The sequence below is a fragment of the Ovis canadensis genome, chromosome 1 (assembly GCF_042477335.2).
Source record: "Ovis canadensis isolate MfBH-ARS-UI-01 breed Bighorn chromosome 1, ARS-UI_OviCan_v2, whole genome shotgun sequence".
Lineage (NCBI taxonomy): Eukaryota > Metazoa > Chordata > Mammalia > Artiodactyla > Bovidae > Ovis > Ovis canadensis.
The window spans coordinates 73,002,475-73,074,563 of NC_091245.1; the positions used below are offsets into that span (position 1 = coordinate 73,002,475).

A 72,089-nucleotide genomic window follows, 5' to 3' on the forward strand; every position below is an offset into this window, starting at 1 on the left:
TTGAGGTCATCGAAGTGTGAATATTCCAACGTCCTGTTATCTTTGCTAAGGAGGAGGAGAGCCAGCACCGTGTTTAGAATTTTCAAAGTACTTATATCAACAAGATTGCTGCTGCTGCTGCTAAATCGCTTCAGTTGTGTTTGACTCTGTGCGACCCCATAGACGGCAGGCCACCAGGCTCCCCGTCCCTGAGATTCTCCAGGCAAGAGCAGTGGAGTGGGTTTTCTGCACAATTAAGGTCATTATCTCATGCCACTGTGACCTCCAGCGTTTCTGTAATTTTACCTAAGGCTGAAAGAAAATTTGGAGGGTGCTTGTAATTTTAAGTCATGATGTTAAGGGAGCCGAAGTCATAAAGTAGTATACTGACTTAATACAGTTTATTTTTGGCAACTAACTTCCTACCAAAAGGAAAAAAAAGAATGAAAGTTTATGCTCAACTCTGACGGAGAGTATTAACAAGAGGAACAACAACAACTACATTACCGTAAAAACGTTAAACAAATATATTAAAAACGCAGTGCTAACTGATAGCTAATAAAGGGACAACAATGATGCCCTTAATTTTAGGTCAAAGCTGGCAGCATTTTATGTCAAATTAGTTAAGTAATAAAAAAAAATATTTCATGCACTACTTTATTCATACTAGTACTTATGTTAAAAATTAGGAGAAATTTTGTGACAATGATATGCAATGTTAGAGAACAAAGGAAACAGGAGAACATCATGGACTGCATAAAATTAATACATTTTAATTAAAAAAAATTCTTCTTATCACCTCCTCACTGTTAAAGTTCTAAAATACTCATTGATATTCTAGTGTAAGAGCTTTCAAAATTAGATTGCCTTTCTTCTATCTATTCTTTCTCTCCTTCAAGAGAGTACTACATCTGAGTGAGGTATAGTATTGGACTCAGGCTCTTCTCAATATGGATACAAAATATCATGGATTTTATTCAGATACAGATTCTCAGTAGGTTTGGGGTTGATCCAGTGTTGATCCTGGAGTTGGTTAGAATATGTGCTTCTAATAATCTTCTAAGTGATGCCAATGCTGGTCACCTTGGACCACACTTGGAATAGTAAAATTCAGAAAGAACAGTCCATCCTTAAAAGATTCATAGTCTACTTAGAGCCACTTCTATCCTCCACTGTACTTCAAAAAGTTTCAGCCTATTTTTCATATTATGTATACAGCCCAGAGGGCATCAAGGAACTTCTTCCGCCTCTCAGGATCTAGATAAAATTAGATCAAAACACATTCCTAATTCTATAAAGTCTGAAAATCCAGAGACTTTCCCACAATTTATGAAATGAGCCTGGAGGTGAAATGTCCTTTTATAATTTCCACAAAGATGTCCTGGCTTGTAGACAGTATTCTGTAGACACTTTCTGTTTATAAAGACAGGACAAGGCAAGGGAGGAGTTGAACTGTTACTAGTGCAAACACTGTGAAAGGAAATGTGGGCTCCTACTTCTACAGCATTAGTCCCAGGCCTGGACCTTTTTATTACCTAAAGTGCTGTGTTCACCCTGCTCTACATGCTCTTAGGGCTACCTGTTAGTTCATGCTTCTTAAGTTAGGGAGGGAGCCAATATTTGAGCTGAATCTGATCAGACCAGAACATACTTGTGATTGAACAGGTTGGGTTTATCACTCATGACAGAAAAGAAGGATGCTCACAACAGGGAACTGTACATCTCAGTAAGATGGTATTAGAAAGGGCTTATTGTAGGACTGGAATTTGGGTTGATTTCAGGAGAGTTTGAGGAAGTGGAGTTTTCCTGAGATTGAAGGTTGTCAGGAAACAGGTAATTCTATGATTGGGTAGGATTAACAAATCTTAACTCAAAGGGAAGAAGACCAGTTGGAGGCTAGTCTGCAATGGGTAAAGAAGCAACATTCACTCGTATCAGCCAGGGTAGGAGGATGTTTAGGCCATTTTTGTGGTTTGAACACTGTTCATGTTATGTCTCTGTGCAGACATGGTTATCCAGTGGCCTTCTTGTTGTCCTGACCCAGCACAGTCAAAGAACAGTCTTGTCTCTTGCTGATGTTTTATGAAACTGTGCTCAACGGTAGAGCCCCAGGGCACAGCTGATAGCAACAGGCCAGCGCCTAGGGGTCAAAGGCTGGTTCTCCTTTTCTCTATGAATTTTAGAAGAAAAATATCATTAGCCCTGCTTTTTTTCCTCACTGAATTGTAACACGGGACACTGTTCGAGATACACTACTGAGAACAATAAGAAAATAAATGATGAGTTTTAAGCTGTAGAGCAACATGATTTATTTTAGAATCATGTGTGGAGAACAGACTGTCGAGGATGGATTGGAGGAGGAAGACTAAAAGGAAGGAGCAAAAGTTAATTTTTATTCATTTATTTCATCAGCATTAGTCACTCAGTCTTATCGGACTATTTGTGATCCCATGGACTGTAGCCCGCTAGGCTCCTCTGTCCACGAGAATTCCCCAGGCAAAAATACTGGAGTGGGTTGCCATTTCCTTCTCCAGAGGATCTTCCCAACCCAGGGATTGAACCTAGGTCTCCCGCATTATTTACTGTCTGAGCCACCAGGGAAACGCGTTTCTTCATCAAATTATTATTAAATACCTACTTACTGAGTGCCAGGCACTGTGCTGGATTTTGGGACTGTCATGGTGAATGAGATAGCCCCTCCCTCAAGAGCCCTCAGTGTCACAAGGATGAGAAACCAGAACGGGGTACAGCATGACGAGCAGTGTGATAAAGCAGCTCACAGAGAGGCTGCTAATCCAGACTTGGAAGTGAAGGAAGCCTCCTGGAGAAACCAATTATGAGTTGGAAAAGACAGATGCGAGGAGAGGGAAAATGGGAAGCATGTTTCAAAAGAGGAAGGAGCTTATTTGGGCAGGTGTAAGACATTAGGAGACAATTGCAAAGTCCAGGCAAGAAGAAGCAATGAGGGTCTGGATTAATGCAAAGAAGGTGGTAAACAAGAGAAGGTGCTGAGAAAAGGAGAGATGAAATGTGGGAGGTGACAGAAATGGGGCAACTGAGAAGACTCCCGTATTTCTGCTTGGGATAATGCCACTAGCAAGGTTAGGAGAATAAGTTTTTTGTGGGTGTGTTGGTGTACTTTGGGGAAATACAATCATTTTTGCACAGGCTGTGTTTACAGTTCTACGAAACACCTAAGCTTTAGAGGTAATAGCTCAGAATGCTTTGTTCTAAATAAAGGTACGGGAGACATTGGATAAAGGCAATAAGAAAGCTACAGGCAGGATGAAATTATCTAGAGTACAAAATCTTCAAAAAGAAGCAATATAAAGGGTTAGGGAGAGTGAGTTAGACTTGTACAGCTGGTGTGACCATCACAAATTTAGGGTACAAATATGATCACATCTTTTGCTTAACAAATTGATTGAGTCCATATTAGCAAGGATATTTCCATCATTCATCCTCAAAAATGTCTATTAATTTCAGGTCCTGGTTTAGCCCAAGGATCAGGAGGTTTGTTGGTCAGTCGCTTCCAAGCATCAAGTGGAGAGTGCATTGGAGTCTGATAAGTTCTTTGCCTTTGTTACTTCAGTTCAGTTCAGTTCAGTTGTTCAGTCGTGTCCGACTCTTTGCGACCCCATGAATCGCAGCATGCCCTGTTCATCACCATCTCCCAGAGTTCACTCAGACTCACTTCCATCGAGTCCGTGATGCCATCCAGCATCTCATCCTGGGTCGTCCCCTTCTCCTTCTGCCCCCAATCCCTCCCAGCATCAGAGTCTTTTCCAATGAGTCAACACTTCCCATGAGGTAGCCAAACTACTGGAGCTTCAGTTTTAGCATCATTCCTTCCAAAGAAATCCCAGGGCTGATCTCCTTCAGAATGGACTGGTTGGATCTCCTTGCAGTCCAAGGGACTCTCAAGAGTCTTCTCCAACACCACACTTCAAACGCATCAATTATTCAGTGTTCAGCCTTCTTCACAGTCCAACTCTCACATGCATACATGACCACAGGAAAAACCATAGCCTTGACTAGACGGACCTTAGTCGGCAAAGTAATGTCTCTGCTTTTGAATATACTGTCTATGTTGGTCATAACTTTTCTTCCAAGGAGTAAGTGTCTTTTAATTTGACGGCTGCAATCACCATCTGCAGTGATTTTGGAGCCCAAAAAAGTAAAGTCTGACATTGTTTCCACTGTTTCCCCATCTATTTCCCATGAAGTGATGGGACCAGGTGCCATGATCTTCGTTTTCTGAATGTTGAGCTTTAAGCCTACTTTTTCACTCCCTCTTTCACTTTCATCAAGAGGCTTTTTAGCTCCTCTTCACTTTCTGCCATAAGGGTGGTGTCATCTGCATATCTGAGGTTATTGATATTTCTCCCGGCAATCTTGATTCCAGCTTGTGTTTCTTCCAGTCCAGCGTTTCTCATGATGTACTCTGCCCAGAAGTTAAATAAGCAGGGTGACAATATACAGCCTCGACGGACTCCTTTTCCTATTTGGAACCAGTCTGTTGTTCCATGTCCAGTTCTAACTGTTGCTTCCTGACCTGCACACAGATTTCTCAAGAGGCAGGTTAGGTGGTCTGGTATTCCCATCTGTTTCAGAATTTTCCACAGTTGATTGTGATCCACACAGTCAAAGGCTTTGGCATAGTCAAGAAAGCAGAAATAGATGTTTTTCTGGAACTCTCTTGCTTTTTCCATGATCCAGCGGATGTTGGCAATTTGGTCTCTGGTTCCTCTGCCTTTTCTAACACCAGCGTGAACATCAAGGAATTCACGTTTCACGTATTGCTGAAGCCTGGCTTGGAGAATTTTGAGCATTACTTTACCAGCATGTGAGATGAGTGCAATTGTGCAGTAGTTTGAGCATTCTTTGGCATTGCCTTTCTTTGGGATTGGAATGAAAACTGACCTTTTCCAGTCCTGTGGTCACTGATGAGTTTTCCAAATTTTCTGGCATACTGAGTGCAGCACTTTCACAGCATCATCTTTCAGGATTTGAAACAGCTCAACGAAAATTCCGACACCTCTACTAGCTTTGTTCCTAGTGATGCTTTCTAAGGCCCACTTGACTTCACATTCCAAGATGTCTGACTCTAGATGAGTGATCACAGCATCATCATTATCTGGGTCGTGAAGATCCTTTTTGTACAGTTCTTCCGTGTATTCTTGCCACCTCTTCTTAATATCTTCTTCTTCTGTTAGGTCCATGCCATTTCTATCCTTTTTTATGCCCATCTTTGCATGAAATGTTCCCTTGGTATCTCTAATTTTCTTGAAGAGATCTCTAGTCCTCAATTTCTTTGCATTGATCGCTGAAGAAGGCTTTCTTATCTCTTCTTGCTATTCTTTGGAACTCTGCATTCAGATGCTTATATCTTTCCTTTTCTCCTTTGCTTTTCACCTCTCTTCTTTTCACAGCTATTTGTAAGGCCTCCCAAGACAGCCAGTTTGCTTTTTTGCATTTCTTTTCCATGGGGATGGTCTTGATCCCTATCTCCTGTACAATGTCACAAACCTCATTCCATAGCTCATCAGGCACTCTATCTATCAGATCTAGGCCCTTAAATCTATTTCTCACTTCCACTGTATAATCATAAGGGATTTGATTTAGGTCATACCTGAATGGTCTAGCGGTTTTCCCTACTTTCTTCAATTGAAGTCTGAATTTGGCAATAAGGAGTTCATGATCTGAGCCACAGTCAGCTCCTAGTCTTGTTTTTGTTGACTCTATAGAGCTTCTCCATCTTTGGCTGCATAGAATATAATCAATCTGATATCAGTGTTGACCATCTGGTGATGTCCATGTGTAGAGTGTTCTCTTGTGTTGTTGGAAGAAGGTGTTTGCTCTGACCAGTGCATTTTCTTGGCAAAACTCTATTAGTCTTTGCCCTGCTTCATTCCACATTCCAAGGCCAAATTTGCCTGTTACTCCAGGTGTTTCTTGACTTCCTACTTTTGCATTCCAGTCCCCTATAATGAAAAGGACATCTTTTTTGGGTGTTAGTTCTATAAGGTCTTGTAGGTCTTCATGAAACCATTCAACTTCAGCTTCTTCAGCATTATTGGTTGGGGCATAGACTTGGATAACCGTGATATTGAATGGTTTGCCTTGGAGACGAACAGAGATCATTCTGTCATTTTTGAGATTGCATCCAAGTACTGCATTTCGGACTCTTTTGTTGACCATGATGGCTACTCCATTTCTTCTGAGGGATTCCTGCCCACAGCAGTAGATATAATCGTCATCTGAGTTAAATTCACCCATTCCAGTCCATTTTAGTTCACTGATTCCTAGAATGTTGGTATTCACCCTTGCCATCTCTTGTTTGACCACTTCCCATTTGCCTTGATTCATGGACCTGACATTCCAGGTTCCTATGCAATGTTGCTCTTTACAGCATCAGACCTTGCTTCTATCACCAGTTACATCCACAGCTGGGTATTATTTTTGCTTTGGCTCCATCCCTTCATTCTTTCTGGAGTTATTTCTCCACTGATCTCCAGTAGCATATTGGGCACCTAATGACCTGGGGAGTTCCTCTTTCTGTATCCTATCATTTTGCCTTTTCCTACTGTTCATGGGGTTCTCAAGGCAAGAATACTGAAGTGGTTTGCCATTCCCTTCTCCAGTCGACCACATTCTGTCAGACCTCTCCACCATGACCCGCCCGTCTTGGGTTGCCCCACAGGCATGGCTTGGTTTCATTGAGTTAGACAAGGCTGTGGTCCTAGTGTGATTAGATTGACTAGTTTTCTGTGAGTATGGTTTCAGTGTGTCTGCCCTCTGATGCCCTCTTGCAACACCTACCATCTTACTTGGGTTTCTCTTACCTTGGGCATGGGGTATCTCTTTATGGCTGCTCCAGCAAAGCGCAGCCACTTCTCCTTACCTTGGACGAGGGGTATCTCCTTACCACCACCGTTCCTGACCTTCAACGTGGGATAGGCCCTCCTGGCTGCCAGCCCTGGCCTCGGGCGTGGGTGGCTCCTCCCAGTTGCCGACCCTGGCCTCGGGCTCAGGGTGGCTCCTCAGGGTCACCGCCCCTGGCCTCGGTGAGTGAGGTGGCTTCTCCCACCGCCCCTGCCCTCAGACGCAGGATAGCTCCTCCCGGCCGCCGCCCCTGACCTCGGATGCAGGGCAGCTCCTCTTGGCCATTTCTGCGCTGTCATAACCTGTCACAGGGTATTACCACTGAAGATTAATCCTGAAGTTTGATCAATGATGTTAGGATGCCCTTGCTGGCCTGTCAGATGATGGTTCAAAACCACAGTGTTGTGTATTAGGGTCATTTGTTGTTGTTTAGTCGCTCAGTTGTATCCAGCTCTTTTGCAAACCAATAGACTGTAGCTTTCCAGGCTCCTCCGTCCATGGGATTTCCTAGGCAAGAATACTGGAGTGGGTTGCCATTTCCTTCTCCAGGGGAACTTCCTGACACAAGGTTGGAACCTGAGTCTCCTGCATTAGCAGGCAAATTCTTTATCAATGAGTTACCAGGGAAGCCCTATTAGGGTTCTGCTGCTGCTGCTGCTGCTAAGTCACTTTAGTTGCGTCCAACTCCGTGTGACCCCATAGACGGCAGCCCACCAGGCTCCCCCGTCCCTGGGATTCTCCAGGCAAGAACACTGGAGTGGGGTGTATTAGGGTCCTAGCTACTTTTAATTCCCACTTACACTCACTAATTTTCCCCAAAGTGCAACGTCACTGGCAGGATGGCTGGAGAGAAAATTATTCTACCCATGGAGAAGGCAATGGCACCCCACTCCAGTACTCTTGCCTGGAAAATCCCATGGATGGAGGCGCCTGGAAGCCTGCAGTCCATGGGGTCGCTGAGGGTCGGACACAACTGAGTGACTTCACTTTCACTTGTCACTTTCATGTATTGGAGAAGGAAATGGCAACCCACTCCAGTGTTCTTGCCTGGAGAATCCCAGGGATGGGGGAGCCTGGCGGGCTGCCGTCTATGGGGTCGCACAGAGTTGGACACGACTGAAGCAACTTCCAGCAGCAGCAGTGCTGAAGACAATGTACCCACCTTCTACCCCCATGAATTCTGGATTCCTTGCATGATGGTATCGTATTTTCCTGGCACATTCAGCTCTTGGAATCCTTGGTCACTACTCCTCTGCTGCTGCTTCTGCTAAGTCACTTCAGTTGTGTCCGACTCTGTGCGACCCCATAGATGGCAGCCCACCAGGCTCCCCCATCCCTGGGATTCTCCAGGCATGAATACTGGAGTGGGTTGCCATTTCCTTCTCCAATGCATGAAAGTGAAGTCGCTCAGTCATGTACGACTCTTAGCGACCCCATGGACCGCAGCCTACCAGGCTCCTCCATCCATGGGATTTTCCAGGCAAGAGTACTGGAGTGGGGTGCCATTGCCTTCTCCATACTACTCCTCTAGCAATCTTTAATCCGAACTCTTTGATGGATCCTTACAGATTTTTCTGACTTGGAGACTGAACTTTGGGGCTCTGACGTCTTTTTCTCAAGAAGGCCTTGAGTTCCTAGAAGGTTCTGAGTCACCTCTTCCCCAGTGTCCAGCTCTGCACATCAATGGGAGAGACAGTTTTTGCTAAGACAAAAAAGTAAGTCATTTGTTCTGGAATGATGCTTGTGTACTTGCTCTATATTTGCATAACTAAGTGACCATTTTCCAGACCAAGAAACCCAGATTCTATCAAATTGTATAAAGGTAAAAAACAAACAAACAAACAAACAAACACTGGAGGGTAGATATCCTGCTTTATTAACAGTCAAGAAGGGAAGTTAGGAGAATAGAACAGACTGTGGCAAGGAAATTGGGAGTTTTAAGGAAGAGAATAATCAATACTTTCAATCTTTACCAGATTAAATAAGTGAAGACTGAGAAAGATCCTTTGGATTTGGACTTGGAATCATTGTTGGGTAGACACATGGCTGCAGTGGTTCGAAGAGTAAATGAAAGTAGAGACAGTAAGTCTACCCTTTTTTTTTTTTTATAAGAACCTTGGTTGTGAAACCAAAGTGAGAGAGGATAAAGTAGGGGTAGTGGTGATGTAGGAGGTAGACTTCCTGAGAGCCAATGAGGATGGATCCAAGGAATTCCAACCTTACTTTATGTAATACTTCAGAAATTTTGAGTTAACTGAAGGCTTGGTGTTATGTGATCAACTATTGAAATGCCAAAATGATAAAATATTATTTTTTTGAAAATAAACTTTATATTTTAGAATAATTTTTGTTGTAAGCTCCCATCCAAGAAACACAACATCTTGTCATCATGTCTCGTAGCCTTTTCTTGGCTTTGACAATGTGTTGGATGTCCCTAGATTCTGTTGAACTCAACAGTTTTGAGCAGTACTGGTCAGGTGTTTTTTTTGTAAAATGCCTAGATCATCTTGGATTTTTCCAGTGCTTTTCATGATTAGACTAGGGTTGTGAGTTTTGGAGAAGACCCCAGAATGTCATTTTAATCACAGCATGTCAAAGGTACATACCATTAATGTGACTTATCACTGTTGATATCGACCTTGATCACCTGAATGAAGCTTCATTCTTCAGGTTTCTCCCCTGTTAACATTACTCCCTGTATACCCCACTCCTCATACAGCCCTGTTTGGATGGATATCGCTCTGCACAGCTCACACTCAAGGAATGAGGAGACAGACTCCATCTCTGTGTGAGGAGACTACACAGATTATGAAGAAATCTTCTGAACCACAGACTTTTCTTTCCAGGGTAAGTGAATTTTTAGTTTTCCTGTAAAAGACTCAATTATTTCATGCCTTGCTTTCTAAGATTAAAACTGTGAGATAGATTTCATTCAGGAAGCTAACTATTTGGTTCATATTTTTCAATACAGATGAACATGCTGACAGTAGCAGAAGATGAGAGCAATGAAGAGCCTCACAAAAATAACATTCCAAGTGTCTTATGCACATATTTCTTGTACTAGTCATTAACATTTCCATAGGCCAAGAAAAAAGTCATTTAATAGGAACTGCTGATAACTGAGTGATTTGAATAACATGAAGCTGAAGGACTGAATCAACATCGTTGGCGCTTTTTATTTTCTAATGTCTAAATAGAACAGTTTGAAAAATCAAGGTTAGTTTCAGGTCCTTATAATTAGCCCTGAGAATGAAAGAGAAACCACAGAATAAAACAAACTGGTTGTGTTAAGCAGCAGTAGTAGTTTATCTAGTTCTGTCACTTACTAGTTGGGTAAGCTATGGCAAATTACTTAACCTCTGTAAGCCTCAGTTTTCTAAACTACAAATTAGAAAAATAGTAATGCCTATATAATTTTTGAGGTTTAAGTTACATAACATATTTCAAAATGTATTTGTAACCTATAAAACTGCACTAGTTTGCTCAGGCTACTAATTCCTGGGGCTGACACCCAGCCAGGGTGCAGTGCTACAGCCAGTATAGACTTTTGCACCTAGTGTTTATTAGGTTGGTTAGAACCTAAGCCGCACTGCTGCTGCTGCTAAGTTGCTTCAGTCGTGTCTGACTCTGTGCGACCCTATGGACAGCAGCCCACCTGGCTCCTCTGTCCACAGGATTCTCTAGGCAAGAATGTTGGAGTGGGTTGCCATTTCCTTCTCCACAAGCTGCACTAGTGTTTATATTTTGACTCTCACTGCTGGTAGCTGCTTGTGAGCAGAGAGATCCTGCTTCCTCATGGCCCTCACAGTTATTTACTTATGTACTGTTGGGACAACCACAGTATCTGGACCTCGCTACCTGTGAATAATTAAGATGCTGTGTTGCTTGGAGATCTGGGGGTGAGGATTTTGAAAGGTAATTTTTCCTCTTGCAGAATATGTACCTTAAATGGTTGAGTCAGAAGCCAAGTTGGTATAGCCCTTCCCAGGCTGTGGCTCTGTGGATTCCCATCTGTTGGTAGTGTTTGGCAAAGGTAGTTTTGTTCATTTCCTTGGTTTCCTTTTGTTAAAATGTTACCCAAAGTACTATACACATGAGGGATATTATACCCCTGAATAATTTCTTAAGTTTAAGCAAGTTAGATATAGAAAGCAAATAAAAATTCCAAGCCAGGGGACTTCACTGGCGGTCCAGTGATTAAGACTTTACCTTCCAGTGCAGGGGTGTGGGTTTGATCCCTGGTTGGGAAGCTAAGATCCCACATGCTTCTTGCCCAAAGAAACCAAAACATAAAAAACAGAAGCAAGATTATAGCAAATTCAATAAAGACTTTAATAAAAAATTCCAAGCCATAGTTGAACTGAGTTAGGAAATAGCTGCTCCAGGAAATTACATGACACAAGTAAATAAGAATAACATTGAAGAGCAGCTCCTCAAACATGTTACATATAACTTGAAGTCACTTAATTGAATCAGTTCCATTTTTGCTGGAAAAAAATGCTCAGTATTTTTGGAAGAAATATTTAATAATATAATTTTCAATCACATTTCATGTTTTGTTTTTCCAAGTCAGCATTTGTCAAAAGAGTTTAGTTTCTGATTTGTAAAATTGTATCAATTGTCTGAGGTTGAATACACAAATATTTTTTAACAATTGCAAATCACTTATTAATGTGGGTTTTTTGTTGTTGTTGTCATTTTTTTGTCATGCTTTGTGACTCACAGAATCTTAGTTCTCTGACCAGAGATGTAATGTGGGCTATGGCAGTGAAAGCACCAAGTCCTAACCAGTGGATTGCCAGGGAATTTCCTTAATGCGTTTATTTTTAAGGTTATCACTTTGGGGAGAAAGTCATTATATATTGTATTTTGGTATTAAACTTTGAAATCAATAGTCCATAAGGAAAAACAAGAACATTTCCATGTCCTTCTTATTGCTTAATGTTAAAAATTTGACTTTCCTTTCAACGATGTATGCTGCTGTTTTGGGGTAAGAATAAAAAACTCAGTTCACCATTCCAGAACCTGATGATTTTCCTTCCATGAGTTACAAGTCTTATAGTATTAAAACTATTCTGAAGTTGTTACTGGATGTTTGGACTATCAACTTATGTTTTTATATTGTAACTAAGATTTTTAAACTTTAAGTGTCATTTAATTTTCTTAAGCGTATCCCTTGATAGTATCAAATTTTAATTTTATTAAGGAAAAACTGGAGTTGAAGCTAGCCATGAAATCCACTGAATGGGGCTTCCATGGTAGCTCAGGCAGTAAAGAATCTGCTTGCAGTGCAGGAGACCTGGGTTTGATCCCTATGTCAGGAAGATCCCCTGGAGAAGGGAATGGCTACCCACTCCAATATTATTGCCTAGAGAATTCCATGAACAGAGCATCCTGGTGGGCTATAGTTGGATATAACTGAGTGACTAACACTGCACTACTGTGAACCAATGCATTATCTGGATGTCTTTAATTTGTGCAGGAGCCAAAAATTTTAAAACCAGAAACATTCTTAGAAATCATCTTGTACCGATAGTAGGAAAGAATCTAAAAAAGAATTTATATATATGTATAACTGAATCACTTTTCTATACACAGGAAACTAGCACCACATTGTAAATCCACTATATTTCAATAAAAGTTAAAAAAAAATCTTGTAATTTGTATCTTATTACAATCAAGGAAATGGAATTGCATCAGAGTTAAGCAACTTGTGCTTAACCACAGAGCTGCTCCCAGGAAAACCAAGCCCATTCAATGTCCCGGGTTCTCTGTGCTGTATCTACAGCTTCCTACCTGTGCTGATTAGGATACTGTTTAATCCCAGAGAGAATCCAGTGCTTCCAGGGCTGCTGGTTGTAACTGAAACAGCCAGCTTCAGTCCTTGTGCAGTTTAATGAAACGAGCCAGCAGGACTTAAACTGGCTGGCTGTGTTAGAAGTAATATTTTATTATTGCAAGTAATATGTTTAAATGTATTAAAGCTATGAATGATTATAGTAGTATGTTTTTTGTTGCAAGTGATAAAATTCCAAATAGAACCAAGGCAAAAGGGGGATGATGTTAGAATTCTGGGATATTGCACGATTGAATGAAGAAGTGTATCACCAGATCAAGGACGAAGCTGTCTTTAAGAACAACCTGAACAGAAATTGAGTGCTGCTGGGATTCTTGTCTTTCTCTCTTCCCCTTCTATAAGCTTCCACTTTGAACTTGTGGGAATGGGCGGGGAGGACAGGAAGATAGGCAGAAGAAGAATCTGCTACACAAAAATCAAGAAATTTTAGGGGGGATCAGTCAAAACGAGGTTCAGATTCAGTTTTGCAAGCTTGAGTTAGGTTATCTACCAGCTCAGAAGGGATAAAGATCTGCTCAATAGTAACTCTCAGGCTTTTGGGGGGAGAATTACGTGTAATGAGGTGTATAAGGCATTTAGCATAGCAGCTGGCCTATAGTAGCTACTCAGTACATAGTATTGTTATTATTATAAATTTAAGATATTATTTGATGAAGGTCTTTCTTGCCTGCTCTTCAATTATCCCCTTAGCTGAAAAGCCAGCATACAAAAAGTGCAAAGATCAGCTTTGATAGATTATAAGATGCTATTAACTATGAGTCATTATTTTATATACTGCTGCAAAAGGAAATATGCCAATCTACTATGGCTCACTTTTTTATTACTTGAAGTTTCTATTTTACACTTCTTACAGAAGATTTTTCTAGAGTTATATAGGTGTACATAATCAAGTATCACTCTTGTGCACATATAAACAGGAAGATATAACCTGTTTATATGTGCACAAGAAATAACTCAAGCAGTCCTAGAGCAACTCACATTTTGTGTCTGTCAACTGTGAATCATATATCAACCCAGCGGCATTGGTGTCTGTTTTTCCACATATGTCATCCTTTTTTCCAACAAGAGCATCAGTGAGACAGCATTTCTGTAAAAAAAAAAATGATGCTCCACTAATATTAGAATTCTAGACTATTTCCAAGTTGCTAATACCTTTTCTGACATTCTGCAAATTTTGATACTGCTACATTCATATCTCCACCAGAAATCAAGTCCAAGGAAAATAACCAAATTTATGCCCATGCAAGCCACATTAATCTTGTCTGCTGCCTGGCCAATGGCCAACAGAAGGTGCTGTCCATGGTGGATAGCTTTTTGATTTCAGAGATGATTAAAATGTAAAAAATAAGGGCATCTCAGGACAGTTGTACAAATGGTAGATGGTCTACATCATCACAAGTTCCTCATTTAGCAAAAAAACTCATCCTAAAATTATTACTGAGAATTCATTGAGTACATTAAAATCTTTGAATAACCCTCTTTAGACTGTATAAAATGAGGTATACTTGTACCAATCATTTTTTTTTTTTTTACATCAACAGACAATGGGTGGCTGAGCTTTTAGGCTAAAAACAAGTTGCCATGGGTTAAGGGATGGTTTTCTTCATTTTTATTAACAACCTACTCACAGAGAGACGAATCAGTGCCATTTGAAGACATTTGAAAACTGCAACTATTTTCTTGCCAAGATTTATTGTTATACCTAAAAATTAAGCAACAGCAAGGTTTCAAGGTGTTTTAAAAGAATAATTCCCTTCAATTTTCAAGTTGAAATCATAGCTCAAATTCAGAAAAAAAAATCTTATAAAATTTTATAAACTTTCTTTCTTAGAAATACTCTTTTTAAAAAATTGACATACCATACATAAAATAAAATGTACAGTTCTTAAAGGTATAGTTAAATGGCATAAACTCATGTAAATACCACCCCAATCAAGAAAACAAATGTTTCTATCTTAACAAAAAGTTCCCTGGGTCTCTCTCCAATCAATCCTCCTGTCCCTTTCAACATAATCTATCTTTTAAATTAAATCATGAGTTAACAACATATTGGAGTATTCGGTTTGGTTTGATTCAGTCGCTCAGTCGTGTCCAACTCTTTGTGACCCCGTGAATCGCAGCACACCGGGCCTCCCTGTCCATCACCATCTACCAGAGTTCACTCAGACTCACGTCCATTGAGTCCGTGATGCCATCCAGCCATCTCATCCTGGGTCGTCCCCTTCTCCTCCTGCCCCCAGTCTCTCCCAGCATCAGAGTCTTTTCCAATGAGTCAACTGGTTGCATGAGGTGGCCAAAGTACTGGAGCTTCAGCTTTAGCATCATTCCTTCCAAAAAAAATCCCAGGGTTGATCTCCTTCAGAATGGACTTGTTGGATCTCCTTGCAGTCCAAGGGACTCTCAAGAGTCTTCTCCAACGCCACAGTTCAAAAGCATCAATTCTTCGGTGCTCAGCCTTCTTCACAGTCCAACTCTCACATCCATACATGACCACAGGAAAAACCATAGCCTTGACTAGATGGACCTTAGTCGGCAACGTAATGTCTCTGCTCTTGAATATACTATATAGGTTGGTCATAACTTTTCTTCCAAGGAGTAAGCGTCTTTTAATTTCATGGCTGCAGTCACCATCTGCAGTGATTTTGGAGCCCCCCAAAATAAAGTCTGACACTGTTTCTACTGTTTCCCCATCTATTTCCCATGAAGTGATGGGACTAGATGCCATGATCTTCGTTTTCTGAATGTTGAGCTTTAAGCCAACTTTTTCACTCTCCTCTTTCACTTTCATCAAGAGGCTTTTTAGCTGCTCTTCACTTTCTGCCATAAGGGTGGTGTCATCTGCATATCTGAGGTTATTGATATTTCTCCCGGCAATCTTGATTCCAGCTTGTGTTTCTTCCAGTCCAGCGTTTCTCATGATGCACTCTGCACAGAAGTTAAACAAGCAGGGTGACAATATACAGCCTTGACGGACTCCTTTTCCTATTTGGAACCAGTCTCTTGTTCCATGTCCAGTTCTAACTGTTACTTCCTGACCTGCACACAGATTTCTCAAGAGGCAGGTTAGGTGGTCTGGTATTCCCATCTCTTTCAGAATTTTCCACAGTTGATTGTGATCCACACAGTCAAAGGCTTTGGCATAGTCAAGAAAGCAGAAATAGATGTTTTTCTGGAACTCTCTTGCTTTTTCCATGATCCAGCGGATGTTGGCAATTTGACCTCTGGTTCCTCTGCCTTTTCTAAAACCAGCTTGAACATCAGGGAATTCACGTTTCACGTATTGCTGAAGCCTGGCTTGGAGAATTTTGAGCATTACTTTACTAGCATGTGAGATGAGTACAACTGTGCGGTAGTTTGAGCATTCTTTGGCATTGCCTTTCTTTGGGACTGGAATGAAAACTGACCTTTTCCAGTCCTGTGGTCACTGCTGAGTTTTCCAAACTTGCTGGCATATGAGTGCAGCACTTTCACAGCATTATCTTTCAGGATTTGAAACAGTTCAACTGGAATTCCATCACCTCCACTAGCTCTGTTCATAGTGATGCTTTCTAAGGCCCACTTGACTTCACATTCCAAGATGTCTGACTCTAGATGAGTGATCACACCATCATGATTATCTGGGTCATGAAGATCTTTTTTGCACAGTTCTTCCGTGTATTCTTGCCACCTCTTCTTAATATCTTCTGCTTCTGTTAGGTCCATACCATTTCTGTCCTTTATTGAGCCCATCTTTGCATGAAATGTTCCCTTGGTATCTCTAATTTTCTTGAAGATATCTCTAGTCTTTCCCATTCTGTTGTTTTCCTCTATTTCTTTGCACTGATTGCTAAAGAAGGCTTTCTTATCTCTTCTTGCTATTCTTTGGAACTCTGCATTCAGATGCTTATATCTTTCCTTTTCTCCTTTGCTTTTCGCCTCTCTTTTCACAGCTATTTGTAAGGCCTCCCCAGACAGCCAGTTTGCTTTTTTGCATTTCTTTTCCATGGGGATGGTCTTCATCCCTTGTCTCCTGTACAATGTCATGAACCTCAGTCCATAGTTCATCAGGCACTCTATCTATCAGATCTAGGCCCTTAAATCTATTTCTCACTTCCACTGTATAATCATAAGGGATTTGATTTAGGTCATACCTGAATGGTCTAGCGGTTTTCCCTACTTTCTTTAATTGAAGTCTGAATTTGGCAATAAGGAGTTCATGATCTGAGCCACAGTCAGCTCCTGGTCTTGGTTTTGTTGACTGTATAGAGCTTCTCCATCTTTGGCTGCATAGAATATAATCAATCTGATATCAGTGTTGACCATCTGGTGATGTCTATGTGTAGAGTGTTCTCTTGTGTTGTTGGAAGAGGTGTTTGCTCTGACCAGTGCATTTTCTTGGCAAAACTCTATTAGTCTTTGCCCTGCTTCATTCCACATTCCAAGGCCAAATTTGCCTGTTACTCCAGGTGTTTCTTGACTTCCTACTTTTGCATTCCAGTCCCCTATAATGAAAAGGACATCTTTTTTGGGTGTTAGTTCTAAAAGGTCTTGTAGGTCTTCATAAAACCATTCAACTTCAGTTTCTTCAGTGTTACTGGTTGGGGCATAGACTTGGATAACTGTGATATTGAATGGTTTGCCTTGGAGATGAACAGAGATCATTCTGTCATTTTTGAGATTGCATCCAAGTACTGCATTTCAGACTGTTTTGTTGACCATGATAGCTACTCCATTTCTTCTGAGGTATTAGAAAAAGAAAAGAGAAGAGAATCTTCATAAGTGTTCATGAGTTACACAGTCAAAAATTTGTTTCAAAGCTTCAAATTAATTACTATGGCTACATTGTTTTATATAATACCCTATCTTAAAGTGACCTTTTTATTTTTAAAATGATTAATATTAACCTGAAGAATAAATAAAATATATACCCTAGTCACAAATTCAGGTGGAAATGTGATCACTTTCTAGCCAGACTGGATCAGATACCACGTGCTGTCTCATTTCAGTTTGGGACTTTTTCACTATGTAGATTTACTTACCACATGACTGACTTAGTATTATGTATTAGCTATAATAATTACTTTAAAATTCATTTTTCTTTGTTAATGATATAGTCATGTAAAGTAGTAACTGTGCACTACTATTCCACTTTAGAAGTTACTGTCTGTATGAAACTGTGGGACTTCAATAGGAGTAATCCACTGTTTCCTTTGTCCTTTTGTGCTTTCTTTATTCCTCTGAATGTGATTCACAGGTAAAGACATGGGTAGTAATCTACTTGTTTGATGTTGATATACATAAATATACTCAAGGGTGAAAAAAACTGTGGGAATTGGTGTAGAGGTAACAAGTAAAACAAAGCACAGTCTCTTTACTTTGACACTACAACCATGCATTCATTCATTAAAAAAAAAAGTTTATTTATTTGTATTTTTGCTGCAGACATATTTTTAACCACTGGGCCAACAGGAAAGTTCCACATTCATTCATTTTTGATTTATTCTACAAATATGAGTGCTTTTGGTATTACAGTCACTGTGCTAAGTAAGAGTCAGAGATACTTTCAAAGATGGATAAACCACCCCATCCTCTCATGAACATCATACTCTTCCAGGATCACAGACTCATGAGCAACTATTGATATAATACAGCCTGACAGGTGTGTGAATATTGTAGATGGTGGGGAAATAGAAGGGAGTCCTCAACTCAGCCTCAGGACGAGGCATGGGTGGGATTCAGAGCTGAAGAATGAATAAGAATTCACCAGGCAAAGAGGTGGGAAAGTATTTTCTAAAAAAGAAGAAGGAGCTAAGAACAAAGTATCCGGTAATATGATCCCAATAGTAGGAACCCTTGCTATGCTTCTACTAGAAGTATAATGTTCCCTCTAAAAGCTGTTAATGAAGTTATAGTGAAGAAATTTCTGACCAACCTGTTTCAAAGGGCAATAAGAATCACATAAATATAGGAGGATTTTATCTGAAACAACTATAGACAACGTATCCTAGCCTAGTCTTTTATTCTCAGATAGTTTTTATATTCCTAAGGAGAGAGACAGAGACAAGGAGACCCTTCTAAGTGGTAACAGTGCCACAAAAAAATTATTTTCTGTTTTCTCAGCTTGATTTTTCTCCTCACTAAACACAGAGTAAAACAAATAAGTGAAAACAAAAGGGAAATACAGAGACTCTACCACAAAGTGACTTTTGTTCTGATGCAGATTGTGTTAGACACTGGCCAACCAGTGCTGCTCCGCTCCAATCGCGTTAGACCCTGGCCAACCAGTGGTGCTCTGCTCCAATCGCGTTAGAGCCTGGCCAACCAGTGCTGCTTCGCTCCAATCGCTTTAGAGCCTGGCCAACCAGTGCTGCTCCGCTCCAATCGCTTTAGAGCCTGGCCAACCAGTGCTGCTCTGCTCCAATCGCGTTAGACCCTGGCCAACCAGTGCTGCTCCGTTCCAATTGCTGGGACATATATCACCTTCATTGTGAAATTCTTGAAATGCAGGCAGGCAATCATATCTACTTCCATGATTTCAACAGACTGCCCATTACCAAAAGTGCGATCTTTCAAGACCTGTCTCCCTCATTTCGCTGCAACCACAGATTCCCCGGGATCCATTGTCATAGTTGGCACATAGTAAGGTGTTCAATAAATGCTTGTTAAGAATGAAAGCAGAGATCTACCTCCAGTCATCTCTGCCTGCAGTTTTCCTCCTCTTCCCCTTGCCCTGTGATGGGAGAACTCTAATACCATGGCCAAACCATGTTTTTCCTGGCCTGCCTCTGATAACCCTCTGTTCACCTGGCAGGACACTCATCATCCCATCCCAGGAAAGCAGATGCCTCCCAGACTGGAGTTGGAGCTCTTGGAGGGTAGTCTTACTTAGCCACGGAATTCCTGAGACCTCATCAAGTCACTAGCATGTAGTAGGCGCTCCATAATTCTATTGAATAAGCAACGGTTATGAAGAGTTTATAAACTTTGCAGTGAGTTTATTTGTATTAGCAAATGTTATTGAATTCCTAATTTGCCAGGTACTATTTTAGACACGGAGGATACAGAAGTGAACAAGACTGATAGGGCCCTGACATCGTGGGAGTTATAGAATTCTGGTGGAGACAGATGGTAAATGCGTCTGACTCTGTTTTTGATGTGTGACTGCCTACACCTTTCAAGCCCTGTCCCCACCCCCAGCCCACTCCCTCTATTCTACCTCTGGGAAAGTGTGGACATTCCCTCCCTTGTTGAGATTGCAGGAACCCGCATGGTGCAGAGAACTCCAAGCCGGCCCCACCCCTTAACCATAGGAACACCAGAGCCGCTGGCCCCTGCCTTCATTCAGGTCTTTCTGAATTGCCTTGCTCCTCCCAGAAAGTCTCAGCTTGTGAGCCACAGACCCCATCAGACCGTCTTGGGGCCTGTGTGTCCTCAACACTCTGGACATATGAACCCATCTGGTGGTACTCAGGAGGAGGCAGACCCTGCTCTCTGTGGGGCAATCACAAGTTACAGGTCAGCAAATAAATGAGATTTCAGGTAATGGTAAATGACATGGGAAAAATAAAATGGGGCAGTGTGACAAATACTAAAGGGTAGTGGGGGTTGAGGGGTGGGGAAAAGTGAGCTCCACAGATTTATGGCATGTGACCACCTAACCTTTTGGCCAGAACTCAACTTCATGTGGGGACTGCCAGCTGTCTTCCAGGGCTGATTCCCTTTGTCCCTAATAAGAAAGAAATGATAACAATAATACTTTACTTCTTCCTCTACCTTTGGTTGGGTACATGGCCTCCCAGAAATGACATTTCCTGGTCCCCCTTTTAGCTGGGAGCTGTCATGGGACTAAATTCCAGCCAATGGCCTGAGCCCTACTCTCCTGACTCTATGTGGACTTGGTGGCCGGGGCTCTGGTGGCCACCCTGGACCACGGAACAACCAATGGGATCCAAACCACAAACCAGAAGGAGTTTGGAGGCTTACACTGAGGAGCCTGTTTGTCTCCCTCTACATGAATGTCTACAAGTAAACCTCTTGTATCTTATGAAGGACACTGAAATAAATGTTACGTTCTATGCTCTTCTCACCTGAACAAATTGTAAGTCATGCATTAGTTGAACCTGTCACTAGGGAACCTGTTCTCTTCTTTCTTAATGGCCTTTACCAACTCAGTTCTTTCTACTTGGCCCTGTTTTTTTTTTCTTCTTTTCTCTTCCCTCCTATTTTCCCTATTCTTTCTTTCTTAATTATTATGAAAATTTCAAGTATCTTGATAGATTATCTACCAATAATATAAAAATGAACTTTCATTATAAAGAATATAAAATACATGAAAACAGAACAGTATGCCAAATCCTTGGGTACCCACAACTCCATCTCATCAGTTATTAACCTATGGTCATGTCAGCCCCATCCATACCCCAGCTTCTTCCCCCTTCCTACATTATTTTGAAGCAAACCTAGACCTCATATTATTAATAAATAAAGTTTCAGGACTCTTTATGCATAAAAAAGCTGGTAAATAAATCTTCTAGAAATAGAGCCAACCTTCTAACCTATGACTTCCTTCACTTCATGAAAATTGTCGTTTCACATAGTGTTCTGAAGTGTTGATCTTCCTAGCGTACCTCTTTGCCCCTCCTTCCTTTTTTCCTCCCTTTCATCTCTCTGTGCCTAATACATTTTCTGCCTGCAGAGCCCCCACATTTTTTCTTATAAGGAAATTCAGATCTAAGTTTCCCAGTCACAGTTTTGATTCTTTGATATACTCTTTCTTTCAACTTTCAACCACCGAGAATCTATTTTGCAAGATGGCAGCATTGACTTATTTATAATTCCTTTACAAGTTTGGAGAAAAGGAGTTTTATAAAATTGACATATTGCCAAGTACCCCCTCCTCCAATCCAGATAATAAAAACTGGTCAGACTAGTAATACACACTGACAAAATATATGATGAACAAAAAATACAGTAATAACCAAAATTAACTCTAGGGTGTTAGGCAAAGTCTAAAACCCTAATGAAACTGAAGACTTCTTTTTATAACATTGATAAGGCATTGAACATTTATGTAATGGACCTGGGTCATGGGGATGTTTTCTTACAAGGTAAGCTGAAACTTTTGATATTGCTCCTGTGTGAGAATCAAACAATTTCTTACAGGCAGAATGTAACCAATTTTTTGGAGGGAGTACAGATTACTTGGACAAGGTGGAGGCAGATCTTTCCGCAGAAGGGTATGATTACAGTGTCAATATCAAATTCTTACGCATTCTATTTGCTTTTGTTTTCTGGGTGAAAAATAAATTTGTGACTCATACATGGTAACAGAACAAAAAGAACTATGGCCAATCGACACCACTGACTTGATGTACTTTTGGAAACCTACTATATTCCTTAGCATTACAGACATATTTATCCTCTGGGAAATTGTGGGAGGTAACGTGCTCCACAGCAGCCCTTCACGGTCACCAAACCATGACAGTGGACTTTACATGAATCAGAGAATGTGGCATTTCTTGTTACCTCAGCATGATGAAAGAACGTGTAATTGTTGCACGCAGGGTTTACCTGTCTAGACTCAAAACTGAAGAGAGCAAAGGCCTGCTGCTTTCATCTCTGTGTTTTAATACTCAGCTTGTCGAGCCAGACCAATAGTGCCCAAGAACTATGAAGCAAATTATGAGTATTTATGAAGTAAGTAAATACAGAAAGCCTTTAGACAAAACCAGTAGCACAACTTACTGGAGTTCAGGTTCACTTAACAAGTTGGCATTTAATGCCTCTTTTGTTCTTTACTTTTAGTGGTTCTTGAAAGCATTTTTACTTGCCTCATAGTCTTAATATGATCATTTTCCTTATCACACTCCCACTCATTTCAGAATTAGGAGTCAGAATTAGGGTCCTAGGACCCTCCCCAATATGTATGTGCAACTTTTTGTTAAGATGGCCTGTGGGTGCATGTTCACACTTAATATGGGGTTGGACTCCCTCCCTTTTTGAACCCCCAGAAGCCTTCCTGCGCATGTGCAGACAGGGAAGTCTTCCTTGACCTTAGGAGTGGGTACCTTATCTCTTACTTCATAGCTTTTGCCACTAGCACTGTTCCTCAAGAGTCTGGATGAGAACAAAGCTTCAATTTTACTCCAATTGACAAACACCAGCTGTCCAGCCCAGGAGCCCATCTGTCTCCTACCTTAATTTGACTTAAAATTGCAGACACAGAGTTGAATATTCCAGTCCACATACTACATATGATAAAGTAAATAGAAAGGTTTTCCCAGAAAAGTTAAAGAACTCTTTCTCATGGGCTAGTGGTTTTAACTGGAGGTGAGAGATTTATAGCTTCTCCTTTGGTCTTGGGAAAGCAACTATTTAGGAAAGTTGCATATATAAACAATATTGTTCTAGGAAAACAAACACTGTTAGGAGCAGAGGAGTAGAGAAGAAGAGAAAGAGATCATGCTCTAACTAGACATTTATCCACATGTCTAGATATCATTGCACATTTAAATATTTAGAATTTTCAGTAGCATATGAATCCAAGAAAATTTACTGCATTAAGGTAGGCTTCAGATATTTGACATGTAGCTGGTATTTTCATAGTGAGAGAAATATCAAGCTGACATTATGCTTTCTCTGTGATGATTACTTCCAAATGTCAGAGAATAGAAACTTATTCATAGGACTTCAGGGCCTGAGGATACTGTCAATTTAAAAGACATGCACATCGACTCCTGTTTTATTTAAACATGCTAAATGGAGTATGAGAAGCAGGTTAGGAAATCAACGAAGAAAGGAAAAGCAAAGAAGAAACCTATTGACAAGAAAATTTTACATAGATTGATGCACTCTTACATCAATTTCATGGACACCTTGTGACAACAGCCTTCAGGGATGCCTCCTAATACTTCTGACAGCTGTAGTCTTGCTGTTAATATTATTGGACTCAAATCACTTATATTGAATTCAGGAAATCAAAAAAGAGATATGAACTACTTGATTTTTTTGTCAATTATCTTTAATAAGTCAAATAAATTAATATTTTCCTACCACTTTTAATACTAACATTGGATTTCAAGCTAAAATTAAAAATAATTCAATGATGTTTTAAATTAAAAATTTATTCTTTTGCTCACCAAACTCTTTAGCAGCTACTGAACCTACTGAACTGCTGCTACTTTGGAAATAACTCAAAGGAGTTATTATTATTAAACAAATTGGCCACATCAGAGATAATTATGCATTTAAATAAACCTTTGTCTTTTCAGCTATGTACACAGCAGTGCTCTTAATTACTTGGGGTCACTAAAACCCCACGGCATTCTCTGAAAGGCATTTCTCCTGCAGTTTATCTTGTTAAACTTCCTTTCTGTTCTCAGAAGACAGTATCTTTTCCTTTTTAAGACCCCTTCTTAGTTGGAGTGGGAAGGATGTTAATGATGGGAACATGAATTCAGTCTTTAAATCAGCCCTGTTTCCCTGATATCCATAGGTCAATGACAGGAGTCACTGTGTAGCCATCTAAATTTCCTGATTTATCTCACAAAATGTTATTTATGATACAAACAAAAATCGTGGGACCTCTGTGAACTAGGCCAGCTACTTTTTGGGTCTGCAAAATTTTAAAGTGTTACTTGACAAACAAAAGGATAAGTCAAACATACTGAAAAAACTATCACACGGAATCATTGTAATCTTGTTCACAAAACCAACGTTGAAACAGAATGGATTGATAATTCTGTTACCCTATTGCTACCTGAACATTCTTAGATTTGAGTGGAGTTCAGAATCACATTGCTTTGTATTAATCGAAGATCACAAAATGAGTAATGTTGAAAAGCTAGCATTTGGCACATTTACATACTTGATTGTACCCTCAAAGGCCCAGGAGTTCCACTTGCATTGGCAATGGGGGTTGCCAATCAGCAGGGCTGTCCCCTATGATTTTGTTTGTTTGTTTGCTATTGTTTACATGCTAAGCCATGTCTAACTCTTTTGAGACCCCATAGACTGTAGCGGCTAGGCATCCTTTGTCCATGGGATTTCCCAGGCAAGAATACTGGGGTGGGTGGCCATTTCCTTCTGCAGGGGATCTTCACCACGCAGGGACTGAACCTGGGTCTCCTGCATTGGCGGGTGGGTTCTTTACCACTGAGCCACCAGGGAACCCTGTGAAGCCAGAGACAAATAGGAACGTTATGACACTGCTCCCAGCACCTGGGTACACAGGTCCCCCGCAAGGGTCCAGGCCACCCCAGTAACATCCTTAGACTGCAGAGCTGGCAGGTCCAACTCTCGCCTTCTGAACCATCGTTAGGAGAAAGAAAAAGAGGAATCCGGTCTTGCTCTAGAGTCTGAGTGCCAGTTACCGCTCAGCATGTGGAGGTTGTTACTGCCCCGGAAGTTTTCCGGGTGTCCCAGATCGCCTGGGTCTCCAGTACCTCCATGAGGGCGGAGAATCTCCTCTGATCTGTTAACTGCAGTGTCTCTAACCCGTAGTTCACTTCTGAGCCAGACAGGGGCTAACCTCTTCTGGTCACTTCCCTGCTTTTTTTTTTTTTCCCTAACCTCCAAGTTCCCTTCAAGGACAAGTCTGGGAGGGAATGGCTAGTGTTCAAAGCCCGGACTAAAGTTAGAGAATTTCCGGCTTTGCTAGGCGGCTTCCCTGTGTTAGAAAAGCAGCGGGTGAGCTGTACGGTGGCCTCTGGCAGACACCCTGCCTCGGACCACAGGGCCTTCACCCTTGGAGAAAAGTCCCCCAAACGGCGTGAGTCTTCCAGCTGCAGTTACAGAGCCGGAGCTTGTGGGCGGGGCGTCTAGCGGCATCCAGCCCGCGGAGCCCAGCGGAGACGCGGGGCGCCCCCCGGTGGCAGCCTGGCCGCACTGTTCTGGGACGGCCGGGGCGGCAGCGGCGGCGGAAGGGGCGGTGCTGAGCGTGCGAGGCCGTGCGGCCATGGCGGAGCCGGTGCGGGAGGAGCTCTCGGCCCTGGCAGCGATTTTCTGCGGGCCTGACGAGTGGGAAGTGCTGAGTCTCTCAGGTGACTACTTCCGCGCCAGAGGGACCCGGGCTCCCCACCACCCCGGCTGGGCTCACCGCCCCGAGCCCACACTTGGGGGCCGGGGTAGATGAGTGATGGAGTGACAGGCGCCGGGACTGGGCGTGTGCGGGCGCAGGCGGGAGAGTGCGGCGACCCTTAAAACATGAATAGTGTAGCGCCCCTTCCCGCTGCTCTGCAGTCAACCGAGAACACAACGCTCAGGCTCCTGCAGCCCGTCGGCCGGTCCCTGCTTCCCGCGCCCCTTCATCCACTGGTCCGTCTCACCCACTACTCTCGCGTCCCCCACTCGCCCGTTCCCACCTCCATTCCTTGATTTTCCCCCATTCTCCCGTCCCCCGCCCCCCGCCACTCACCTATACATCCCCCTCAGACATACCTCCCCCCGCGCCCGTTTCACCCCCTGATTGTCCTGATCACTCCTCAACTCGCTGAGGGCTACCAGCTGCGCCCTCCTGGACAGCGTCCCCCCAGGCTTTCCCTGGGTGTCCTGAACCTATTCTTCAGATCTCATCTTAAAAAGAGGTCTCTCCTGACACCCCTAGTTTAAAGCCAACTTCGCCATCGGGGCACCCATTGAAGTTTAACTAAATGGGTATTTGGTTGTCTCAAGTTGCAAGAAGGCAGGACCCTGTCTGTTTTGTAATCACAAAACTGCGGGCACCTAGGTCAGTGCCAGGCACGTGGTAGGTATTCATAGTAAATTATTGTTGAATGAATTTTTGAATTCAACCAGCGCTCACTCAGAGCTCTCCCAGTTGGATTGTTTTTCTTCAGCTTTTTTAGTTCGCTTAAAGGTGGTTGTCAATTACAGGCTCTTGGAGCGCATTAATTGTTCCGCTCACATTTGAGTCCCTGAAAACTCAAGGGTTTTCAAAGACACTTTCCCCAGAGCTTACAGTTTAGAACGGTTCTTCTGGGTTTATTTTCATGATAGCGAAAACTTACTCTCTGTATCTGTCTGTAGCTTCTGTTAAGTAAAAAACAAAACTTCAGTTTATGAAAAAGTGCAGTGGTGCAGATGATTTTCAATTTTCTCTTAGCTTTCAAATACACTATGTAAATTTTTTGGCATGAGATCTAAACTTCTGTCATGTTACAGCTGCTATTAAAATCGTCTTTCTGACCATAAATTGATTGACCTTTAAGAAGGGAGTCTAAAATGTCTGGGTGTTGTGAGAAAGCTATCAAGGGTTAGGATCTATTCCTCCTGTCCATGTGACGTGTTATTCACCTGCGGAGGCTTGCCTCCTTTTCACTTTTTTCTCTTGATCACCAGTCTGTACACGTTCATTTAGCACTGTTGTGTTCTGGGCACCGTGAACCAATTTATGTGGTGAAGCTGCTTTCTTTTCAATGCCTAGCCTGTCTTGCAGCTTTCTGAAACAACGTTTAAAATCCTTATGAGAAGATTTACTCACTTTTAGTGTCTTTTTGGGGGGAGGGTCACCCATCTTCTGATAGGATAGCATCTGCTATTCTTTATCACCTTACTTGCTGTCTTCACTACTTTCTTTATTGATAATTACTTCATTATTTCTACTTGAGGCAGGCTATTTGAGGACATCATTAGTTTTCTTGAATTCCTTTATTATGGCTCAACTGGGAATATCCTGGGAAAATGAACCTAGGATTTACCATTACACCTGAGAGAGGATGGAGTAACCGTGGTCTGTGTCCTCAGCACATGGCTGAACATAGGACACTGCTGATGGTTCAGAGAAAACTGAAAAAAGTAAGCACAGAAAGAAAGGGAGCAATTTTTTGATACAAAGAACACTGTGGACCCTTTATCTGCTGTTAAATTGAGCATGACTTCAAGCCATGCCTCCTAATTAATTTAATTCAGTGTTCTGGCATCAGTAAGTAATTGAATTATAAAAGAATTCAGTGTAACAACTTAGGACATTTTGTTGCTGAAAGGTTCATTGGAGAATAAAACAATTCAGTGGTTGAAATAGGAATGTTTGATGTTCACAACTGGGAATTAAGGGTACGTAAGAACTGCTTTAATAGACCACAGTAAACATCCAGTGGGCTGCTGGCTACCACTCTCTCGGTCACTGTCAGCCTGGATTGGAGGATATAAGCTTAACACCAGAACATTCTGAATACCATCAGTTCCTTCCTGGCCTTTCCCTCAAATAAGCTTCTCTTTGTTGCCTCTGAAATCAGGTTAACATTGGTAGGATTGTGCTTCTGGTAGGAGGTAGCCCGGGAAGGCTCAGGCTGCCAACCCAGGGGTCATATATTAAGGCCATAAGATTGAAGAGTCTGAATAATTGCATATTTTTGGCTGGACTAATTTGTGCTGAGAATTTCACGGGACTTACATACACTGTGGCCTCTTTGTGATGGCTGTAGTAAGTTCATTGTAAGAGGCATCAGCTGTAGCTTTTTCTTATGGGTGTAAATTCTGAAAGCTCCGACACCTGTCCACTAGGGCATGCCATGGGTAGACCAAGTCAGGGGCATTCTGCTGTTCCCTGTGCAGCGCAGTCAGACAAAGTGCCAGGTTTAATGGGGTCGCCTGCCATATACCTGATACTTTAAATGCATCTTGTTTGATGAGAGGTATTCTGTTTTTTTTTCTTTCAAGATTTTTTATTTTTTGCTTATTTTTCAAGAAGTATTTATGCATATATACATAATATCTTGTATATCTGAGAGAATGGTAGAAGAAGAATGAGCAATTTGAACAACTTTATTCAAAAGAAAGATAGGTAATCTTAAACTGTGATTAAGCAAATGAAATTGGCAAGGAATTATTCTCAGATACTGGGAAAACAGTGACAGAGAATCCTGAAAGACGTTTAAAAGCTGTGTCAGTGAAATTTTACGTAGGTTAGAACACTAACATTTTTTTTCATGGAAACTAGACAAATCTAGGCTTTCCTGGTGGCTCAGTTGGTAAAGAATCTGCCTGCAGTGTGGGAGACCTGGGTTCGATCCCTGGGTTGAGAAGATCTCCTAGAGGAGGGTATGGTCACCTATTCCAGTATTCTTGCCTGGAGAATCCCCATGGACAGAGGAGCCTGGCAGGCTCCATGGGGTTGAAAAGAGCTGGACATGATTGAGTGACTAAGCACACAGCACAGACACATCTAAAGAAGGAAACATGGTTAAAAATCTACCAGGCTTGTCATTAGTCCTGATGAGGGGTGCTCTTTATTTTGTAGAGAAGATAACAGATGCTTAGGCTGGTTTAGTAACCACTAAGCTCGAGGACTCTTGCAGTGCATCATGCTACTTAATAGAGATGAGTTGTTGCAATCGGAAAACAGTTCTTAGCAAGGATAACACTTGTCCAGAAAAGGAGAGCAAGACGACTACCCAGAGCAAAGAATCAGATGTGGTCCAACTTACGTTCAGAATAGTTACGAAGGGTAATGTGTGTGCCTGGCCTTGTGGATACCTGGGAAGTAGGTGAGACTGGTGATGTTACGAATCTTCATTTTCTTGATGAGGTAATCGGAGGTCACAGAGACTATATCACCATAGTTAGTGCTCATTATACGTTGAATTGTGTTTCTGGAAAATCATCTTACAGATAAGCATGTTATAAAATGGGAGGGTGTAAGACTCATTATCATATGATATGTTTGCACGGTAGCTTCAGAGTAAATTTTTGTATTCTGCTAACACTGATGTTCAGACTGCATTGGACCTTCCTGCAAAATGAATCATTACTGTCACCCACTGAGCCCTCTAAATCTGCTCAGCCCTGTTCCCTGCTGATTGTTGGTACTGAGGTCACCTCTAAAACCAATTCAGCCTTGAACTTCACTTCTAAAGGAGGGATTGCCACTTTGAGCTTCACTTATTCTTAGTTTTTTTTTTTTTTTTTTTTTGTAACTACCTTTTAGTGTATATAACAATCCAGCTGCAGCACTGGTGGATGTATACTTGTGGGGAGGCATCCGGAAGCAAGAGGGAAAAAACCCTGTATAATGAAGTAAGAGAGGCTGCTGGGGACTTTTTAGTGGTTTTCTGAACAAAGTCTTACCCTGAGGACATGTAAATACTGCAAAAAAAAAAAAAAAAAAAAAAGAAAGAAAGTATGGGGAAAGCCAGTTGTATGTGGTATATAAATGATTTCTTCAGTGCAGTTCAGTTGCTCAGTCGTGTCCGACTCTGCACTGCAGCACTCCAGGCTTCCCTGTCCATCATCGACTCCTGGAGCTTGCTCAAGCTCCTGTCCTTCCAGTCGGTGATGCCATGATTCAGTGATGCAGTGATTGCAATAATGCAGTCATGATGCAATGATTTCTAAGTAGACTCTAAATGAATCTTGAAGAATTCATCCTCTTAAATTTGTTTACATTTTCCACTGTCTTCTGTTATTGTACAGCATTTATTGAATTTCTGTTGTGTGTGTGTAGGGTGAATTCTTAAAAATAATGGTATGGAATTTGGGGTTTATTTCAGTTGCTCTAGTTTGAATTTCTGTTGTTTGGAGGGTAGTTAGGAGCATAATTTCTTTCATATACTTGTAAGGAAGAATAAGGTTTGAAACCCCTATTTTGGTTATGAAATTGATACACTTATTTTAAGGCATAAAGACTTATTAAAAAAAAAATACAAACTAGGGAATAGGTATGTGAACTTTAACCAGAGGCAAGACTTAAATCTTTTGCTAGGATCTTTAGGTGAAAATATTCTTGGAATTTATGAAAATCGTAGATTCCTAGGGCAGGCATAAGTTTTCTGTGGCACAGATGTTTATTGAGAATGATGAGTTTGTGAGTTGAACTTAATAACTAGAGTATCTTGGTGCCAGGGAATGCCAGAGATTAGCAGTAAGATATAGAACACCATTATTTTTCTGTTAATCACTCTGTTTCTAACCTGTTAAATAAACATAAAGTAGATAGGAACAACCTTGTTTTCTTTTTTATGGAAAAATAACCCAAATCAGACTGACAGTATATGTAATTACATGAAAATTTCTGAGGCAAAAAGAGCCAGTTTAATTGCATGTACAAACCAGGGCAGATGAGAAAGGAAGGGTAATATACATCCTTCTAGAGTTTTAGGGAGAAAATGAGTTTTTAAAAGAATGTACAATTTTACTGCTGCGTTAAATATCAACAGTATTGGGGGTATGTTATTGGGATTTTCATTTTCTTACAGAGATAGCATCATTTTGTGTAATTTCAGTTTGCAACTCCTGTGTGTGTGTGTGTGTGTGTGTGTGTGTGAAAGGAGTCACAGAGAAAACGAAGTAGGAACGTTGTTAGTCCTTTCCAATTCTTGATAGAATTAAAGTAGTTTTCCTTCTAAGCATAACTAATAATTTCACAGTTTCCAAAGCTAAAGTCAGGATTTTCTCTTATTAATTTTCTATTTGCTGACTTGTTTAGTTGCTAAGTTGTGTTCAACTCTTTTGTAACCACATGGATTGTAGCCCACCAGGCTCCTCTGTCTATGGAATTCTCCAGGCAAGAATAATTGACGTAGAGAATAGACTTACGGACATGGGGATGGGCGAGGGGGTGTGGGGAGGAAGGAGAGGGTAGGATGTTTGGAGAGAGTAACATGGAAACTTACGTTACCATATGTAAGATAGATAGCCAATGGGAATTTGCTGTATGTCTCAGGGAACTCAATCTGGGGCTTTGTAACAACCTAGAGGGGTGGGATGGGGAAAAAGTGGGAGGGAGGTTAAAGAGGGAGGGGACATATGTATGCTTAAGGCTGATGCATGTTGATGTTTGTCAGAAATCAGCACAATTCTGTAAATTAATTATCCTTCAATTAAAAAAAAAAAGTATTTTCAATAGATGAATTTTAAAAAAAGAATACTTGAGTCAGTTGCCATTTAGTCCTCCAAAGGGTCTTCCCAACCCAGGGATCGAACCCTAATCACTTATGTTTCCTGTGACTATTTGTTAAATGATGAAGGAAGAGCTTTAAAAATTATATCTCCCCCTTGAGAGGGAAAGTGGTCCCTCTAGATGATTTCTGGAAGGCTTATTTAGTCTAGTGGTCACACGTTGTCTGTTGGTCTATTTATAATACCCATTTTACCAAGTGAAATGTAATGATCTTACTGACATCCAGGGAGCCTAATTTAATAGTAAAATATTTTTTTTTTTTTAAAAAAGGAGAAGTAACAGGATAGAAGAAAGAAAGATTTTGAGAATCTGGTGATGGGTTTTAGGGGAATGCACTAAGTTGTATGGAAAACTTTGCTTTATGTGGCCACATTTTTCTTACGTAATACAAATTTAAGTTATATCATTTTAATATCATCCTTATAATGGTTACTGCCTGAGTTTTGGGGTAGTGTCCTAAAACAGTTGTGATTTGCCTCTGATGCTGAAGATTCTACTAAAGAAAAACCTTGTGTAACAGATGTGTTTGGTCCCATATAAATCAATGTCTATAACCATGGCTTCTGAATAAATGGAATCAGATGGCTAGAGAGCCATTTTAATGTTCTATTCAGTTCTTTAAAATGGGGATACATTCAGGTTTCCATTGTTTAGGCTGTTGAGCAGCAATCCAGGTATGAAAATGAGAATGATCTGACTGCCTGTCTTGTGAAGGAGAATGAAACAAGGGCTGTGGAGATAGAAGTAGCGCAGACGAAGGCAAGTTAACTTCAAAGAGCCTCCTCGGCACCCGGTTCTGTTCTACTCTTCTCTTCTGATCTGTGTGCTTCTGCCCCCTGCAGAATGAATCAGCCTGATGTTTTATCAACTTGCGAGAAGTGGGGTGAAGTGGTGTGGAACACATCAGAGGGGTGAAGTGGAGCAAATCTGAAAGAGAGCAGAGCGTTTCATCTTGTATCCTGTGTGTACTTTCCCATTTCCCCCTCCTCATGGAGCCAGAGAACGGCTGAACTGATGGCTGCCCCATTTTAGTTCCTCTCGCTGCCTTCATGTTACACTGATAATAATACATTTGAAGTGAGAAAGAGCGAGTCCAGGCTGTTAGTGTGTATGCATAGGCGTGGTGTTCTCTGCACCCTTACAACCACCTCACGCGATCCAGTATTTGCTTCTGCTTGGACTCACTGCAACATGATTTTCGTTGGATTTAGTGTATAGCTTTTAGGCTAATTGCTGATTTTATAAATACACGACACTATTTCTTTGAAGGTTCATGTGAGTTTATTAGGAATTTCCAGAATTAGCAACTAAGTCTGGGTAGGAAAAAAAAAATCATATAAGGAGAAACCTTCCTGGTGACCTTAATAAAAAGAGGATAATAGCAATTGTAAATGCCAGTGAAATCCTGGGTGCTGGTTGGGCATAATTCTATGAATGTATATATATGTATGTATATATATGGCTGAAAGAAAACACCTGTACATAATGGCTTTCTTAGTGTGATGTGTCTCTTCATAAAATAACTTAGTTTTCACATGAAAAATAAATTGACATCTGAAACCAAAATTTTCTCTTGTTAGTGTTCCATTCAAATTGAATTAGGTACAACTAATCATTATTTTTGGATGCTTTCCAGAGACAGACGGGGCTATGTTCAGAATTCTCACGAAAGCCGAAGGAATTACAGATACGGATATACCCTTGCAGTTGGTATTCCACTTACCGCTCAGTTACCCGTCCTGCCTACCTGGTATTGTGGTGAACTCCAACCACTTGACCAGGGCCCAGTGTGAAATCGTGAAGGAGAAGTTACTGGAGCAAGCAGAGACCCTTTTGTCAGAACCTATGGTTCATGAGCTGGTTCTCTGGATTCAACAAAACCTCAGGCACATCCTCGAGCACCCAGAAGCAGGAGGTGGCGGTGAAAAGTGCTCTTCTGCAGCGAGCATGACTGTGGATGATGGGTTGTGGATGACTCTTTTGCATTTAGATCACATGAGAGCGAAGGCTAAATATGTCAGAACTGTGGAGAAGTGGGCTTCTGATTTAAGGCTGACAGGAAGACTGATGTTCATGGGTAAAATCATACTGATTTTACTGCAGGGAGACAGAAATGACATCAAGGTGCCAAAACGTTTGATGTGGAATGTAAACTTGGCTATTTTCTGCTAAAATGGTGTTTTATAAGAATGGGACAGATGAATCATTGAGATGTTTCTGTGTGCACTCTTACCATGTTAATAGATATGTATTTTCTTTTTTAAAGACTATCTGTAACTTCTAATTACAAGCGCAGACTTGTAAAGCTTGAAGAATAAGTAGAAGATTATGTTTTAAAAATCATGCCACTTAATGAAAGTGATAGGTTATTAAAAAAGAACTCTCTATGGTACACAAATGTTTGTTTCTGTAATTAGCTTTGAGCCTAAACTTTATAAATTTGCACTAATTTTGTGCCTATTTATATTTCTTGCCTTGGTTAAGCACACAGCAATGTATGTATTTGTGGGTAAGCCTGCAAAATTTTAACTTGGCAGTTAAAGATACATTCTGAAGCTTGAATTTGGTATCTGTAGTATCCGGAAAGAGAGAAGCTTGAATTTGGTATCTGTAGTATCCGGAAAGAGGACCTGGTCCCTCTTAACCAGGATTTAGTGTGAGTGGAAGTAGAATCATTAGGGCTGTCAGCTTGTCATCTCCTCCCTAACTTTTGCTTTCCACTTGACTTGTCTCAGCAGCTGCTTTCAAAATCATCATCTTCAGATTTTTCAAGTTCTCATTCTGTAAACATCTAACCTGCTTTATGTGGGACCAGACAAGGAAAATTGATTATTATATGTTAAATCTTGAAAGAGCTACAAATCACTTTATGCTTTCAAGTGGGTTGGGTCAAGAATAATTACAGTGGAATTTATTTAAAACAGATTTATCTTTCATAACTTATTGTCTTAAAGATTTATAGGGTTACTACAAATTTGTAGGATTACATAGCTTTTCATGATGGGATCTTAACGCAGAACTTGATAATTGATAACATCAGTTAACCAGAGTAGTGCTAGGTTATAGTGTATAGGTACAACACAGTTTTAGATTTAATACAGATCTTGGGTTGGGGTCTGACCAAGGAACGGCATATTTTAAGGTGATGTATAGTATATCTTGGAGAAGGAAAAGGCAACCTATTCCAGTATTCTTGACTGGAGAATTCCTTGGACAGAGGATCCTGGCAGGCTACAGTCCATGGGGTTGCAAAGAGTCAGACATGACTGAGCGAATATCACTCACTCCTAGCATATCTATAAAGCTGGACTCTTTTGGGTAAAATACTGGGTGACTGAATGAATGGTCATAATTTCTTTGCTCATATTTCCCCAAAGGGGTCAGATGTTTCTTTAAGCCAGCTCAGGCATATTAGGCTAAGTGCAGCTGTTTTGCAGATGTTTTTACTCTGATTGGATCCATCAATTAATGAATATATATTTAATCATATGGCTAGACCAGAGAACTTTTAAAAATAGTTCTTTTCTTTTTATTAACTTTCCCTAAAATGCCATTTAATGTAAATATCTCTTAAATTTTTTAAGATTGTTTATCAGGATTGAGAATTACAGGTACATATTTATGGATTCCACCAATTTGGAAAGTTTGGTGCTGTGTGCCTATTAACTTCACTCTGACCTTGAAGTAGTAATAGTACTGTAATAATGACAGTGGCTGGTGCTGTATTAAGTGCTGTTGTGCCAGGCATTCCTCTAAGAGCAACATATTAGCTCATTTAACCATCACAGCTTCCCTATAAGGTAGCTGTTAAGAGCAAGCATTTTATGGAGTAGGTTATTGAGGCACAGAGGATTTAGGTAACTAACCCCAGAATCAGCTCTAGTAGGCTGATTAGTCTAGTTTTAAGCCTGTGTAGTTGGATTAGAACCTTCTTTACTCCAGCATTCACCAGAATGTTACGCTTCCAAGTACATAAAAACAGTATAAGTCTCTTACTGCTTGATTCAGAAAGCGAGTACTCTGTCAGCATGCAAACAGGCCAGCAGATTATTTCTCCTTTAAAAGTGAGACTTTGAGATTCAGAGTAAGATATGTATTTAACATACTGTTCTATCATTTAGGAGTACCTGATTCTTCAGAAAACCTGCAAAGTGGATGTGGACTCAAGTAGAAAGAAATGCAAAGAGAAAATGATGAGTGTACTGTTTGAAACAAAAGTACAGACAGAACACAAAAGGTATAATTTAGTACTATTGCAGATGGAAAAGCAACTGAATCGATAATTATACTCTGACAAATTTAGGCATATTCATGAGTTTCTCTTGTATAATGCAGGTTTCTGGCATTTGAAGTCAAAGAGTATTCATCGTTGGATGAGTTACAAAAGGAATTTGAAACTACAGGACTTAAGAAGCTTTTCTCTGAATTTGTACTTAGGCTGGTAAAATGAAGTTGAGGACAGGAATCTTTTAGTGAAACTACAGTGTTTTGTTTTTTTTTTTCTTTTTCCATTGGATTTTGAGAGTGGCTAATTTAAACTCATAAGGGGACAATTTTAGAGTTTCTCTGAAGCAGAATGACAGACACCATCATAACTTCAGGACAAAAGCCAATTCTGCTTATGGAATATTAAACAGTAAAAATACCCATGTATTCTAATTTTGCCAGTAGAAGCTGAGTTCAATAGATGGAATGTTATTTCAGAGATAAATATAAAAAGATGATGGTAAATGAGCCCTTGTGTTTATACAGAGGATTTGTTTGGAACTGTGCAATTTTCTGGCTAATTTTCTTGTAATTAAATGAATTTTTAAAAAGAGATTTGTTTTCATGTTTACTTTCTTCATGTTTACATTTTTAGCATTTGATAATGATTTTCCCTCATTCAGCTTATTATGTCTAATGTTTTAAGTTGAATGTTAAGAAAAATATAACACTGATTTCTTTGTGGAATTGAATAAATGGTTAGTTTAAATACAAACCAAAGAAGTTCTATAGAACTTGATTTACAATTGCTTTCTTTGGGGTCCCAGAATAGCATGGTGCTTACTAGTTATAGGACTGAAGAGTCAATTTAAAAGAAAATTCTTTTTTGAAAAATTTACAGTCTAGTTTTACAAGGGAAGAAATGTTTTACACAAAATGAACTTGACTTACCAGAGGGAGGAAATTATATGGAGATATTTTTAATTTCTGATGGAAAATTTAGTAAAGTCTGATAATCTCAAAATGTATTTGATATAAGGAGAGCAGGAATAAAATAAAAGCTTGTGTTAAAATCGGTTCCAAAAGTATAGACAGGCACTTATGTTTAAGGAGGGATATTTGTGTTCATGAATCCACCTGTGCTTTGAAATAAGGGGCCAAGTGATGGAAGAAAACTCTCTCACTGTAATCTGCAGTGATGTCATAAGTTATAACTGATGGGAGGGGTAAATAAGGAGACGCGGCGGCACGCCCAGTAGTGGTTCCTGAGCATGCTGCTCTGACTATGGCAGTCCAATCTGATGGTCTCATTTTCAGATACGCTTGTAATTAAATTAGACCTACCTGTTGATCATTCTGTGGGGCTGCTTTAATGAGGGGATTTTTGGTTCATTTTATCTCATTCTAGGGTGTTGGTGATGGTTTTCCTGGGTAACTGGTAAATGTAGTTAGGTTGTTCTGTGGGAGGTTAGTATTCTCAGAGTTCAGAAGCTGCTAGGAGTCTCTTCCTACCGCTGCACTATTGGAGGGTGTTGCAGTCGATGCTAGATCTGCTCAAATGGTACTGCCTGGACCAGAGCTAAGATTACTGACAGGTGCTGTCTGTGGTCTGTTGGAGTGCAGAGTCACTCTACCACCGTTTCCCCTGAAACCACTGCCAACAAATATCACGGTGCTGGGACCTGTGCTACCACTGACTTCTCAGCAGTGCTTCCTATTGACCAAACTTGACAGGACTCCAGTTGTCAAAAAGGAGTCTGGGAAATGTAGTCTGAATACCCTAGCCCCAGGAGAACAGAGCAGAATATAGGAGGGTGGGTGTGCCTGTGTGGAGTGCGGGAGAGGGAGCTGAGTGCCTGTGGCAAGTAGGTTCCATCAGTTACTGCGCGTGCGTGCTCAGTCGTGTCTGACTCTGTGACCCCGTGGACTGCAGCCCACCAGGCTTCTCTGTCCGTGGGATTCTCCAGGCAAGAATACTGGAGTGGGCAGCCATTTCTTCCTCCAGGGCATCTTCCCAACCCAGGGATGGAACCTGTGTCTCCTGGGTTGGCAGGTGGATTCTTTACCACTGAGCCACCTGGGAAGCGCCTACTGTTATTCTTAGAGGTGTTAGTTATTCTGGTTGAATCACCTGGATGATCAAGTGTACTACCACCAACATTTTTTATATAACTTGATAGGGAAAGGGGGAAGAAAAAATAGTTAATATGCACAAAAATATACAGAACAAACAATACAGTAGATTTGCTTAAGTACTTGTTTCTATAACGGCATGAAATTGTAGTTGATATTTATAACCTGCCGGGGTGCAGCCCCGGTGGATCCAGGGTGATTCGAAGGTGGGGACGGAGTTGGCGTCTTTGGAAAAATACATATTTAATCACATTTATAGAGAGATTAGAAACGGATAGTGTAGTAGGAAGATTAGTGGAGAAAAAGAGGCTGAATAACTTGGATTACGTGGAATAGCATCCATGCTCCAGATGGGAATTCAGCCAGAAAAACGGGAGCAAGAAAGAAGCAACATGGGGGAATCAGTCTTTCCGGAAACTGATCCAATTTCTTTATTTTTGGGTTTGCTTATATACCTTTTGTTACACATAGGGATGAATACAGAGTCACGCGGGAGTCAGCAGTCCTGACCTTTGTCAAAATCAGGTGCTCCACATAAATGTATAAAAAAAGGTACATCATCTTCTGGCCATGAGTGAGACCTGCTGACATTTTATGATCCTTTCTTTCTGATAACCAAAAAACTTATTTCTTCCAAGGGTGTTTTTTCTCAAACCAGGCACCACCCTCCAAATAAAGCTGCATTCCTATAGGGTGAGGGTGTAGTGAGTTACAATCAAGAAAGGAATTTATTTAACCCAAGGTTAACATGATTAGTCTTAAAGGTTAATACTTATTTCTCCTATATGCTTAAAGGTTAATACTTATTTCTCCTATATGTTAGTTATATTCATTATAAGTGTAGGGAACATGGAGATTTAGCAGCAAACATCAGCCCAACAAATGAAAATCCTTTCACCAATGCTCCCCTTAAGATCTATTTAGTCTTAAGATATGATAAAGTTACATTCTTACATAGCAAGGACACAGTGATTTATAACAAAGTACAGTGTATTACAAAAGAGAAAATCCATTAACTCAAAAAGTCTAGTATTGCTAACATCAAAAACTACCATATTTCCTTTGCTATATTCCAAATACATTGATTAATATATTCCCAGGTGCCTAAGGATATGGAGGCCTGGCGGCAATCATTGACTCAATAAGAAGAAAAAGCCCTATGCTAATTAAGACTCTCAAAATACTCCAAAACTCTCTGTGCTGTTTATGGTTGAGAGGTAGTAAACAATCATGTGGCAGGAGTATGGATAATCCTGTCACACAAGCTAGTCTGTCAGCAGAGAGGTTAGACCTGAGACACCCTTGTCCCACCCAGAGCAGGGAATTAGCAGCAATTATTGGCACAACAAATGAAAAAACCCTTCACCAATATAATTCCTAACCAACACACTATACTAATAATTTCTAACTCCACAAGAGAATTTGCCTTTAGTAAGTCTAAAACATCTCGTGCCTCTCAGGTTGGGAGGCTATAAACAATCACATGTGGCCGGACGAACCTATACAGGTGGGCTAGATAGCCTTCAAAGGAATCCTTAAGCTGAAACACTCTTGTCACGCCCAAGAATTTTTATTGCCTTGGAGCTGCACGTTTACTCCTTCTCCGAGAGAAATGGTTATGGGGGAGAGCCCCCCGTAAAGTCAGAGGTGTAGGTGAGAGCATAAAACAGACTCTGGTCTTGGGGTTAGATGCTCAGGAACAGGGGGTTTCCTGAGGCTTGATCACGCCTTTGCGTATGTCAAGCCTCCTTCCTCATTACCTTTGCCATGGGCAGAGTTCCTCACGCTGGCCCCCGGCAATAACCTCTTCCTTCATTGTTTTGGTTTTTTTGCTCCTGGCCAGCATGCTAGCTGGTCAAGGCTCTTTACCTAGTAAGGTAGCTGAATCTTAATTCTGATAGGTCTGAGTCCTTAGGAGTTGGTTGTGTATTAACTTTTACTGTTAAATAAGAGAACATTAAGAGGCAACCCAGATAATCCCCTGGGCTCTTGACATAGTTCATACTAACCCCACTGTGTGGCAGTAGACCAATTTCCCTTAATAATATGGATCAACCACCCCAGCCCTTATAGGGACCTCTTTTTTTGCCCATTTATAGGGATGGGAATAACAAATTCTGTGAGTGGATTATTAAACATAATAGAAAAATCCGTCCTAGTTTTTATTCCATGATTCCTCAAACTCTGTATTCTGGCAATGGGAGAAATAACATCATATTAATATGTCTCAGTAGGTCATTATATTACTTTATCAATCCAGCCACTTCTGGGTGATTTGGTACATGGGAATTCCTATGAATTTCATAGTAGTGAGCCCTTTCTGAAATGAATTTCTCATTTAGAATTTATGTTTTGAGAGATAACCACGTTGGTAAGATTATGGTTGGTAGTCTTACAGCAAGAGTCTTAGGAGTCATATCCAGAATAAATATTTTCATGACAGTTGCTGGCCCTTCCACCAGAGAAGGAATCCAATGTGATTAACTGGTCACCAGATGGCTGGGGTCTCTCAGGACTGGCCTCTGTTCTTAGCAGGTTAGGTACTCGGCAGTGACAATAGTAAGATTAGTTTCTGTGAGAAGAATTTCGTGTTGCTGAGTCCATGTATGGCGTTTCCCTGGTAGCTCAGCTGGTCAAGAATCCTGCAATGCAGGAGACCCTGATTTGATTCCTGGGTCAGGAAGATCCCCTGGAGAAGGAATAGGCTCCCTACTCTAGTATTCTTGGGCTTCCCTGGTGGCTCAGATGGTTAAGAATTTGCCTGCAATGTGTGAGACTTGGGTTCGATCCCTGGATTGATAACCTCTATTCCTGCTGCCATAGTTGCTTGGTACGTGAGCCCACTGAGCAAGCACTGGTATGCTAGCGAAAGAGGATGACTGACATCCAGAGGATGAGTCATCCTGTCCACTTAATCAAGGAGGATGTTCACCACAGCGGTTGCCCTATGAACATCACATGGGACAAATTTTACTACTAGCCTCAAATTTTCTCCTCATCCTGAGAGGTCCATTCACATACTCCCTCCCCAGATTTCCTTGGCATTAGCCTTCTGATCTTATTCTTTCAAATTCCCTGACTGCCTGACCAATCCATTAGCCCCTTGCCCATGAAACACTGTAGATCTATACCTGTGGACATCTCTTTTCCTAGTTACAGTAGACAACCAGAAGTACTGTTGAAAATTCTGCCCACTGAGATTTCTCTTCACCACCTTTCAGACACACACTAGATTGCAGTGGTAATTTCTGAAGCATATTGTGATGGAAAGAACCATCCTCAGAGTTTTTTCCTCCTCACTAAATAAACTATAGATATCACTACGACAGCCTAGGTGTGGACTGAGGAAGAAACAGCTGTGCAGGAGTAGTCACTACAACATCTGAGCCACTTGAGTGTGCAGTTTATTTGTGCCTTCAGACCTGCTTAAGCCTGGTCTTGTACACATCACTTCATTTGTACATGCCGAAGAATTGATGCGTTTGAACTGTGGTGTTGGAGAAGACTCTTGAGAGTCCCTTGGACTGCAAGGAGATCCAACCAGTCCATTCTGAAGGAGATCAGCCCTGGGATTTCTTTGGAAGGAATGATGCTAAAGCTGAAACTCCAGTACTTTGGCCACATCATGAGAAGAGTTGACTCATTGGAAAAGATTTTGATGATGGGACGGATTGGTGGCAGGAGGAGAAGGGGACGACAGAGGATGAGATGGCTGGATGGCATCACTGACTCGATGGACGTGAGTCTGAGTGAACTCCAGGAGATGGTGATGGACAGGGAGGCCTGGCGTGCTGCAATTCATGGGGTCACAAAGAGTCAGACACGACTGAGCGACTGAACTGCACTGAACTGATGATGCTGAAGCTGAAGCTCCAATACTTTGGCCACCTGATACAAAGAGCTGACTCATTAGAAAAGACCCCGATGCTGAGAAAGATTGAAGGCGGGAGGAGAAGGGGATGACAGAAGACGAGATGGTTGGATGGCATCACTGATTCAATGGACATGAATTTGGGCAAGCTCTGGGAGTTGGTGATGGACAGAAGCCTGGCATGCCGTAGTCCATGGGGTCGTAAAAAATCAGACAGGACTGAGCAACTGGACAACAGCAACTACAACCTTCATGATTTCATGGATGAAATAATACCTCATTGGTAATGAGAAATGCAAATCGAAATTCCAACAGTATTACTTCGCCACCCACTAGTATAGCTAAAATTTAAAAGATGGATTAATAGCAAAAGTCAACAAAGAAATGGAGAAATGGCAACACCAATATACTATTGGCAGGAGTATAAACTGATCCAAATGCTTTCAACAAGCAGTTTATCTAGAAAAACTGGCAATTCCATAGCTTATAACCTAGTATTTCTACTTCTAGGCATATACCTTACAGAAATGTGTGCATATGTGTGAGGTTACCTGTATAAGAATGTTTATAACTATTATTTTTAGCAGGCCAAAGGAAGAAACCTAAACACCCACCAACATAGAATAAACAAGTAAATTGCAGTATATTCATGCAGCGAAATACTACACAGCAAATTAAATGAATGAACTATAGTCATACAGAGCAACACAGCTCCATCTTTAAAAAAGCAACATTGAACAAATTAAGTAAACCCACAAAAAAATGTATACCATATGACTGTAAAAGTTCAAAAGCAAGAAAATGACTTTAAACCATGAATGCATACTCAAGTGCTGAAATCAAAAGACAAGCAAAGAAGTTGGTATAATAAAAAAGTCAGGATGGCAGTTACTTATAAAGTGAACAAATGGGGTTGTGGTTGGAAAAAGGGCTTTTTTGGGGTGGGGAATGGCTATATTCTTCCTGAACAGGGTACTGTTTCTCACACCCTTGGGGTGATGTCTACAATATATATGCACAGTGATAAGTTTGGAGACAGATGTAGGAACCAGATCCTTTTGAGTCTTAAAACCCAGTATAAGCCTTAAAAAAAATTGCAGAGGGAATTCATTGCACTGGAGACAGGTGTGATATCTGATTTACACTTTAATAAGATCGTCTGACTGTTACAAAGCAAATGAGCAGTACGAGAGCCAACAGTGGAAGAATGAATGCCAGTTAGGAGCCTGTTGCAGTGAGTGGTCCAGCTGAAGGATGATTATGGTTTGCTTATGATGGCATCGGAGCAAAGTGGTCAGATATGAGATATATTTTGGAGATAGAGCTGAGCAGACCTTTAAAAATATATATTTCTATTTTTGGCTGCATGGGTCTTGGTTGCTGCAGGTGGGCTTTCCATAGCTGTGATGTGCAGGCTCTCATCGTGGTGGCTTCTCGTTGCAGAGCACAGGCTTTAGGGTGCCTGGGCTCGGTAGCTGTGGCTCCTGGGCTTTAGAGCCTGGGCTCAGTAGTTGTGGCCCATAGGCTTATTGCCTTCTGCCATGTAGGATCTTCCCAGACCAGGGATCGAATCTGTATTTCCTGCTTTGGCAGGTGGATTCTTAATTACTTGACCACCAGGGAAGTCTAAGCTGAGCAGATTTGATGCCAGATTGAATGTAGAAGATGAAGAAGAGAGAAATTAAAGATGATATTTAGTTTTTTTTCCTTAGTAGCTAGGTGAATGATGGTGTCATTGTCTTATGAATTAAGGAAGTCTGAGGAAGGAGTCTATTTGAGATATATTAGAAAGTTGTTATATTTCCTTGATTCTTCTTTGCTGCCATTATAGATCTATTGGGGAAAAAAAGGAATTAAAGAAACTAATTCAACTAGTGTTGGAGGAGGTCATGGAGAGAGTGTGAACTGCTGGCTGACCCAAGAGCTGGACTTGGGCAATCGCAGGCTCCTCACCTCTCTCCTGTCCTTGGAACATATGTTCTGCCCACCGTTTCCACACTAGGAGCTATTCAAGGATGCAGTCTTGAGACAGTAAGATGTGGTTGAGAACTCCTGAACTGAATACGTGACTGGACCTGATTAAGGCGTTTATAAATAAGCTTCTAAAATTCTGATGGGGTGCAAAGATCTACTCATCTTGTGGCCATCCAACACAAGCCTCATCTGTAAGTTCACTGGCTTATTAAAATAACCACCTACCGACCTGAAGTGGACTGCCTCTTTCTTGGGTCTCTCTTTGCCCTCCATCTATGGGGGCCAAATTTAGAGCCAACAGGTTGACGAATAGAAATTTGGGCAACAAATGAAATAATTTAAAATATTTTTTCTAAAAGCAGTTTGGATTTTAAAAATTGGTTTAAATATCAATAGTTTTGATTGAGTAATATCAGTTACTCATTTTTCATCTAGTGATAACTTTGGTGAACTGTAGATGGGGTAATTTTTGCAATGTTTGTATGTACCTTTGAGTGTGAGTCTCTTACAACCATGCTGCTCAAGGTGTGGTTCAGGGACACAATCTCATGCATTGCCTCAGACCAACGGAACTAGAATCTGTAATTGAACAAGATCCTAAGGTGATCTGCACGCACAGTGAAGTTTGAGAAGCTGTATCCCGTCAATGGGCTTCCCTGGTGGTTCAGTGGTAAAAAATTCACCTGCCAAGTGGGAGATGGGCTCGATCCCTGGGTCAGGAAGATCCCCTGGAGATGGAAATGGCAACCCACTACAGTGTACTTGTTTGGGAAATCCCATGGACAGAGGAGCCTGGTGGGCTAAAATGCCTGGGGTCACAAAAGAGTTGGATATGACTGAGCAACTCAATGACAAGAACAACCCTGTCAACATATCTATGCTCTTAAAAGATGTGAGGAGGTTGAGTGTGAAAAGTTAAGCAATAGATATCCATGTTTTAAGGGACATTCCAGTCCCAGAAAGCTAAAAATATTTTAAAATTCCTAATTACCTTTGTCTATCAAACAATATTTGATCAAATATTTCTAGCATTTCTTATATATTCTTAATTTTGTTCTTTGTCTCATAATTAACACTCAACTGAGTAAAGATTGTGTGATAGAAGCTGTACATCCACCTTTCTTTGCATACCAAATGATCTCCATCTTATCACAACTGTGTTAGCTTTATGAGACCTTTAACACTGTTTTTTGGCCCTTTAATTGCCATTTTCCTTTTATTTTTACACAAAAGGGAAACATGTAACATTTAAATAATTGTACAAATACAACTATAGAAAAAGATGCTGTTTAAATTTTGGAGTTGTCATAAAATAGTTGACTCATTTTTGTCAGTTGAGGCACCAAAGTCTGAATTTGTTTGGGCAGAAAAATTAGTTTGAAATTTAAAAGAAAGTAAAAATAGGAGCAAATCCCCCATTTTGTGAAAAAGACAAAATGTCTAAGGGTTGTAAAACTGCCAATGATGTGTGAAAATTACTGAGAAATAAACCTGATAGCTCAGTTGGTAAAGAATCTGCTTGCAATGCAGGAGACCCTGGTTTGATTCCTGGGTTGGGAAAATCCTCTGGAGAAGAGATAGGCTACCCACTCCAGTATTCTTGGGCTTCCCTTGTGGCTCAGCTGGTAAAAAAAGGTCCACCTGCAATGTGGGAGACCTGAGTTCGATCCCTGGGTTGGGAAGATCCCCTGAAAAAGGGAAAGGTTACCCACTCCAGTATTCTGGCCAGGAGAATTCCATGGACTGTATAGTCCATGGGGTTGCAAAGAGTTGGATGCGACTCTCACTTTCAAAGAAGTTGGGGAGTGGAGGAGTGGCATCTTTATTTTTGATCAGTTTTTCATTTCAACTAATCTAATGCCTTAGTTCGCCTTTACCGTTTGGTTTTTGACTAGATTACTTTTTTCCAAACAACGTGATCACAGATTTCAATTTCTCCAGTTTCTTCAGATCACCTGATGCTATGTAGCTTTATTCTTTTTTCCCCTCTTGTACTAGTCAGGGTTCTCCAGAGAAACAGAATAGGATGTATGTTTATTTTAAGGAATTGGTTCAAAGGATTATAATGACTGGTAAATCCAAGAGTGGGCTGGCAGGCTCAGGAAGAGACCCTGTTGCAGTTCAAGTCACAGAGCTTGAACTATGGGAGACCGAGGAAAGAGTCCACACTGCAGTGCAAGTTTGGGGGCTGAGGCTGGAAGAACGCCCTCTTGCTCAGGGGAGGTCAGTCATTTGTTTGATTCATATTTTCAACTGATTGTAGGAGATCCACCCAAGTTATGGAGGGCAATCCACCATAAAGTCCACCAATTTAAATGTGAATTCCATCTCCCAAACACCCTCACAGAAATATCCAGAATAGTGTTTGACCACAGTTCTGGGCAATGTGGTCCGGCCAGGGTGACACATAAAATTAGCCATCATACTTCCAGAGAATTACCCCATCTGCAGTTTTGCTTTTAGAGGTGAGGAATGTAGCTTTCTGTTCTTATCTGCTCAACTCATTGCAATCTCTTCCTATTATGTTTTCACTGCTATAAAACATTAAATGTTGATAGGAATCTGTGGCAGCATTGGTAAGAAAGATACCATTTTCAAAATAAGTTAACAACTTGACAAACTGTAGTTTACTATGGCTTGATTGGTTCTGCTTGAGACAGAGCAGGTCACAGTAATAGACTCCATAGAAAGCTACATTCCTACTAGCCTGGGAGTATAAAAAGTGTGGACTCAAGGACATGTATTGATTTTAGGTAAAAAGTGAACTCATCTGCCTTGGGGCATCTCAAAATGATGTTTGCTCAGTTCTTTGTCGGCAACAGATACACTGAAGTGTTATTAAGAGGGAATTCTGGAATTGCACTCCTTCCTATATGGATCTGCTGCATTTCTGATACATCCGACAATGCTGCTTCTCCATCATTAAGAGATGATTAGCCTGTGCTAATCTTTAGCAATAGACCTTTCGCGCAACTAAGAGGATTATGTTGTAAAGTGCTAGTGACTTCCCAAAATTCCACACATGTACTTTTTTTTTTTTTCATTTCTTTGCTTCTTGGGAATTTCATCCATTGCTATAAATTTCATTATCTCCTCCATGTGGTTGAGTCCCAGGTTTCCAACTCTAGTACTGATCTCTCTCCTGAACTCTGAACACCCATTTTTAACTCTGCCTGACATTACAACTTAGATATTCTGCCAGCATCTTAAGTCCAGTACAATTAGGACAAACTCATTAACAATTCTGCCTTTGTTGTTGTTGATATTGTTATTGAAATTATCACCAGGTTCCCAGGATTTTCCTTGACTACTCCTTCACGTCCATGCCTCCAGTTAGCTGCCAAATCTAGTTCTCAGTGATTCTTACATCCTCTCATCTTTTCTGTCTCATGGCCACCATACTTTACTTGCTTTTTTCCAGCCGGGACTTTTGAAAGTATCCAGACTAGTCTTTTCACCTCTGTTTCTCCCATCCCATCCTATACATCAATACGGATGATAATAACTCATATTAAACTCTTGAGATCAGATATATGTTATTTTAAATAATTATTTTTAAGATGTGTTTTAGAATATAGACCTTTTTCTTGTTAATTCTGGGAGTTTTAGAAAGGTAATATGAGGAAAATACTCTGTATTACAAAATCCCCATAATGGAGACTGGGGGAGCATCCTGTAATCAAACATTGCTATTTCTTCAGTGAAATGTATGAATATTCCCATTAAGTAATATAAATGATACAATTGGTATAAATAAATAAATGGTCTCTCATTGTGCATGTTAAACTTTCATACCCAATGTGTTCAGATCAGACTGGCTTTTATCTCCAAATGCATTATTAAAAAAACTCATATTTTTGATTTTTGCAACTTTTGGACTTTGAAATTATGGATAAGGATTGGTAGAACTGAATTAGGTAAATCTTCAAGTAACCATATCACTCCTATTTTCTACTGGCTTAGTTGTGAACTGTTCACTCTGCTATTTTCAAATGCCTTCTCAATTTGATTACAATCTATTATTCCTGGATGTATCTTCCACTCATCCTCTGTATATTATAGTTTTAAATATACCTTTATTGTCTGCATTACTAGAGAAAAGGTTTGTGAGGGTAGAACTTTGCTGATTGGAATCTCAGTCAAGATTGAGTTGTGTGAAATGAATACAAAGGGTGTTACAGAGAAATTCCAACTATCCCTCTGGGTTCTGGAAAGACTGGTTTGTGTAGGTATGGATATATATATATATATATAATTTCAAACAAGACAAAATCTATGATTACAGGACCCATGATGTTTAGTATCACAGTTTCTGCTTCAGGGATCCTCTGAATATCCTGAGCCATTTTAAGGGAGATTGCCCACCCAGACTGTGGCAAGTCTCAGAGCCTAGAGGAGCACTTTTTTTTCCTGGCGCATTAACAGGCCACTGGATCTTGGGAAGCTCTGGCCAGAAACCAGTGGCCGGGATGGCTAACACAACTCCTCTGCACTGATGAGCTTCGGTACTCACACAGAACCTGGGCAGTGAGAGAGCAGTGACTACTCCCACCTTGTTCCCTGGGGCTCGCTGGTCTGTTCTGGGCTTACTCTGGGGCAGTCTGTGAATGCCACCTTTGCTTTTGCCCACTTGGTCCTTTCAGGTTGGTTCTACTTATCTCCAGGCTCTGCTCTCTCTCTCTCACTTTATTAATCCCTACCCTTATTATGTCCTCTGAAGAGAGAAACACTAGTGGTATTTTCCTAGGTCACTAAGTATTCACCTAATTTCCATTCTAAACTTCTTTCTCAGTAGTTTTTTACTAGTAATTTTGAAAGTAGTTTCTTAACTGGGTACATTGCTATGCAGAATAAAAGCTGTGTATTGCACCTTTCCTTGAAGGTTGCTATGGCCATAAGACTAAATTCTGGGTAAATGGAGGTACTGTATGTGTTTTGCAGAAGGGCTTCTTGAAGATGTTGACCAGCTGGGAGCGGCTACCTATTCCTCCCTTCTACTGCCTGGAATGTGAACAGGATGGCTGCAATTCCAATGGCAAGCTTGGGTTATGCTTTATGTGAAAGAATATACCTTTATGGCTTTAAGCCATGTTTGAAGTTTTCTATCAGATGTCATCAAGTCCAGTCCTGTTGGATATGAAGTTTGATACCTAATATAAATAACAGAAGCTAAAAATGTGAGTAATTGTGAACTACTCCTGATCTATTATTTATGGGTTAAACTTTTGCTTGGAATTCTTATAAATCTAGATTTTCTTAATCTAAAGTAAACTTACCAAACATGTTGCTGGACTTTCTTGGTGGCCCAGTGGCTGAGAGTCCGTGCTCTCACTGAAGGAGGCATGGATTCAATTCCTGCTTGGGGAACCAAGATCCTGCATGCCTCATGGTGCAGCCAAAAATACAATACAGTACAATATTCTTGTAAGATTAAAGAAAAATATTGTCTAAGAATTGAATTCTTTTGTTTACCTGTGTTAGCTTCAATGGCCATTCCCTATTGCAGAGAAAGTGGGACATGCTAATTGTTTGGACTGAGGAAAGGATACAAGAAATTGCCAAGAGAGAAGACGTGTACATTAGTGTTTCTAAATACCATCCTATATCATATCTTATACATAAGTATTCCTTTGACTCTTTGTAGGGAAATAGCAGCTTATTCTTAGTTTCTGTTCCAGTGTTTCTAATTAAGTACAAGCTGATTTGGCATACTTTTATTTTTATTATTATAATCTTTCTGTTTTCCAGAATTATTACTAATAATTATTGGAAATTTGCATGGTGCTAAGATAGCCAGATAACATTAGGTGTTTTGCTCAGAATTCTCCTGAAGACCCAGATTCCCATGAAAATAACACACAGGGGAAAAAAATAGAGAAAAGTCTGCTGTGAATTTATGTGCACTTCGTGGTTTTCATTAAGCCCACTGCTGGATTTACATCGTCAGCCCCCACAAAGGTGAATTCCCAAGAAGTCCAAGTAGAAGGAGAATAGAAGGGCAGAGTATATATATATATATATATATATATATATATATATATACACACACATATATACATACACACACCTATATACATATATAAATGGCTAGAGCTTTGTTCTAGGCCCTCAAGCAGTTATTTATATCTATTTATAGATCATCCATGTATACCTATCCATAAATTCACTCCATGTACCAATGAGCATCTCAGTTAACTTTAGATGAATGAGATTCCTCCCAATCCAAAGGTCAGTTCCTTAATTACAAGACTCTTTTGGAAACATTTTAGAGGTGAAAACATTTTAAAGATGTTATACACTCCTGTGATATGCAGAGTGGATTGGACACAGTCTAAGCTCAATGCATCCAGATTGTCACTAATGGCCATGAGCCCACTCTGCTGTGGTAGAAGGAAGCCCGCTCCTGGTCCGTACAACTGAATGAGCTTCAGCTTCCACCACTGTCCAGCCTCAGCGGACCACGCTGTTTCAAGCTCCAGCAATGTCTGTTCCTTTCTTTTCTTTTTGTTCTCACAGCTCATTTTCTCTTCTCTCTCTCTCTCTCTTTTTTCCTGCTCACTATTTCTGATGCTCTTTTATAATCCTGCCATTGCAGAGTTTGGCTGCTTATTGATTTCTTTCTTCTTGTCCCCCTTTTTTAAATTTTTTTCTTCTTTGTGGCCTCCTCTCTCTCTTCCCACTTCTTCCAAATTTTATGACTTTAGGGTAACAGGGCTTAGATTTTATAGCCATCATCACTCAATGAGAGTGCATTTTCTTTCAATCAGTAAGCCAACTGATCACAATGTGTCTTCTATATCTTTTTTCTTTATGTTATTTCCATCGTTGCTCACATTTACAGGCTTTAAAAAATGTTTTTAGGTTTATAGTTTGTTCCTGAAGGTCGACAGTGCTTCACTGCATAAGTAGGATATCATATATATAGAAGTCATAGACCTTAGAACCAGAAAGAATTAAAATGATGCTTTAATCCAACTGTTTTTTGAAGTGTGATATGGAAGTAAGTTATTCACTGAAGGCCATACACGTGGTAGCAAAACCAGGACTAGAACCTAGGTCTATAAACCTTCTGTTAGAGAGAAATATATTAGCTCTTTAGTCTTACATATGATCAAGGAAGATTCAGGGGACCAAGTGAGCCACTGTTCAATAGTTACAGCTTATTCTGCTCCATCCTGTTCTAGCATGTTAGAGAGGAGAGAGAAAGGACTTTATTTTTGATTCATAAAATTATACTTAGATTTATACCTATTCATAGTAAATTTTATATGGCTTCCTCACAAATGAAAGATGTTTTCTTATGATTGCATTTATTTATCTGTGAATAGGATATAAGGGTCTGTTGTCCGAAACTTGTTATACTTCTTATTTCACTCATTGGATATTTTAAATGACCAAATGGCTCTTTTTGGTTGGAAGTAAGCATTCTGTGTATCATACAATCTTAAATTTAAACACTTAATTGAGAATATTATACTGTTATAGAAATGAGCATACAATACAACTCTTATTTTGTATTGCATTTATGTATTTCATTTTATCAAGAAAAGTAAAATCTGAGACTTAGAAAGAAACTTAGAGATTTTTTAGCCTAGTTCTCCACCTGGTACAGTAATTTTTAAAAATTATAACTCTGACAGACATTCAGTTTCTGCCTGAATACCTCTGGAGATTGGTACAACCCTCAAGAGGCAGCTGTTATTGTTATTGGACAGCACATGTGGATAAAAAGTTCTTTCTACTTTCAGTCAGAATTTGCGTTCCTTACTTCCAGCTTTGCATCCTAATTCTGGCCTCTGGAGAAACACAGAATTAGTATACTCATCTCTCCATGACAGCCCTTCGAATATCTGAAAGCTGATATTATGCCTTTCCTTATTCTTCACTTCCCAAGTTGCTTGAATAATTTATCAAAAATTATGGCTTCTCCTAGTCATCTGGACATTTACATTTCATTACACTCTAATTAGTCAATGCCCCTCTGAAAACGTGGCAACCAGCATTGAATTCTATATTATTGATGTGGTTTAACCAGCTAGAAATACAATAGAACTGTCACAGGTAGTGATTTGTGGGTAGTAATTTCTCAGGGAAGCCTCTTTAAGTCCCTTGAAAATAGGTGGCTGGTATGGAAACACTTGGTAAACTGTAAAGTACTTTATACATAAAATATTTTGCTCTATTCCATTTAAAAACTGAAAATGCAAAAAATAATGAGATAATTTTTTTTTTTCCCCGCTGCCAATAACAATACTGATTTTAACCTTTAGGTTAGCAACATTAGTGGAGTTAGCAAAAAGGCTGGTGTTTTATCCTTGGCAAAAATATAAAAACCACTATAATATTGTAAAGTAATTAGCCTCCAATTAAAATAAATAAAAGAAAAAAAAACAGTTTTAATCTCAGCCATTCTGTTGGAGTACTGGCCGTTTCTGAGTTGAACAAGTTTTAAATCATCTAGTCATTTTTGCAACATGCTTTATATTGACTTATATGTGTAATGACATTTTATCATAGGATAAATGTCTGTTGTTGTTATTTAGTTGCTAAGTTGTGTCTGACTCATTTGAGATGTCATGGTCTATAGCTCACCAGGCTCCTCTATCCATGGTTTTTTCCAGGCAAGAATATTGGACTGGGTTGCCATTTCCTTCACCAGGGGATCTTCCTGACCCTGAGTCTCCTGCTTGGCAGGCGGATTTTTTTTTTCCCCACTGAGTCACTTGGGGCGGGGGGCCTGATACATGTCTGTCAGTCAGTCAGTCAGTCGCTCAGTCAGTTCAGTTGCTCAGCCATGTCCAACTCTTTGCAACCCCATGGACTGAAGCAAGCCAGGCCTCCCTGTCTATCATCAGCTCCTGGAGTTAACTCAAACTCATGTCCATTGCATTTTTTTTTTCCCTTGGGGATGGTCTTGATTCCTGTCTCCTGTACAATGTCACGAACCTCCGTCCATAGTTCATCAGGCACTGTGTCTATCAGATCTAGTCCCTTAAATCTATTTCTCACTTCCACTGTGTAGTCATAAGGGATTTGATTTAGGTCATACCTGAATGGTCTAGTGGTTTTCCCCACTTTCTTCAATTTAAGTCTGAATTTGGCAATAAGGAGTTCATGATCTGAGCCACAGTCAGCTTCAGTCTTGTTTTTGCTGACTGTATAGAGCTTCTCCATCTTTGGCTGCAAAGAATATAATCAATCTGATTCCAGTGTTGACCATCTGGTGATGTCCATGTGTAGAGTGTTCTCTTGTGTTGTTGGAAGAGGGTGTTTGGTTTGACCAGTGCATTCTCTTGGCAAAACTCTATTAGTCTTTGCCCTGCTTCATTCTGCATTCCAAGGACAAATTTGCCTGTTACTCCAGGTGTTTCTTGACTTCCTACTTTTGCATTCAGGTCCCCTGTAATGAAAAGGACACTTTTTTGGGTGTTAATTCTAGAAGGTCTTGCAGGTCATCATAGAACTGTTCACCTTCAGCTTCTTCAGCATTACTGGTCGGGGCATAGACTTGGATTACCATGATATTTAATGGTTTGACTTGGAAATGAACTGAGATCATTCTGTTGTTTTTGAGACTGCATCCAAGTACTGCATTTCGGACTCTTTTGTTGACTGTGATGGCTACTCCATTTCTTCTGAGGGATTCCGCCCCACAGTAGTAGATATAATGGCCATCTGAGTTAAATTCACCCATTCCAGTCCATCTTAGTACACTGATTCCTAGAATGTCGATGTTCACTCTTGCCATCTCCTGTTTGACCACTTCCAATTTGCCTTCATTCATGGACCTAACGTTCCAGGTTCCTATGCAGTTTTCTCTTTACAGCATCAGACCTTCTTTCTATCACTAGTCACATCCACACCTGGGTGTTGTTTTTGCTTCAGCTCCATCCCTTCATTCTTTCTGGAGTTATTTCTCCACTGATCTCCAGTAGCATATTAGGCACCTACCAACCTGGGGAGTTCATCTTTCAGTGTCCTATCTATTTGCCTTTTTATACTGTTCATGGGGTTCTCAAGGCAAGAATACTGAAGTGGTTTGCCATTCCCTTCTCCAGTGGACCACATTCTGTCAGACTTCTCCACCATGAGCTGTCTGTCTTGGGTGGCCCCACATGGCATGGCTTAGTTTCAATGAGTTAGAGAAGGCTGTGGTCCATGTGATCAAATTGGCTAGGTGTCTGTGATTGTGGTTTCAGTCTTTCTGCCCTCTGATGCCCTCTTTTAGCACCTACTGTCTTACTTGGGTTTCTCATACCTTGGATGTGGGGTCTTTCTTCATGGCTGCTCCAGCAAAGCGCAGCCACTGTTCCTTATCTTGGACTTTGCAGCCACCACTCCTGATGGCTGACGGAGGTTCATGACATTCTACAGGTGACAGGAATCAAGACCATCCCCAAGAAAAAGAAATGCAAAAAATCAAAAGGGCTGTCTGAGGAGGCCTTACAAATAGCTGTGAAAAGAAGAGAAGTGAAAAGCAAAGGAGAAAAGGAAAGATATAACCATTTGAGTGCAGAGTTCTAAAGAACAGCAAGGAGAGATAAGAAAGCCTTCCTCAGCGATCAATGCAAAGAAATAGAGGAAAACAACAGAATGGGAAAGACTAGAGATATCGTCAAGAAAATTAGAGATACCAAAGGAACATTTCATACAAAGATGGGCTCAATAAAGGACAGAAATGTTATGGACCTAACAGAAGAAGAAGATATTAAAGGAGGTGTCAAGAATACACAGAAGAACTGTACAAAAAAGATTTTCACCACCCAGATAATCATGATCATGTGATCACTCACACTCACCTAGAGCCAGACATCCTGGAATGTGAAGTCAAGTGGGCCTTAGGAAACATCACTATGAACAAAGCTAGTGGAGGTGATGGATTTCCAGTTGAGCTATTTCAAATCCTAAAAGATGATGCTGTGAAAGTGCTGCACTCAATATGTCAGCAATTTGGAAATCTCAGCAGTGGCCACAGGACTGGAAAAGGTCAGTTTTCATTCCAATCCCAAAGAAAGGCAATGCCAAAGAATTTTCAAACTACCACACAATTGCACTCATCTCACATGCTAGTAAAGTAATGCACAAATTCTCCAAGCCAGGCTTCAGCAATACGTGAACCGTGAACTTCCAGATGTTCAAGCTTGTTTTAGAAAAGGCAGAGGAACCAGAGATCATTTTTCCATCATCTGCTGGATCATCGGAAATGCAAGAGAGTTCCAAAAGAACATCTCTTTATGATTTATTGACTATGCCAAGCCTTTGACTGTGTGGATCACAATAAACTGTGGAAAATTCTGAAAGAGATGGGAATTCCAGACTACCTGTCCTGCCTCTTGGGAAACCTGTATGCAGATCAGGAAGCAACAGTTCGAACTGGACATGAAACAACAGACTGATTCCAAATAGGAAAAGGAGTATGTCAAGGCTGTATATTGTCACCCTGCTTATTTAACTTATATGCAGAATATATCATGAGAAACACTGGACTGGGTGAAGACAAGTTGGGATCAAGATTGCCGGGAGAAATATCAATAACCTCAGATATGCAGATGACAGAAAGTGAAGAAGAACTAAAGAGCCTCTTGATGAAAGTGAAAGAGGAGAGTGAAAAAGTTGGTTTAAAGCTCAACATTCAGAAAACTAAGATCATAGATCCGGTCCCATCACTTTATGGCTAATAGATGGGGAATCAGTGGAAACTTGCCAGACTTTATTTTTTGGGGCGCCGAAATCACTGCAGATGGTGACTGCAGCCATGAAGTTAAAAGATGCTTACTCCTTGGAACGAACGTTATGACCAACCTAGACAACAAATTAGAAAGCAGAGACATTACTTTGTCAACAAAGGTCCATCTAGTCAAGGCTATGGTTTTTCCAGTAGGCATGTATGGATGTGAGAATTGGACTATAAAGAAAGTTGACTTCAAAGAATTGGTGCTTTTGAACTTTGGTGTTGGAAAATATTCTTGAATGTCTCTTGGACTGCAAGGAGATCCAACCAGTCCATCCTAAAGGAGATCAGTCCTGGGTGTTCACTGGAAGGACTGATGTTGAGGCTGAAACTCCAATACTTTGGCCACCTCATGCGAAGAGCTGACTTATTTAAAAGACCCTGATACTAGGAAAGATTGAAGGCAGGAGGAGTAGGGATGACATAGGATGAGACCGGTTGGATAGCATCACTGACGCAATGGACATGAGTTTGGGCATGCTCCGGGAGTTGGTGATGGACAGGGAGGCCTGGTGTGCTACGGTACGGTTCATGTGGTTGCAAAGAGTCGAACATGACTGAGCGACTGAACTGAACTGAACCGAACATGTCAATTGAGTCGGTGATGCCATACAACCGTCTCATCTTCTGTCATCCCCTTCTCCTCCTGCCTTCAATCTTTCCCAGCATCAGGGTCTTTTAAATAAGTCAGCTCTTCATATCAGGTGGCTAAAGTATTGGAGTTTCAGCTTCTACATCAGTCCTTCCAATGAACATTCAGGACTGATTTCATTTAGGCTGGACTGGTTGGATCTCCTTGCAGTCCAAGGGACTCTCAAGAGTCTCCTCTAACACCACAGTTCAGAGCATCAGTTATTTGGTGCTCAGCTTTCTTTATAGTCCAGCTCTCACATCTGTACATGACTACCAGAAAAATCATAGCTTTGACTAGACGGACCTTTGTTAGCAAAGTAAAGTATCTACTTTTTAATATACTGTCTAGGTTGGTCCAAGTTTCTCTTTCAATGAGTAAGCATCTTTTAATTTCATGGTTGCAGTCACCATCTGCAGTGATTTTAGATCCCCAAAACATGAAGTCTCTCACTATTTCCATTGTTTTCACATCTATTTACCATGAAGTTATGGGACCAGATGCCATGATCTTAGTTTTCTGAATGTTGAGCTTTAAGCCAACTTTTTCACTCTCCTCTTTCACTTTCATCAAGAGGCACTTTAGTTCTTCTTTGCTTTCTGCCATAAAGGTGGTGTCATCTGCATGTCTCAGGTTATTGATATTTCTCCTGGAAATCTTGATTCCAGCTTGTGTTTCTTCCAGTCCAGTGTTTCTCATGATGTACTTTGCATATAAGTTAAATAAGTAGGGTGACAGTATACAGCCTTGACATACTCCTTTCCCAATATGGAACCAGTTTGTTATTCCATGTCCAGTTCTAAATGTTGCTTCCTGACCAGCATACAGATTTCTCAAGAGGCAGGTCAAGTGGTCTGGTATTCTCATCTCTTGTAGAATTTTCCATAGTTTGTTGTGATCCACACAGTCAAAGGCTTTGGCATAGTCAATAAAGCAGAAATAGATGTTTTTCTGGAGTTCTCTTGCTTTTTTGATGATCCAGTGGATGTTGGCTGTTTGATCTCTTGTTCCTCTGCCTTTTCTAAATCTAGCATGGACATCTTTAAGTTCACGTTTCATGGACTGTTAAAGCCTGGCTTGGAGAATTTTGAGCATTACTTTACTAGCATGTGAGATGAGTGCTATTGTGAGGAAGTTTGAGCATTCTTGGTCATTGCCTTTCTTTGGGATTGGAATGAAAACTGACCTTTCCAGTCCTGTGACCACTGCTGAGTTTTCCAAATTGCTGACATATTGAGTGTAGCACTTTCACAGCATCATCTATTTGGATTTGAAATAGCTCAACTGGAATTCCATCACCTCCACTAGCTTTGTTCGTATGATGCTTCCTAAGGCCCACTTGACTTGCACTCCAGGAGGTCTGGTTCTAGATGAGTGATCACACCATCATGGTTATCTGGGTCATGAAGATCTTTTTTGTATAGTTCTGTGTAATCTTGCCACCTCTTCTTAATATCTTCTGCTTCTGTTAGGTCCATAGATGTGGAGGCAATAGCAGAGTCTCCTATTGACAAGACAACTTATGAGTAAAACCATTTTCACATCCAAAGTAGAGATTTAAATATGTGATCTGTACTCTTTCCCATTTGAAGTATAATTTTAAACACTTCTGAGTTTTATGAATTTTAAGTAGAATGGGAATATGGTTTAATATGATCATCTAATTATTCATTTATTCTCAATTGCTTATTGAGTATCAATTACATGTTGGGTACTTGAAAAAGATGTGGATGAATTGTTCATCCTTCTTTTTCACTAACTCTAGAACAATTTTTTTTTGAAAAACGTAGCTGTTTACCTAGTGTGTTTGGCTTGAGTTTATATTCTGAACACTCTAAGAACTTAATGCACTGCCGGACAGAATAATCTTAAAACTAGCTGTAGCAGGCTGTAGTTGGTGAACATAAATATGAAATACAAGTATGAAGTCCAAATAGGATAATGGTAATGCTGAGAAGCCCAGTACGCTCCTGGCATACAGTAGATTCTTAATCAATACTTGCCATGTAAATGCTGTTTATTGAGAGAGTATTATTCCTAACCAGGTGGTGAACCCAGTGTTACAGCTGGAGGTTGAGTCCTGTAGACTTATGCGCCATTATTCAAATGAATGAGATACATTTGGGACTCTGTTGAATTTTAAGACATATCTCTTTTTCAGAAATGCTATTTCTTGATCAAAAGCAATTACTAATTTTCTTGATTTCAACAATATGTTGTGGCAGTTCCAGTTGCAATATGTGTCAAATACTCTAAAGAGCATACATTATTTAAAATGATTTAAATATTCAGAATAAAAATCACTGGTACTGTCTATATTGGAAAGAAATTTATTATACAAAATAATCCAGTAAATCACTTCCAAAGATTAAGGTATTTATTTAGAAAAATAAGAAGAAATTATAATTCTGAAGAATCGTTTATCTACTGGCACACTTTAAAAAATGTGCAATTTAAACTTTGTTATTATTGTTTTATTGTTACAAATCTTGGCGACTGGGGCATTGAGGGAGTTTGCTTTGTAAAATTGAATTTGGAATCACATAATTTAAATGCCTTTTCATACTGTTCATGGGGTTCTCAAGGCAAGAATACTGAAGTGGTTTACCATTCCCTTCTCAAGTGGACCACATTTTGTCAGAACTCTATCATGATCCATCCCACCCTACATGGCATGGCTTATAGTTTTATTGAGTTAGACAAGGCTATGGTCCATGGTTAGTGGTCAGATTGGACAGTTTTCTGTGATTGTGGTTTTCATTCAGTCCACCCTCTGATGGAGAAGGATAAGAGGGTTATGGAAGCTTCCTGATGGGAGAGACTGACTCAGGGGGAAACTGGGTCATATTTTGATGGGCGGGGCCATGCTCAGTTCAGTTCAGTTCAGTTCAGTCACTCAGTCGTGTCCAACTCTTTGCAAGCCCATGGACTGCAGCACACCAGGCCTCCCTGTCCATTACTAACTCCCAGAGTTTACTCAAACTCATCCATCGAGTTGGTGATGCCACCCAACCATCTCGTCCTCTGTTGTCCCCTTCTCCTCCTGCCTGCAATCTTTCCTAGCATCAGGGTCTTTTCCAATGAGTCAGCTCTTTGCACCAGGTGGCCAAAGTATTGGAGTTTTAGCTTCAACATCAGTCCTTCCAATGAATATTCAGGACTGATTTCCTTTAGGATGGACTGGTTGGATCTCCTTGCAGTCCAAAGGACTCTCAAGAGTTTTCTTCAACATCATAGTTCAAAAGCATCAATACTTCAGCTCTCAGCTTTCTTTATAGCCCAACTCTCACATCCATACATGACTACCATAGCCTTGGAAAAACCATAGCCTTGACTAGAGCGACCTTTGTTGGCAAAGTAACATATCTGCTTTTTAATCAGCATGGGGGCCAGGCTCAGTAAATCTGTAATCCAATTTTCCATTAATGGGCAGGGCTGTGTTCCTGCCCTGTTGTTTGACCTGAGGCCAAACTATGGTGGAGATAATGAAGATCATGGCTACCTCCTTCAAAAGGTCCCATGCAGGCACTGCTGTTCCAGTGCCCACAACCCTGCAGCAGGCCACCGTTGATCCATGCCTTCACCAGACACTCCTGGACACTCATGGGCAAGTCTGGGTCAGTCTCTTGTGGGGTCACTGCTCCTTTCTCCTGGGTCCTAGTGAACACAAAGTTTTGTTTGTGCCCTCTAAGAAAGAATGAATAGATGGAGCCAAACAAAAACAATACCCAGTTGTGGATGTGACTGGTGATGAAGTAAAGCCTATGATATAAAGAGCAATATTGCGTAGGAACCTGGAATGTTAGATCCATGAATCAAGGCAAATTGAAAGTGGTCAAATAGGAAATGGCAAATGTGAACACACATTTTAGGAATCAGCAAACTAAAATGGACTGGAATGGATGAATTTAACTCAGATGACCATTATATGTACTACTGTGGACAAGAATCCCTTAGAAGAAATGGAGTAGCCCTCATAATAAACAAGAGTCCTAAATGCAGTACTTGGATGCAATCTCAAAAACAACAGAGTGGTCTCTGTTCATTCCCAAGGCAAGCTATTCAATACCACAGTAATTAAAGTATATGCCCCAACCAGTAATGATGAAGAAGCTGAATTTGAATGGTTCTATGAATACCTAAGGTTACAAATAGGAAAAGGAGTACGTCAAGGCTACATATTGTCACCCTGCTTATTTAATTTATATGCAGAGTACATCATGAGAAACACTGGGCTAGAAGAAGCAGAAGCTAGAATCAAGATTGCTGGGAGAAATATCAATAACCTCAGATATGCGGATGACACCACCCTTATGGCAGAAAGTGAAGAGGACCTAAAAAGCCACTTGATGAAAGTGAAAGAGGAGAGTGAAAAAGTTGGCTTAAAGCTCAACATTCAGAAAACAAAGATCATGGCATCTGGTCCCATTACTTCATGGGAAATAGATGGGGAAACAGTGGAAACAGTGTCAGACTTTATTTTTGGGGGCTCCAAAATCACTGCAGATGGTGATTGCAGCCATGAAATTAAAAGACGCTTACTCCTTGGAAGGAAAGTTATAACCAACCCAGACAGCATATTAAAAAGCAGAGACATTAGTTTGCCAACAAAGATCCATCTAGTCAAGGCTATGGTTTTTCCTGTGGTCAAAAGAGTTGGACTGTGAAGAAGGCTGAGTGCCAAAGAATTGATGCTTTTGAACTGTGGTGTTGGAGAAGATTCTTGAGAGTCCCTTGGACTGCAAGGAGATCCAACCAGTTCATTCTGAAGGAGATCAATCCTGGATGTTCATTGGAAGGACTAATGTTGAAGCTGAAACTCCAATATTTGGCCACATCATGAGAAGAGTTGACTCATTGAAAAAGACCCTGATGCTGGGAGGGATTGGGGGCAGGAGAAATGGATGATAGAGGATGAGATGGCTGGATGGCATCACCGATTCAATGGACATGAGTTTGAGTAAACTTCAGGAGTTGGTGTTGGACAGGAGGCCTGGTGTGCTGCAATTCATGGGGTCACAAAGAATCGGATATGACTGAGCGACTGAACTGACTGAACAGATGAATACCTACAAGACCTTCCAGAACTAACATCCCCAAAAGATGTCCTTTTCATTATAGGGGGCTGGAAAGAAAGAGTAGGCAGTCAAGAGATACCTGGAATAACAGACAAATTTGGCCTTGGAATACAAAATGAAGCAGGTCAAAGGCTATCAGAGTTTTGCCAAGAGAGTGCAGTGGTCATAGAAAACACACTCTTCCAACAACACAAGAGAAGACATGGACATCACCAGGTGGTCAACACCGAAATCAGATTGATTATATTTGCAGCCAAAGATGGAGAAGCTCTATATAGTCAGTAAAAACAAGACCGGGAGCTGACTGTGGCTCAGATCATGAACTCCTTTTTGCCAAATTCAGACTTAAATTGAAGAAAGTGGGGAAAACCACTAGACCATTCAGGTATGACCTAAATCAAATTCCTTACGATTATATGGTAGAAGTGACAAATAGATTCAAGGGATTAGATCTGATAGACAGAGTGCCTGAAGAACTATTAACAGAAGTTCGTGACATTGTATAGGAGGAGATGATCAAGACCATCCCCAAGGAAAAGAAATTCAAAAAGGTAGAATGGTTGTCTGAGGAGTCCTTACAAATAGCTGAGAAAAGAAAAGGTGCCAATGCAAAGGATAAAAGGAAAGGTATACTCGTCTGCATGTAGTGTTCCAAAGAATAGCAAGGAGAAACAAGAAAGCCTTCCTTAGTGATCAATGCAAAGAGATAGAAGAAAACAATAGAATGGGAAAGACTAGAGATGTCTTCAAGAAAATTAGAGATACCAAGGGAATATTTCATGCAAAGATGGGCATAAAAAAGCATAGAAATGGTATGGACCTAACAGAAGAAGACGATATTAAGAAGAAGTGGCAAGAATACACAGAAGAACTATACAAAAATGGTCTTCATGACCCAGATTACCTTGATGGTGTGATCACTCACCTAGAGCCAGAACTCAAAGTCAAGTAGGCTTTAGGAAGCATCACTACGAACAAAGCTAGAGGAGGAGATGGAATTCAGTTGAGCTATTTCAAATCCTAAAAGATGATGCTGTGAAAGTGCTGCACTCAATATGCCAGCAAATTGGGAAGACTCAATAGTGGCCACAGGACTGAAAAAGGTCATTTTTCAATCTAATTCAAAGAAAGGCAACGCCAAAGAATGTTCAAACTACCGTACAATTGCACTCATCTCATACACTAGTAAAGTAATGCTCAAAATTCTCCAAGCCAGGCTCAACAGTATGGAGCCTGTAATCCGTGTGAGCCGTGTGAGCCGTTTAATCCCAGATATTCAAGCTGGATTTGAAAAAGGCAGAAGACCAGAGATCAAATTGCCAACATTGATTGGATCATCAAAAAAGCGAGAGAGTTCCCCCAAAAAATCTACTTCTGCTTTATTCATTATGCCAAAACCTTTGACTGTATAGATCACAATAGACTGTGGAAAATTCTGAAAGAGATGGGCATACCAGAACATCTGACCTGCCTCTTGAGAAACCTCTATGCAGGTCAGGAAGCAACAGTTAGAACTGGACATGGAACAACAGACTGGTCCATTGGGAAAGGAGTACATCAAGGCTGTATATTGTCACCCTGCTTATTTAACTTCTATGCAGAGTACATCATGAGACATGCTGGGCTAGGTGAAGCACAAGCTGGAATCAAGATTGCCGGGAGAAATATCAATAACCTCAGATATGCAGATGACACCACCCTTATGGCAGAAACAAAAGAACTAAAGAGCCTCTTGATGAAAGTGAAAGAGGAGAGTGAAAAAGTTGGCTTAAAGCTCAACATTCAGAAAATGAAGATCATGGCATCTGGTCCCATCACTTCATGGCAAATAGATGGGGAAACAATGGAAACAGTGAGAGACTTTATTTTTTGGGAGCTCCAAAATCATTGCAGATGGTGACCGCAGCCATGAATTTGAAGGACGCTTATCCTCGGAAGAAAAACTATGACCAACTTAGACAGCATATTAAAAAACAGAGACATCACTTTGCCAACAAAGGTATCTAGTTAAGCTATGGTTTTTCCAGTAGTCATGTATGGATGTGAGAGTTGAATTACAAAGAAACCTGAGCACTGAAGAATTGATGCTTTTAGACTGTGGTGTTGGAGAAGACTCTTGAGAGTCCCTTGGACTGCAAGGAGAACCAACCAGTCCATTCTAAAGGAATCAGTCCTGAATATTCATTGGAAGTACTAATGTTGAAGCTAAAACTCCAATATCTTGGCCACCTGATGTGAAGAACTACTCATTGGTAAAGACCCTGATGCTGGGAAAGATTGAAGGTGAAAGGAGAAGGGGATGACAGAGGATGAGATGGTTGGATGGCATCACTGACTTGATGGACATGAGTTTGAGTAGGCTCCAGGAGTTGGTGATAGACAGGGAAGCCTGGCATGCTGCAGTACATGGGGTTGCTAACAGTAGGACACAACTGAGTGCCTGAACTTAGCTGAACTGAATTTAAATGCATGTACTAGGTTTGGAAGTTGTCTTTCTATTGAATTTCTTTTTAATAGTTTTAAATAATTTTTGAAACTCCGGTACTTTGGCCACCTGATGTGAAGAGCTGACTCACTGGAAAAGACCCTGATGCTGGGAAAGATTAAAGGTGGGAGAAGGGGAGGACAGAGGATGAGATGACTGAATGGCATCACTGACTCAATGGAGATGAGTTTGAGTAAATTCTGGGAGTTGGTTTTGGACAGGGATGCCTGGTATGCTGCTGTTAATGGGGTCGCAAAGAGTCGGACACAATTGAGCGACTGAACTGAACTTAACACGAGTAGGTAAAGCTTTCTAGAGAAAGACAGTGTTTTTCGTTTTTGTTTTGTAAACTTTATTTTCCTAAGCTAGGCATTATTTGGTTAAACATACATTTTATAGTCATACACAGACTGAAGAAATACAAATATTCTAATAGCATCTAGTTGTCATTGTTTTTGGCTACATAGATTTGAGGGCTTTTATATCAATATTAGTTAGTGTTTTCTAAACTTCATAGTAATTTCCTGTAGCAAAGAACTGTCTCTTCTGAGAAGGGGGGAAAAAAACCCACTTATAAAATGAGGCCATTTTGCATATTAATCAGGAGGTCTTTGAACTCTAAGAATAAAATCCGTTAATGCTTTGGGTATGGAACAATTATGCATTCAAGGACTTTAATTTTATGCTAATAAAGCTACAAGCTTTACATTTTTCTTTATTTTGTTTGCATTTCCTAAAGATAATTTAATGCAAATAATCCATTCATATACTGCATAGAGCATGTCGGATGCTTTCCCTATAGTTAAGATTGTATCAGCACTCCCATTATAAATCTCTATTACCCATGCTTTATAATTTAATTGAAAAAAACCCACTGCAGGCAGAAACTCAACACTTAGGGTTTCAGGCTAAAACTAATATTTCTCTTTTAAAAATTGCCTCCTCTATTTAATTTCATAGTTAATGGAAATATAAGAAGGATCATCCTGGAGCTGATTTTGAACAAAGCCAAAGAGATCATTGTAACTAAAATAATTTCTGAGTTAAAGTAGTTGATATCTTATCACTGACCTAATACTACAACATTTAATCAAATGAGAAAAGACAATGGAATCTGTTTATCTTTTCTCTATACAAAAATACATACAAGAAGAACAAAACAGCTCTGTAAGGCCAGGCATCTATAAAATATACATTTGACATATTTTGTTAGGCGGTACACTTTATTTAAAAGTGCAAACCTTACTCCTCTCAGTGGGTATGGACTCAGGCCTGTGGAGTCTGCTTTTTATCAGACTGAGATAGGAAGGGACATAGGGTGGAAGAAGCATGCTCTGAAAGTCTTTACTTTATCTGCCATATAAATCTTAAGTTCATGCCTCAGTTACCTTGATGGAATTCAGGGGTTAATTAACAGGCATAGCAGTCTCAACCTGTTACACAGTAGAATTGAAAAGATCAGTTTTTAGACACATGGTGGTTTTGTCATCATCATTTGAACCCAAATCCTGCAGAAGAGAAAGGGTACATGCCAGGTAATAATGCAATCTACAATCAAGACTTCACCATAGCTTTATCAAGCCCAATGAGGCAAAGAAAATATGAGTGAGTTAAAAAAATACGTTCTTTATTTCTCTCAATCCATCAACTTTTTTCCCATTGAATTCCTACTTGTAATGCTGTGCATGAAATATATGCCAGGGTTTCTTAACCCTAAGCAGTCGTTAGATGCTTAAAAATGATCTATCTATGAAATCTGTTGTATTTCTAAATCACTAGTCTTTTAGATTCTAGGGACAATTATTAAGGACAATAATACAAACTGACATTTCTTACAGCATGTAGTAGTATACAAAGGGCTTTGATAGACATTAATACACACAACCTCTAAACAGTACCTCTTGGCTCAGACAGTAAAGCGTCTGTCTGTGGTGCAGGAAACCTGGGTTCAATCCATAGGTTGGGAAGATCCCCTGGAGCAGGGAATGGCAACCCCTCTAGTATTCTTTCCTGGAGAGTCCTGTGGACAGAGGAGCCTGGCAGGCTATATAGTCCATGGGGTTGCAAAGAGTCGAACATGACTGAGTAACTAACACTTTCAGTTATTCTCAACAGTAGAGAAAATAGATGCTAAGAGATTACGTAACTTGCTTAAGATCACGCAACTAACAAGCAGCGGTCAGCACTCACATTGTGTCCTCTGGTGGCCCAGTGGCTCCTTAGTCCTTTTAGGGGAACTCAGATTCTTAACTTTGCAAAATAGTCTAGTGATACAATGATGACAATGCCTTGTATTTATCGTCAGAGACCATAAAAGGGAGTTCATAAAATTTCTAAGTCTGATTCTTTAAATATTCCATATTAGCTTAGATTCATAAATAAAGAACCGAGAGCCTGGGTAAAATTCCTATGTATCTAAGCTACACAAAAAAATCAGTGATAAAATAAAAGAAAGTCATGGATTTACTATTCCATCTCTCTGATTAAAAATTACTCTTACTGGTCATGTTTTGGTTATATCAGAAACATCACTTATATATAAAGGTTATGAGAAAAGATTGTTTGAAAGCATGTGGTTGTACAGCCTTAAGAGGTTTTTGCGAAGATAGCAGGTAATAATTTTCTAAGGACAGCGTAAATGTAGCTCTGGTATAAAGAAGCAGGGAATGTACTAGAAAACTCCCTAGGATTGCTTTGAATCTGCAAGTCAATATTTTTGATGTTTAGTGAAAAATAGACTAGCTTCTGATATTTACAAACTGAGTTTAATTTTTTTTTGTTTTGATTATAAGAATTTTAATACACCATTTCTTATCTCACCCCTTTAATTTTGTTGCTTTTGAGTAGTGTAAATTTATCATAGTGCAGAGTTTATGTCTAGATTAAGTCTCCACCCTCACTAGGTGTTGTGAGTAATGTGTGATATTGAGTTCAGGCTTTTGACAGTGTGCTATCAGTGGGTGGTCACTCCTTGAGCCATGCGGGAGCCAATAAATTTATTTCCTTCCCCTACTCTGTCCTGAGCAGACGTCATCATTTGGTACAGTAGTTTTCATCTCCCATCCAAGTACTAACAAGGCCCAATCTTGCTTAGCTTTTGAAAACAGACACATTTAGGGAGGTTTGACTGCAGATAATTCTTTTTTGTTCTGTATCTCTCTGTGGCCTTCCCCAGTAGCGCAGCAGTAAAGTATCTGCCTGCAATTCAGGAGACCCAGGAGACATGGGTTCCATCCCTGGGTCAGGAAGTTTGCCTGGAAGAGGAAATGGCAACCCACTCCAGTATTCTTGCCTGGAAAATCCCATGGACAGAGGAGCCTGGCAGGCCACAGTCCATGGGATAGCAAGAGTCAGATACCACGGAGCATGCACGCTGGGAAATTTCTCTGCACTCCCCCAAGATGAACTTGCTCATGCTCTTCTGTCCTCTTGCACTGAATTTCTTTTGCTTGGGCAACCAGAGATTCCTAATTACAGCATCCAATAGGTAATTTTGGGGCACTATTAAGGAGAGACAATGAGATGTACTTGGAAGATAATGGATTTTGGATTTAGACCAAGGTTGGAACACTTTTTCCTGTAAAGGGGTGTGTGTGTGTGTGTGTGTGTGTGTGTGTGTGTACTCAGTCCCTCAGTCATGTCTGACTGCTAGAGCAGCAATGGAGAGATGTAATAAAAATGGGTATGGCTATGTTTCATCAAAACATTACTTATGGATGCTGAACTTTGAAGTTAAGTTAATTTGCATATGTTATAAAGTATTTATTTAATTTGTTTTAACAATTAAAAAGTGTAAAGGCCATTCTCAGCTCATGGGCTTTAGAAAAACAGAAGGCAGATGGGGTTTGGCTCACAGGTTGCAGTTTGTAGATCCCTTTAGACAGAACTGAATTTACATAGCAGCTCTGTTAATTACTGGTTCTGTGTCCTTGGTATGTGGTCAGGCCTCTCAAGACGGCTGCTTTCTTACTCTCTGTATATCCCTTGCGGAACAATGCCTGCTTCAACCACACACTGTGTACATGACTGACCTTCCTACATACTTGCCCCAGGCCCCAGTTAGTGACTGTTCTTGTCAAATGGACGATGAGGGGCATGCTTCTCTAATGGTTTTCCCAGTAGCCGATGAGCCAACCTTATGTCAATCCCCCCGTCACTGGTAACCTCCCCTCCCCGAAGACTGCTGTCATGTCCTGACCACAGTCAGCTGCACACAATAAGGTGTAGCTCCAGGACCTTGCTTCAGATGTGTGAACTACCCCATCCATTAAACCACTGATGTCTCTGTTGCTGACTCCAGGCTCTTTCTTTGGTCTTGAAACTGGGCAAGCAGAGGTCTTATAGGCCTGCGGGGTTCAGGACAGCACTTGGGCAAGTTAGTTTACCTCTTTAAGTTTCAGTTTGGTCAGTAAAATGGGAATTGCAAGTGCCCGATGGAGTAATTGTGAGGATTTAACTTAAGCTCCCTTGTGGCTCAGCTGGTAAAGAGTGCGCCTGCATTGCAGAAGACCTGGGTTGGATCCCTGGCTTGGGAAGATTCCCTGGAGAAGAGAAAGGCTACCCACTCCAGTATTCTGGCCTGGAGAATTCCATGACCTGTATAATCCATGGAATTGCAAAGAGTTGGACATGACTGAGCAACTTTCACTTTCAACTTAATAACATATGTGGGGCTTCCCAGGTGGCTCAGTGGTGAAGAATCTGCCTGCAGGTTTGATCCCTGGGGTGGGAAGATACCCTAAAGGAGGAAATGGCAACCCACGCCAGCATTCTTGCCTGGGAAATCTCATAGACAGAGAAGCCTGGTGGGCTAAATCAAGTTGGACGACTTGAATTAGTGACTAAACAGCACCAAACTATGGAAAACACACAGAGTAATAACTGTGTGTTTCGTTAGTAATGGTTACATAGTGAAGTGAAGTGAGGTGAAGTGACGTTGCTCAGTAGTGTCCGACTCTTTGCGACCTTATGGACTGTAGCCCACCAGGCTTCTCAGTCCATGGGATTTTCCAGGTATGAATACTGCATGAATACTGAAGTGGGTTGCCATTTCCTTCTCCAGGGATCTTCCCGGCCCAGGGACCTACCCCAGATCTCCTGCATTGCAGGCAGATGCTTTACAGTCTGCGCTACCAGGGCAGCATAAAAATAACACAAATTTCAAATAATTAATGATTAACTTACCTGTTGGCTTTTCCTCAATTATGTTGTTGAACTCTTTCTTCTCAAAATGTGAAAAGCTTTCTTATTCATGAATGAAAGTAATACAAGTTCTGTTAAAACATAAAATAATATGGAAATATAAAGATAAATAAAGAGAATGATAAAATAATAAGAATAAAATTAACCCATAATGTAAATCCCACAACAAACGTATGATATAGGTACCACCACCTCCTTCATTTTAGACATGAGGAAATAGGTTCAGAGATGTTAAGTACTTTGTCCAAGGTTACTATGTATATTGTGTCATTTACCTTTTTATTATCCAGAAGAGTATTTCTCTTCTGGGGAGACTGTGTTTCCTCTATCTGATGCCTGTGGTTGTAGTAGGGGCCAAACAAAATGCTCATGTCCTTTGGCTTCAGAGGGGACATTTGTGCCAGAAAGGGCTGTCACCATGCTCTGCTACCCTGGCTTGTCATATGAACTCATTGGTGGTTGGCTTGGGATACAGGCATGTCCACCCAGTGCCATTTCCTGAGACAATTTCAATTTCAATACCAGGAAGCTCTTTTGTCTCTGGTCATGATCCTTGAAAGATATATTTTTAGTATATTCTGTGGCCATGCATGGAGCTCATGGGAACAGAGGGCCTGAGAGAACGAAACCGATTGTGGAGAGCAGGGCCAGTAGACTCTTCGAGGAGAGGCTTGGTAGGTGAGGTAGAGAGAAAGAATCTAATGAAGTTCCAGTCCCTGGATCCAGGCATTTCTGAAGACTTCCTCACAGTCTGGTGGTGTAAACTTTGACAAAAACTTTTTCTCAGATCAGTTTGACTTTCTGTCTTTTTTTTTTTCCCCAGTCAAAAGAACACTGACGGAGCAGGTCCAGGGCATGCAAACCCAGACCCGGCTGCGTCTGAAGTCTAAGCTTCTTCCCATTGCTTCTCATAGAGGAAGACTGCTAATAGTTAGGTTTTTTTCTTACCAACTTCTTTTTTAAAATGACTAAACAAATATGACTATATGAGAATATTTAAATATTTATTTTTAATTGAAATATAGTGAATGTAAAATATTTTATACATTCAGTTCAGTTGCTCAGTCGTGTCCGACTCTTTGCAACCCCATGAATCACAGCATGCCAGGTCTCCCTGTCCATCACCAACTCCCGGAGTTCACTCAAACCCATGTCCATCGAGTCAGTGATGCCATCCAGCCATCTCATCCTCTGTCATCCCCTTCTCTTCCTGCCCTCAATCTTTCCCAGCATCAGGGTCTTTTCAAATGAGTCAGCTCTTTGCATCAGGTGGCCAAAGTATTATAGGTGTACAATATAGTGACAATTTAAAAAAGTTATACTTCATTTTTAGTTATTATAAAGTATTGGCTATATTCCCTGTGTTATACAGTATTTCCTTATAGCTTATTTTATACATAATAGTTTGTACCTCTTGGTCCCCTACCCCTATCTTGCTTCCCCCTTGCTTCCACCCCCAGTGGTAACCACTAGATTGTTCTCTGTATCTGTGAGCCTAGTTCTTTTTTGTTATATTCATTTGTTGTATTTTTTTTAGATTCCTCATGTAAGTGGTACTGTACAGTACTTGTCTTTCTCTGTCTGACTTATTTTAGAGTGTAATTCCCCCAAGTCCATCCATATTGTTGCAAATGGCAAAATTTCATTTTTTTTTAATGGTTGAGTACTATTCTGTTGGGTGTGTATACACACACACACACACACACCCACACACCCACACACACTTTATGTCTTTATCCATTAATCTGTTGGGTAAGCACTAGGTTGCTTCCCTATCTTGGCAATTGTAAATAATGCTACTATGAACACTGGGGTGCATGTATCTCTTTGAATTAGTGTTTTTGTATTTTCAGGTATATCCTCAGGAGTAGAATTGCTGGGTAATATGGTGTTTCTATTTTTAGCATTTTGAGAAACCTCCATACTGTTCTTCCACACTGCCTATACCAATTTCCATTTCCAACAAGAGTGTATGAGGATTCCCTTTTCATCCTCGCCAGTACTTATTTTTTGGATTCTTTTTGATGGTATCTGACATGTGTGAGGTGATATCTCACTGTGGTTTTCATTTGTACTTCCATGGTGGTTAGTGATGTTAAGGTTCTTCATTTGCCAGTTCATTTGCAGATCCTCTTTGGTCAACTGTCTATCCAGGTCTTTGGCCAATTTTTAATCGGGGAGGATGAGTTGTATGAGTTGTTTATGTATTTCAGATATTAACCCCTTATTGGCCGTATAACTTGCAAATATTTTCTCCCATTCAGTACGTTATTTGTTTTGTCAATGGTTTTCTTTGCTTGTACAAAAGCTTTAAAGTTTAATTAGGTCCAATTTGTATGTTTTTGTTTTTATTTCCTTTGCTTTAAGAGACAGATCCAAAAAATGTTGTTATGACATATGGTAAAGAGTGTTCTGCCTATGTTTTCCTCTAGGAGTTTTATGGTTTCCAGTTTTACATTAAGGTGTATATTCTAGAAGGGAAGGGAAAGGCAAAGGAGAAAAGGAGAGACATACTTATTTGAATGCAGAGTTCCAAAGAGTAGCAAGGAGAGATAAGAAAACCTTCCTCAGTGATCAGTGCAAAGAAATAGAGGAAAACAACAGAATGGGAAAGACTAGAGATCTGTTCAAGAAAATTAGAGACACCAAGGGAATATTTAATGCAAAGATGGGCACAATAAAGGACAGAAATGGTATGGACCTACCAGAAGCAGAAGATATTAAGAAGAGGTGGCAAGAATACACAGAAGAACTATACAAAATAGATTTTCATGACCCAGATAACCACGATGGTGTGATCACTCACCTAGAGCCAGACCTCCTGGAGTGCAAAGTCAAATAAGCCTTAAAAAGCATCACTATGAACAAAGCCAGTGGAGGTGATGGAATTCCAGTTGAGCTATTTCAAATCCAAGTGGATGATACTGTGAAAGTGCTGCACTCAATATGCCAGCAAATTGGGAAAACTCAGCAGTGACCACAGGACTGGAAAAGGTCAGTTTTCATTCTAATCCCAAAGAAAGGCAATGCCAAAGAATGCTCAAACTACTGCACAATTGCACTCATCTCACAAGCTAGCAAAGCAATGCTCAAAATTCTCCAAGTGAGACTTCACAGTATGTGAACCATGAACTTCCAGATGTTCAAGCTGGATTTAGAAAAGGCAGAAGAACCAGAGATCAA

The 72,089-nt window shown here is 40.4% G+C and overlaps 1 protein-coding gene across 2 annotated transcripts; it reads left to right on the forward strand.

Annotated features, from left to right (window-relative positions):
* The first annotated feature begins 25,598 nt into the window (after positions 1–25,598).
* Positions 25,599–36,414, forward strand: RWDD3 (RWD domain containing 3). 2 transcript variants are annotated; one of them, XM_069598331.1, is made up of 4 exons: positions 25,599–25,740; positions 33,232–33,719; positions 35,717–35,832; positions 35,931–36,414. In XM_069598331.1, the coding sequence occupies exons 1-4, from the start codon at positions 25,656–25,658 to the stop codon at positions 36,043–36,045; spliced, it is 804 nt and encodes a 267-aa protein (XP_069454432.1). In that variant the 5' UTR covers positions 25,599–25,655; the 3' UTR covers positions 36,046–36,414. The 2 variants fall into 2 exon arrangements, with proteins under 2 accessions (XP_069454432.1, XP_069454422.1); XM_069598321.1 differs by having other exon boundaries at positions 25,634–26,437.
* Positions 36,415–72,089: the final 35,675 nt, after the last annotated feature.

Excerpts from the sequence above, each read along its gene's own strand:
- RWDD3 (XM_069598321.1), top strand. The coding sequence starts at position 26,350 with ATGGGTATTTGGTTGTCTCAAGTTGCAAGAAGGCAGGACCCTGTCTGT. Across the intron at positions 26,438-33,231 it reads GGCACCTAGGTCAGTGCCAG|AGACAGACGGGGCTATGTTC; the intron begins GCACGTGGTAGG and ends GATGCTTTCCAG. Across the intron at positions 35,833-35,930 it reads GTACAGACAGAACACAAAAG|GTTTCTGGCATTTGAAGTCA; the intron begins GTATAATTTAGT and ends TGTATAATGCAG.